Below are 72,089 nucleotides of genomic sequence, written 5' to 3' on the forward strand. Positions count from 1 at the left end.
GATGACATGGTTAGTGATTTGATGTATGATGCCATTTTCATCTCATAAGTGGATACACTATTAGTATTCAATGATGATGATGCTTATAGTGATCCTTATTGATCATGTTTTTGCTTTGGAGGACCATACATATATGGAAGGTTTCACACATGAGGGCATATTACTTATTTTGGATCGTGCCTATATACACATTGATACAGTGGATCATCCCTATTGATCATATTTTTGGTTTGGAGGGGACAAAACATATACGGAGGGTTTTACACATGAGGGCCTATTGCTTATTTTGGATCGTGCCTATAAACACATTAATATAGTGGGTCATGCCTTGGATGATTTGAGCTATGCTATAGTGGATGATGACATTGGTTCACATGAGTTCTTGCACGATACTGACTTTGAGATGTGTTTCTTTAGTTTCCATGATTGTCTACACAAACCTAGTTTCTTTGGAGCTGGGATATTCACCTTTGGGTGGGTGTATCATATGCCACTTGGAATGTATAGTAGTAATTGCATGGCATACTATTTATATGCACTTGTGATATCCCTTGGTCTTGATATACATGGACCATTTTACATCTTAGTCTACTCCAAGTAGGTGGAAGAGCATGAGGAGCATGTACACAGAGTTCTGCAATTGTTGCGTAGATATAAACTCTATGCTAAGAGAAGAGCAAATGTACCTTCTTTACTCATCAGATTGAGTATCTTGGATTCATTGTCTCCCAAGATGTATCTCATTAGATTTGCCAAAGTCAAGGATATACTTGAATAGCCATCCCCTAAATCAGTCTGCAAAGTTCGTGGATTTTTGGGAATCATAGGATGGTATAGGATTTTCATTAAAGATTATGCCCTGGTAGCTTTATCCTTGACAGATCTTCTTAAGAAGGATTCCAAAATAGTGTGGTTGTTGCCAATCCATCAAGGTAGCTTTGATAAGCTCAAAGCCATTACCTCAGGACCAGTCTTAAAACTTCCTGATTTCACCAAAGAATTTGAGGTGGTTACTAATGCTAGTAGTCTAGCACTTGGTGGTGTCTTAGGCCAAGAAGGAAAACTAGTAGCTTATACTTCTCACAAGCTGAAGAAATATGAAGCAGATTATGCTACCCATGATTTGGAACTCTTAGTTATTGTTCATTGCCTCAAGTTATGGAGACATTATCTCTTGGGGTTCAAATTCTAGCGTATTACTGACCATAAGAGTCTAACGTGGATCTTCACCCAGCCTAACCTCAACATGAGGCAGAGAAGATGGATTGAGATCCTACAAGAATATGACTTCAACATCAAATTCTATCCTAGGAGGAAGGATAATGTGGTAGCTGATGCACTCAGCCACCCGCAAATCTTTCTTGAGTGCAATTTCTATGCCAAATGATCCCATTCTAATCGAGGTGAAAGAAGTGCCATTTTATGATTTCGGTTACCAAAATATGGTGAACCTAGTTAAAGAAGGAGGCACCTTAGAAAAAGAGAAAAATCTAGTCAACAGTTACTCCCCCATGATGGGTGCCTCTACTTTAATCACAAGCTATGTATTCCTAAGGATCCTTCCCTAAAGAAGTTAATCCTCCATGAAGCTCATGATAGCCTCATTTTGCAGGGCACCCAGGCTATGCAAAAACCTTGAATGCTATAAGAAGGAGCTATCATTGGGCGGGCTTGAAAAATGATGTCCTTCGGTACTTGAAGAAATGTCTCTCATGTCAAAGATCAAAGTTGAAAGAGTCAAATGCCTGGGAAGCTTCAACCCTTGGATATCCCCCAAATGAAGTGGGAATGCATTAGTATGGATTTTGTCACGTCTCCCCACTCTATAAGAAGGAAATGAAGTGGGAATGCATTAGTATGGATTTTGTCACAAGTCTCCCCACTCTATAAGAAGGAAATGATTCCATTCTAGTGGTGGTGGACTTGCTTACCAAAGTAGCTAATCTTATACCAGCAAAGAAAACCTTCAAAGCTTGTGATGTTGCTCGATTATTCATTAAGGAGATCTTCAAGCTTCATGGTCTACCGAAGAGGATAGTCATGATCGGGATTCTAACTTCACTTCGAAGTTATGGCAGACCTTATTTCAGGCCTTGGGTACTCAACTTTGTTTTAGTATAGCTTATCATCTAGAGACCGATGGCCAGACTGAGAGAGTCAACTAAAGAATTGAAGACATTCTCAGAGCATATTGTGGATGGGAGACAAGAAGATGGATTCAATACCTTCCTCTGGTATAATTCGATTATAATACATCTTATCATTAGAGCATATGAATGTCACCATTTAAAGAACTCTATGGGCAAGAATGCTTATCTCCTCTAAATTTCTTTGATCCGCCCTTAAAAGTTGAGGTATCCAAAAAAATGCTTGAAGAGATGGAGGAACAGACCAAAGATATCCACCCATAAAGATATTAAAGCCGCTCAAGATTGGCAAAAGCATTATGCTGACACAAGGAGATCTGAAAGGATCTTCAAGGAAGAAGGAGACAAAGTTATTCTATGAATATGACCCAAGCGTACCTTTCTGTCACTTGGGAAATATAAGAAGCTCACCTAAGATATTGTGGACCCTATATAGTCATCAAATATTTGGGTAGAAGTGTCTGCTATAAGCTACAGCTCCCAACCCATATTAAGGTCCACAAATGTATTTCATGTAAGTTTATTAAAACCTTATGTACCCAGTATTGATCATATTCTTGATGGTGAGAAAGTTGTAATCCCAACTTAAAGAGTCCTTCAATTGCAACCTAGTAGGATCATAGATTCTAGAGAAAGGCAACTCTATAATAGAACTCTTATAGAACATCTAGTACAACGGAAAGATTACCCTGAAGAGGATGCAACTTGGGAAGATGAAGCTACACTCTTAAAAGAATACCTGAATTCATGATGAGATGAGGATATCTCGATTTCTTTAAGAGGGGAAGGATGTAACATGCTCATCTTCAATAATAATACATGTCCATTTAATAGATGAATTTATGGTCTTTTTGTGGTGTAAAAATCATCAATTTTAATAATCGAGCTATTTCCACTTGGAATCTTAAAATTTGAGTCAAAATTTGGAATCTGCATGTGATTTTATCCTAATATAGGATTTTACAGCACTCAAAAAAAGCAAACACTAGATTAAGCCTATACACAAATTTTTAGTTATTTCCAGTTAAAATACGGTAAACTTTAAACCTTAATAAATGCACATTCGAGTCTCCAATCGACGAATGGACTGCACTCCCATGACCACGAAAACACCGCGAACATTTTCATCGATTTTTTTTTCGCAGAGCCGCTAGGCAGATTGGCATGCATATCAAGGTCCATGCCCTAAATTAGGGGTCCTCGCCCTAATAAGATGAAGTTCACATACCCAAGTGCTCGTACAACAACCGCATAAGGACCAAAGGCCGACCACCCCAACGTACGGTCCACATTGGTCGACACGTGGACACCTTATGCGGCCATTGACCCAAGAGGTACATCCGTACATCATCTTTTGTCCACGTACAGGCACCATCCCTTTCCCTAGACTCATGCAACAGACCGGTGTACTTTAACCATACGCCATCCTTTGTACCTCGCTTTGCTCTCCCTTTCCCTGCACTTGTACCCCGTACCAGCCCCTATATAAATCCCCAACACCCCCATGGTCGACCCCTCGACAACTTGTGCTTGTACACCACACTCTTTGTAGAGACTGTACTCGATAGTTTATACCTGACACTCTGTGCACGAGATTGTACTTGATAGCCCTCTACAGTCCCTCTCCCAACAACAACAAGCCTTTTTAGCCCATCTCCAAGTAAGCTCTGTAGACATTTTTTAATCATCTCATTCTTGTGTTGATTAGAGGGTGTCCTTAGTTGCTCCCCCCGTGTGAATTGACTTAAGGGAGAACTCCCTCTCTCTTTCCTGGAGGTGCAGCCTTTTGCCCCAAATTCTAGTTTGACACCTTCCCGCCCATTTGCGGTGACTTTAGTAAGGGCTCTTTGGCTCTTAGAGGTGGTTCCCACCGAAGAGTTTTGTGCTCATACAGAGAATGAACTCTGATTTGTAATCCGACTAAAGTGTTGCGTTTGCGAGGACGTGGGCTATGATAAGGTGAAAAGAATTGCTCCTCCATAAAGACGCCAAAATATCGCCTCGAAAATTCTACGTGCATAACGACAACCCTAGTAGAGGGAATGCTCCAAATGTGACTCCATTTCTCCCCTTGGGAGTCCTACAAGGAATTAATGGCCAGGTTAGCTTGGTCATCATTTAAAGAGGTTTTTGATTGAAGTTTTAATATTAACATTAATTAATTAAGAAAGAAGATACCACTATTCTTGCTTTGAAAAATATAAAAAATCCTTGTGATATTATTGTTTTCTCGAGAAGGTGATATTGTTTGTCATATTCTAAGGTTTAGTTTAGCAATTGTTATCTTGATTAAGTTAAAAAGTACAAGTACATCTTCTCCCTGCCTTAATGTTGACCCTGTTTTTGTACTATCTAGCCGGCTGGCGACGTTAGCGATTCCCAGAGTCAGCCCAAGGTATCCCTCCTACCATTGGGAAGATGAGATTCGCTAGTTTAGGCGAGTATTATGATGCTGCCTAGTTCTGTAGGCCCAGGCTAGTGCGATGATTAAGCCCACCCTAGCGTGTAGGCATCCCTCCAAGAGCGGGAGGATCAAGCGATGGAGCTTGAGAGGGCGACAGGCTGGCTTGAGTCCTTGCTAGCTATCGATGAGGTGTATGATCTCGTAGGGATTGCCCAATCTATAGAGGCTAGAAGGCCAAATTCTAGATCATCGGCACAATAAAGTAAAGGAATAAGAGAGCCTAGATCTGGCTACGGATAATTTTGAACATTATATCTATTTTTTAAATCCCTTGTTTGCTAGTGGTGTTGTATCATTGTTAAAGGCTATTTAAATGAACAATGTGTAAGGTCATTAATTAAGGAACTTGTCTATGTAGGTCGCACAGTATGGTAGGACTAATTAGAAAACAAAATTGATGCATGAGTTGGGTGGAAAGCGGGAGGATGGAATGCCCTAATGGCACTATCCTATGGATGGGTGGACTCGATTAGTTGGGTAGCTTTCCAATAGATTAATTGGAAGTTCTATATTAGGTAAGTAGGTTCCTGGGTGGGCAACTCTACTCTAGAGGACTAGGCCAACGGTTGTGCCTTGCATAGATGGGGGAAAAAAACATTGTTTTTAGGAATCAAGAATAGAGCTTGCCCGATTTAATGATCGTCAGTCACTCTATGAGTGATCTGACTTTAAGAGTTATTTAGAAGACCATGCTCCCCTGCAGGATAGAAATAGGTCTTACCTACGTATCAAGGTGTCGAGCGACGAGTAGAAATTTTTTCTCGAGTTAGACTTAGTAGACTATCTTATGGTTTCCCCTTTTTAGGAAAGGGGGAACCTTACAAGCAAGATAATAATGTGGTGCAATTGGAAGAGAAGGGAAGATCATAATGGTATGGTTGGTACTTGGGTTTTGAATCCACTTTGAGGTGTACTTGAGCTTACGAGCTCTTAAGGTATATTAGTGGTGTACTTGAGCTTACGAGCTCTTAAGGTATATTACTGGTGATAGTAATGGATGTAGATGAGCTCAAAGGAAGAGTGGGATTAGGAGGGGTATGATAATTATCATGGGAGGAGGGTGTGTGTGTGTGTGAGAGAGTGCACATATGAAAGGGGGAGAGAGAGAGAGAGATGGCGAGGAAGAGGGAGTATAGGTGGTGAGGGAATGGGTGGTGGGTAGTGAGGGAGTGGTTGGAAGCAAGGAAGTGAGGGTTGGGGTTGAAGTGAGGGTTAGTAAGGGTGGTTGGAGAGGTAGCAAGGGGAGTGAGAGAGGGTGAGGGGGAGGCACAAGGGAGAGTGGAACATGGAGAGTTGTTGAAAGGGGCATACAGAAGGCAGATGAGGGAGAGGGATTGAGAGAGAAAACTCATGAGTGAAGAGAGCTACGAGGGAGCGAGAGAGAGGGGTGAGGGAAGCCATAGAGTGGGGTGCATGAGGAATTTACTGGGGCGAGGAGTGAGAATGTGGGGGTTGTCAAGAAAGGTGAGTTTGTGAGGGAGGACCGTCCACCGGAAGAGCTAGAGAGAGATGTTTAAATAAGGGAGAAGGGGAAGGAGGGTTGGTCTACATGCATATGTGTAAAAAATGGAGGGAGTTCACAATAGTACCAGAGAAGACAAAGGACCCAATCGTCGTGTGCTGAGGAGAAAGAGACGAGGGAGGTCCAACAAGGGAGGGAGGGCGATGGAGAAGAAGACAAGAGAGAGTAAGGAAATGTAGCAAGTGGTTGATAGGGCGCTAAGACTACCTCCTTCCAATATATATATGTGTGTGTGTGTAAATAAAGGGAGGTCCAACAAGGGAGGGAGGGTGATGGAGAAGAAGACAAGAGAGAGTAAGGAAATGTAGCAAGTGGTTGATAGGGCGCTAAGACTACCTCCTTCCAATATATATATGTGTGTGTGTGAGTGTGTGTGTGTGTGTGTAAATAAAGGTGGCCGAGGTTCTCACACCAAAACAACAAAGGACAAAATTTTACATCCTTCTCCCCTTAAAGAAATTGAGATGTCCTCATCACAAAAATATGTAGGGAAAATCTTGATACAACTTAGACTCATCTTTCCAAGTAGCATCTTCTACTTGGAAGTCTTTCCACTAAACTAGATGTTCCTTTTAATGACTCTATTTTTGAGAGTCCTTTCTCTAGAACTAAGGATCATGTTTGGTTGAATTTCCAAAGTGCTTTGGGATAACATAACAATTTGCTCATCATCTAGGATATGGTTAGGAGTAGGTACATAGGCTTTCAAAAGGCTTACAATGGAATACAATATGGATTTTTAAATGAGAGGGTAGTAATAGCTCATAGGCTTGGTCATTGATTTTTTTTTGGTAATGACATAAGGTCCATAGTAGTGCAGGGGCTGAGCTTTTTGTACTTTTCTAGAGATATAGAGATTCTTTTTGGATGTACCCTTAGAAAGTCTATATCTTCTTCTTTGAATAAACATTGAGTTCTTTGGTATCTATGTAATGCTTTTGTCTATCCTTGGCAACTTTGATCTCCTTTTGGATAGCTTTCATTTGTGTCATCCAATATCTTTTTAGAGGCTTCTAATCTATTCATTAGATTAGAGGCTTCTAATCTATTCATTAGATCAGACCAATTTAATAGTGTTATATAATCTTGACCATAAAGCCTTGAAAGGGGACATACCTATATTCCTATGATAGACTGAGTTATAGGTAAATTCTACCAATGATAAGTAACAAAGCCATAGCTTTGGCTTGCAATTGCAATAAGTCGTGAGTATGTCTTCAATGTGCTTGATTTACCCTTTCAGCCCTACCATTTGTTTCTAGGTGATAGACTATGCTGAAGTTTAATTGATTTCTAATCCCCTCAAAAAGAGCGATCCAAAATCGAGAAGTAAACTTTGTGTCCCAATCTCACTGATAATCCTTTTTGGCAAACCATGTAGTTTGAATATCTCTTTACCCAATAAATTCTAAGAATACCATCATAAATATCCAGGGGCATCACATGGAAGTAGCAGTTGCTTGGTTTGCAATCAAGATCAAACTCTAGATCCTCTATGGTATGTTGGGAAATTACTTCCTTGCCACTAGCTCACTCGATGACCATTTTCTTGGATCGTTTTTTATTAAAACCTAAACGTCTGATGCACTTTGGTGAAAGAAATGAGTAAATCTAGAACCAATCATCATCAATTTAAAATGTTTACCATTGTGAGATGATGCTGGTGTCTGGATTACTGAAAATGGGGATTTCTAATTTTTGAGCAAAACCATCTGAGCATTTGAGCAAATTGGATCAGAATGTAGTTTTTTTGTGTCAAAGTTTATGAAAACAATCCAAGTGTATGGACCCCTTTTGTGAATAAAGGGGTCATATTGCTTAAGAAAAGAAATGGATATCCTCATTTCTGACTAAACAAGTTTTCTAACTCTTGAAGTTCATGAAATGAGGCCATGATTATGAAACCGTTTTGTAAATGAAGGGTCCATATTGCTCAATAAAAGAAACAATAAAAGAAGTGGTTATCCTTGTAAACTAATAAACCACAACAACTAGTTTTGTGATTGTAAAATCATCCTACAAGGCTTCCCATCATGAAGGTGTGCAATCTGCAAAAAGTATTATTATAATAGTCCTTTCAAATTTTGTTCAACATCATGAAGGTGTGCAATCTGCAAAAACCAGGTTTGGTTTGTTTCTCTACTTGTTGATAATTGTGGCAAGACGCTTTGTAGGAAACTTATTTGAAATAACATGAACTCAACACATCTAGTAGTAGCAAAATACCAAACTATGAGTGTAAAATCATCCTACAAGGCTTCCCATCATGAAGGTGTGCAATTTGCAAAAAGTATTATTATAATAGTCCTTTCAAATTTTGTTCAACATCATGAAGGTGTGCAATCTGCAAAAACCAGGTTTGGTTTGTTTGATGACTAAATGGTGTGTGATGTTATGATAAAAGAAGTGCAATCTGCAAAAACCAGGCCTTGAGGCATGCAAGATAATGCTGTGAAGATCTCTTTTGTACTCAAGTTAGCTTGGTGACCAAAAATATTATCTTTTCTATCCATATAAGTTAATATGTAAATAATATAGCCCAATTTTAAGTCAAATACACTCACAATATTTTCTATTTTGCTATTTGTTGTATTTTCCAATACATGCTCACATTATTTCAAATAAGTTTTCTACCTATGCAAATGAAAATGAAGACATGATTTATCACATAGAAGACATGTTCAAACTTTTGTGATGTAAAATCATCCTTCAAAATGTCCTACCACAATTATCAAGTGGAGAATAATTAGCACACTATCCTTGTGGTTCAAATTACTCATGGAAAAAAGGATTTCTTATATCCAATCCAAGGTACAAAAGGAAATGTAACAAATATAGCCAAATTTTAAGTCAGTATTTTACACTCATAGTTTGGTATTTTGCTACTACTAGATGTGTTGAGTTCATGTTATTTCAAATAAGTTTCCTACAAAGCGTCTTGCCACAATTATCAACAAGTAGAGAAACAAACCAAAAATTTACACAAGGAGAAATGCAAAAGGCCCCAAAAACATTGTTCTTGTGGTTCAAAATCTTCATGGAAAAAAGGATTATTATAGATATCTTTTCATTTTGTATTCAACATCATGAAGGTTCAGTCTTCAAAAAAATACCATTTTTGTGCTTCAAAATCCTTATGGAAAAAGGATTATTATAATAGCCCTTCCATTTTTTGTTGACCATCATGAAAGTACAGTCTCCAAAAACTAAACCTCAAGGCATGTGGGACAATGCCTGGAATATCTCTTTTTTACTCAAGGTGGCTTGGTGAACAAACATATTATTTCTGCTATCCAATCCAAGGTATGAAAGGAAGATGTAATAAATATGTTTGCATGGAATATAGGCATCCAATTTGCGGGATCGTCCAATGAAGTCTTCACAATTGCAAGAAGGAAATGGAGAAATGTCAATCTTGTATTCAATACCTTTTTGCATTGATCCTTCTGTAGAAACAATGAACTCAGCATGCTCCATGGCCTTCACGACTGTTGCGTCCTTAACAATGCATTTCATGACCAATGACCTCTGAATTCTATCTTCCATTTCTTTGGAGATTTTGTTTCGCCATCTGATTGCTTTGCCATCTCGACGCCGAGGTCGATCTTCATGCAATACTATTGTTTCATCATGGGATTGAATTGGTGAAGCACAACTTGCACCCACCATTGGAGTTGACACTCCTAATATGACAAACCCTGAGCTTGTCAACCTGGCAATCTCTGCACTTGTCAAGGATGTTCCTGATTGAACCTTCCACCTTCCTGGTGATGGTCCTGGAATACCTGTAATGCTAGTTGATGGCTTCCACGTGTGGGTTACATCATTTCCACAAAACCAAATCATTTGGGAGCGCACTCCAATTGGTGTTTGAATCCTCCCAAAGAATGATGGTGCAACAACTCCACGTCGATTTTCACGATCCTTTATATTGACAAGCTTGTTACATTTTCCTCCTTGTCCAAGCCAAGCCTGGAAACATACTTGGCTTGTTATAGGAACTCTTCGTAATGCCCAATTTGCATCATGCACTTCATATTCTTGTACACTCTTGGAATCATCATCCTCAAAACTCTCTGTTGCAAATTTAGTACTAGATTTTGAAGACATGGAGTATCTTTTCTTATTTGCATAACTGTACTCAGGGCGGTGACTATCATCCTCACATATATTTGAAGGCATTGACTTTGGCTTTTTCCTTCGCACAGTCTTGTCATCTCCATCATTAAAACATACTTCAGATGCAACACCCATTTCCTTTGCAACATCACTTGTTAGATCAACAACTGTTTTGGCACTAATGTTAATCCGAGATTTTAAAGATCTTTTTTTTAAGATCTCCAGACTCGGCCCACTTCCGATAAACTGGCCCTTCAAAAAAGATGTGTATCTAGTGCTTTATAAAATTGCATTTGAGAGGTCACTAATAGAGGCATTGTAGAGACCAACATATTTGACATGGTTCAATCCAGCCCTCCAACTACCATGAATAGACTCTGCTAGATTTGTTCGAGGTATCAAGTACTTCTTGTTATCTGACATACTCTGCAGAGATATTGTAATGGCAAAATTACATTATTAACATGACAAAAAAAATTCAAGAGAAATACAAAACCAACCTCTATAATGTAGTGGCCCCAATGGGAAATCCTAGCATGCCACCATGCAAACCAAGTTTCAAGCCGTGGCAAGTCTGAGTCACTTGCATGGCCTGCATTCCACCATGCCCTTAGGCTTCTCATTTCGACTTCTGCAGCTTGCTCTGTAGAGGCATCCTTCCAGCGTCTACATCGGATTTTAAATTCCTCTTGGCTGCCAACTTTTATACATGCCTTTGCATGGGAATGAAGACTTTGCTCCCAATGGAAAAGGCAAGAACGCTCTTTCCCTTCCATTATATTGTTAGGGCCACCATTGAAAGTGGCACGTACAGCTCTCCAGTTGGCTTGGGCCTCATCTGCCATGAACCCTTTGAATTCAGCATTGTCAAACCCTTCTGAAACCATTACTTTGTTGAGAGTATCCCAAAATAGAATTTGTGCGTCAGTATCTTCCACCTTGAAGTCACAAGTTGTAATTGTTTGCAACTCTTGGATAAAAGGATTATACACATGGCAAGCCATGGTAGTCCAATCTTTCATTCGCTTCACAAAGTCAAACAACACCCAACAATGACCCAGTTCTCCTCCAGGTCTCATTTTATTTACCAAATCAACCCCTGAACCAGAACCTTGGGTAGACATTTTAAATACATGACACCTGTTGAATGAACTATGTTGCAATTGTCCAGGAAACACTACACTTTGGAAATAATTATATCTACAATGTCTTTTCAAGTATAAAATTCCATCTAGCCCATCGAGAGTCACGTCGACCCTCCTCAATCCATCTTGATAATCTACACAGACATAAAGTTGATCAATATTCATTGTGATAACATAATTTAATAAACCAATGCAATAACAAATGTTATGGTAATTACCTTCTTTTGTCAAGCAAAGGTTCACATTGTTTTAGCAAATCTTGTAGCTCAACATCCGACATCTTAATCCCATCTTGCACATTTTTAGACAATAAAGTTTCCAGAATAATGTCTTGGACAATTATATTTTGTATCCCTTTAGGGCATACAGCACCACCAGCCCTCACCATTTCAGAAACTTTGGTTTTAATGGCATCCTTTGTTCTTGTAGTCAAACCATCTCCAACGGGATGATTATGATGGCCATGGTGTATGACTGCACGAGTAAGATTCACACCATCTCTACATTCTGGCATGCAGAGTAACATTTCACAGTAACATCTCTCCAAGCAAATTGGTGGACGACCACAATGTATACATGATAAGGAGCCATATGATTCAATTGACACATTTGCTGGGGCCACTCTAATCAATCTCCCATCCCATTGTGTCTCATTCTCTATCCCAATTCTTTCTTTATAACCACAAGTTGCATTTATACAACGGAGGTGACCTCCACATTCCTTTCTATGAACCACACCAGGAAATACTATATTTGTTGTAACAGGATCACTCCAAACATGACCATCAAAGGAATGTGGAGGTGACCTCCACATTCCTTTCTATGAACCACACCAGGAAATACTATATTTGTTGTAATAGGATCACTCCAAACATGACCATCAAATTTTGACTCCGTACCTTTTGTGCGATGTTTCATTGAAGTAGCTGGTAGCTCAAAGAAAACATCACCATCATAAGTAGAAGGCAACTCATCCACAGTGACGTGCATTCCAACCTTCTCATAGGCCTCACGCAATCTGTTCTTTATAGGTAGTTGCATAATAATCTCAATGACACTATGTTGTTTGTCATTCTCAATGTTGCTAGTTGAATCATGTTTCCTTGCCTCATCATTTTTGTTGCAAACAGAGTAGAAATCTTTTTTGTTTTCGTGCACTAGAGTCTTCTGAAGTTCATTGTCATCAAGCTTGAATCTTTCTCCCTTCACGGTGAAAATATCACCAAACTACGCATCAAGGTGAAACATTTTGTATCCATCGTCATGGACTTCGTATTGCAGCTCCATTGTCAAATCAGACCCATTATCACCAAAGTGCTGATGGACAGATATGGACCCAAGTGTGAATTGAAAATGGCTAGCAAGCACCATCTCTGACAACACTCCTCTACCTATGGAAGTGCGAACAAACATATGCAAAGATCTATCCTCATTCTGAATTGTGACAGATTCCATAAGAACGGAATGGTTGAGCTATGCAACTCAATGAGATGAAGTCCAAAGGGTGAGATCAAGAGGAGAGTGTTCGTTTCAAGAACTCATTTTAAACAAGAGTCTGCCCGCAAGAAAAAATGCTCACAAATGCTTTGCACACACTGCCCATTGTTTATACTCACAACTTTGTAAGATAGGTCTTGTGAAAGTCGGCACAAGTGTGACAATGGTACTGAACCATGATGTAAATTTAAGCCATCATTTGTTAACAACAATACTATAATACCATGGACTCTTAGACCTTTTAATCCCCAACCTTTCTTTGACACACGTATGGGAGTTATTGCAAGCCATTCTTGCTAGCAATGACATTTCATTATTGCTACATAAAGTTGATAGATAGATATAAATTATAACTGTGGTGAACAAGAAATGGTTGGTTAGCACATCTCTAACCTTTTGAATATAAATTATAGGGGTCTATTGGACTCTATCTTCCATCAATTATTAATGAAAGGTAGAGGCCAATAGACACCTTTCGTCGACGAAAGGGGTCTATGGGCCTCTATCTTTCATGAACCATTAATTAAATATAGAGGTTAATAGACCCCTTTCGTTGACGAAAGGGGTCTATTGGCCTCTATATTTAATTATTCTCTCCAATAGGGGTCTATCATTAATTGAATATTAATCAAAAAAATATTTAATTGTATGTCGACCTCACACAGTAAAATTATCAACCTCACAATTATGAAAAATTATCAACCTCACACAGTAATGACGTTTAATTAAATGATCACTCATCATTGCTGCATTCTCATTAGCAATCGAATTCGTATGATAATCATTATAAGTCATGGTTCCTATTAACATCATAGTTTGGTAGCATAGATTGTAATTAAAGCCAATAGACCCCTTTCGTCGACGAAAGGGGTCTATTGGCCATTCATTTTCATGAGAGCCCTTGGATGAATTATGGATTGGATCGGCCATCGCCGCCCTCGTCCTCGTGATGACTCGCGACCCACCCGCATGTTGCCCCCCTTTCCCGTGCCCTCGTGTCTCTCTGTACTCTAGGCTCTCATGAAAATAAATGGCCAATAGACCCGTTTTGTCGACGAAAGGGGTCTATTGGCCTTTAAATGTTCTTAAGGGCTCATGAAAATGAAAAGCCAAAATACCCCTTTCGTCGACGAAAGGGGTCTATTGGCCTTTAAATTTTCTTAAAGGGGTCTATTGGCCTTTAAATTTTCTTAAGGGCTCATGAAAATGAAAAGCCAAAATACCCCTTTCGTCGACGAAAGGGGTATTTTGGCCTTTCATTTTCATGAGGAAAAAGGGGCCCCAAATTTGAAAAAAAAAACGTTTGTCTTAATTCTCCTCATTAGTCTCTTAAACACCAACCATATATGCCATAACTTGAACTGATATCCCTATGAAAAAGCGACTTAAAACTTCAAACAACCATTTTGTTTTTTTGCAATTGTGTTAGCAGACACACGATATCACACGATATTTTCATGAAATTTTTTATAACAATAAAATCATGAGAATCTTACACAAATAACAAGAAGACGGTATCCTTAAATGACCGACAAATTTTGGCATCGTTTTCATGAAATTTTTTATAACAATAAAATCATGAGAATCTTACACAAATAACAAGAAGACGGTATCCTTTAATTTTGGCATCGTTTGGGGGTGGCCCACCTTTTTTCTCATGCAAATGAAAGGCCAAAATACCCCTTTCGTCGACGAAAGGGGTATTTTGGCCTTTCGTTTTCAATCTTCAACGCCGCTCTGCCTCCCTCGCCCTCGCCCTTGCTCTGCATCGCGGTATACAAATCATCAAGGCCTTGCTCTGCCTCCCTCGATGTCAACCTCGCCCTCGCCCTTGCTCTGCCTCCCTCGATGTCAACTGCCTCCCTCGACGTCAACCTCGCCCTCGCCCTTGCTCTGCCTCCGCATTAGAGAGCGTGTAGACGAGCCTAGGTCTCACTAGAGATACCTGAGTCGTCGTCGACTCCCGTTGTGGGAGATTGACGCGCTTGACCAGGTTAAGCCAACGTCAAGTCCCTCGACGTCAACCTCGCCCTCACCCTTGCTCTGCCTCCCTCGACGTCAATCTGTGGACGGACGGCATCTCTTACACTCTCTCTAGCATTTAGAAGGCTAGTGCTGTGGCTCCTTGTTGTGCTTTATTTACAATGTTTTTATTTATGCGGGTTCTTCTTGCTTGGATGTTGTTTTTTGACCTTTTTCTTAGAAGTATATTACGCAAAAGAATTGGTTGATATGTGTCTTATCATTTTGTCTTTCCAGCTGGATTGTTTTCATGCATTGCGGCGCAGTGATCCACTATTCGTTTCTCCAACAGCTCTTTTACAACAAGGACTTTCTCCCCTTGTAAGCTTTTCAATTAATGCTGGACTTTTTGATTAGGGAAGATCTTAATGCATCATTGACATAAAATGTTTTCTGAAAAGCAACTTTGGGTTTTAGCTCATTTGGAAGTACTTATATTCAATGTCTTCAAAACTTTTCTATGTAGGTGGCAATAGGTTTTTATCAAGCAGTCAAGATTGTGTCTTCACCCAGAGCTCTAGTTGTGTACATGTACTTTTTTTTCTCTCTCTTGTAGATCCTTCTGTAGTGGTGGCTTGAAGGCAGCTTGGTCTCCCGCCCGAAGGCAATACAATTAGATGATTACAACCAATCCACTAATGAAGAGTCAATATTTTTTCAACTATAGTATCCATACTACAAGGCTCCTTTTACTTAGATAAAGGGCCGCACTCATACATACTAGGAGAGTTATAACGTTACGTCATTGATTCAAAAGATACTTTGGCACTCATACATATCCCACTTCTTTTAGTTGTCCTTACATGGTGGCCTCCCCATTATTTAGTGGAGAGCTATTTTTGGTGCAGACCCTAGATGCCCGGTAGCTTGTAAGATAGTACAACATTGCATATGGGGGTGTAGATCTCCTCAAAGGATTTTGGGCTTAGCATATATAAGTAGATTGAGGAGAGATACCATACATGTTACTTAGGGTGCTTGAGACGAGGAGGATATACATGAGTTTTGTCCAAAACAAGAAGCCACAACTCATATCTATGAACATGTAAGCATATCAAAAGTTTAGTGATCTTTCATCTCTTAGATTTACAAGTATGATTGAAACAGAAACTCAAATTTAACTTCTTCTTTATTGTAAGTGCAATTAATACTTTTAAGCTTAATTTTAATAGTAAGTTTTCTATATCCATGATTATAACACTCAGTTAATGATATTTTTAGACATTCCATTTCAATGCATACAAAATGATTACCACCAAACAACACTTTACCAAAATCTAACTTTATAGCTCAGGAATGAATTACAAGAGTTATTATGCTTACATGAATGATTTCATTTTATCTCATGTGACCTAAATATAACATGTTAAAACTGTGGAAAGGCATATTATGATATGTCCATCAAATGATATTGACATATGTACGCATAGTACTTGGAGATTTTTTGCTTCCCTTTTAGACACATGCACTATTATGAAAATAAGGCAAGGAGACGAGGAGGCCTTAGGAGACACAACACTATTCGAGATATTGTACGCTTTTAAGGTTAATAACTTGTTCTTGTATGCTTAATAACTTTTTCTTGTATGCTTTTGTTGTCCAGCTAGTCTCCTCAAGCCCCATCATCTCGTCAAGTGCAACTTCAATTAGCAGCATCACGATCAAGCTTGAGGTATTTTCTATTTTGAAGCCTCTTGGGGTTTCTTTGTATGCTACTGAAGTAATGCTGGGACTTAATTGACCTTGTAAGTCTATTCTATGCCATGTGATGACTTCTTTTTTTAAATGCATCTTTGTCACATTGGCAGGATGGTAAAATTAAGAACTTCTGAGAGGAGGGGGAGAGGTGGAAGAGGAGAACAAGGAGGCAAGAGAGGTGGAAGGACAAGTAGCAAGAGAAGTTTGCAAGTGGAATCTACACCAAATTTAGAGATTCAAAAAGAGGTTGAAATTGAAGTTGAAGAGGATAAGGAGATGGAAGACTTTGAAGACACTACTATAATTGTGGAGGAATCTTCTAAGAAGAGAAAGAAAGAGGATAAACAACTAGATGAGGAGTTTGAGCAAGAGTTTCCTGCTGCACTTGATATTGGCCAAGGGAAGGATGTTATTGAATCTCTTGCAATCAATCCTGGAAAGATTGCTCCCTTGATCCCATTATGTCGTTGTGTTGTAAACACAAGAGTGAGAGGCCTACGAACTGATATGGATAGCCTAAAGCAAGCTCTAGAGGCAGAAAAATATATTCAACAGAAAGGAATGTTTATTTTATCTACAACACTTTCAGATGCTGTTTCACAAGAGGTGACAGATGAAATTGAACAATCATGGGATTCTTGTTGGAGGGATGTAAATGCAGAATTTGAGGCACAGATTGTTGATGATGCTGATTGGTCATTTTTGTCTCGAAAGATGTTTTTTGTGTGGGAGGGGAATCACCGTACTGTTGCATGGATGTCTCTAATTGAGGAGAAATTCAAGACATCAAAGGCATGGCATATTCGAGTTTTAGCAAGTTTTATTACTCCAGAGAAAGAAACAGAAATGAAGCTAATAGCTGCTCTTCAAAGGTTCAATCTGTAAGTGCGAGTTCTTACTTATATGTGTTACCTTTTTTCGAGCTTTTAAGGGTTTTGTGAACAATTCTTAATATGTTTGAAGCTATGTATTTTTTATTTTTTAGCCTTAATGAAACAGCAATTATTAAAACAAATCTCAAGGATTATTTGTTCAACACGAAGACAATGTGTTCATGTGATGAGAATGAGTACTTATCACTTTTTTCTGAGGAAGAAAAAAAGACACTTGAAAAGCATAGGGCAAATGAAAGCAGTAAAGGATCAAGTACTTGGTATCCTTTGACATCTCTGATGCTAGGGAGAATGGTATTTGCAGTAAGTTTCATACCATTTGTCATGGATGTCTTTTAAATTAGAACTAACTAATTCATTGTACTCATTCATCTCTTTGGAATATATTTTAGCCACTATACAAGCAAGATTATGAGGCAAAGCTAAAGGAACTTCAGCCAAATTTGAGTGTTGCTGATATGGAGAAATCACTTAAAAGTATTCGAAAGGATGTGAATCTCAAGTATGGTCGAAAAATGATCAAGGTATGGTTAATTTAATGATTCTTAACATAAAGTTGACTTTTTAAAGTGTTCAAGTGTTTTTTGAGATTGGTCATATGATCTTTGTTTACAAAATGATCAAGGTATGGGATATGCATGTATTGTATGATTAAAAAATACAGTTGAGTGTGACGATTGCATGTACTGTTTATATGTAGATTCTGTCTATTGTCAAACCAACAAATGGTGAAGATTGGTTTAATATCTTGTGGAGCCTCCCATTTGATGATAAATCATCCATTGTCACATTGGAAAAGTTATATAACATCTCCATTGCAAAAGTCTCAAAGGAGACACAACTAGCAACCCTCAGAATCTTAGGGTCAGATTCAAATTTGAGAACAAGTTATGGGATGCCAAAAGCTGATAGAGAATTCATAAAGTGGATGGCGAAAGAGGCATGGATGGATCAGTTGCTTTGTGAATCTGAGAGGTTACTCTCTCAGGTCTTGGTTGCTAGTCAACAAGCTAGCTTTGTGCTTCCTCAAGATCCTACGTTGAGAGAGTATTTTGGGGAAATACAAGCAATGAACAGACTTGAACTTTATGAAGATTTAAAGGATTCAATGACTGTTGCTACAGCTGCAACAGGACAAATGGAGATGACGAGGGCATCTCGACGATTGGTATTTAGGTAAGCAATACATGTTTTTTCCTTTTCAATTAAAAATCCATCCTTAAGTATTTCGCTTTTGTACTAAGACTCTTATTGTATGCAGATTCTTGCAATCCTTAAAAGCTGTTGGTAAGATTGAAAAATTGTTGCCCATATGTCCAGTATGGACAAAAATTCAGGACTTAAAATTCTGTATGTACTCTCCAAACATGATAGAAAAAGAAGGGAAGCAAGTGCTCTCTGAGTGGGAGAGAAAGAACTGCCCGTGGTGGCTCGATATGAAAAAAGGATGTTGCATCGAGGAGGAGGTAGAGCTGTACACACAGCATAAAAAGGGAGAGATGGGTTCATCAAGCTCAAATTCAGTCCATGAGGATGATGCAGTCATTGAGGTTCAAAAAACACTTGAGAAGATGACTAAAAAGGACAAAGATTCAAGTATGGAACTAAAGAAGGGTGGTAGGCCACCAAAAAATCCTGGTACTAATAATGGTAAGTTCTCTTGATCTTTTTTCAAGCTATTATTTGTTTGTGTAACATATGTTGTTATCACTTTGTGTCTTTACATATGTGGTGTGGGTACAGATGTGCAGGTACTGCAGTCTACACCCATTCTGAAAGGATGTAAATGGAAAGATAGGTCTGTCCGCTTTTTGTACATTCCATTGACCTCTCTAACTTTGAATCAGAGTGGCACATGTGATGCTTCACATTGCAAGGTTTGGTGCTATGATTATGTCGAGTTTGGGAAGCAATTGTCTGTCTCAAACTTCACACAAGCCTATATAGACATGAAGGAATACTTTGTGGGTCTTGGAGGTGAAAGAAAAACAAGAAATGGTAAGAGTGTTGCTTGGGCTACAGATTTTGTCATTATTGATCTGCCTACACAGCTAGAAGCTCTTGGAGTAGAGGATTCCACATCTCCATCTTGGAATTTATTAACAGAGGACCATGTACGCTACTCCTTGCTAGTAGCGGCCACAATTGTTTCAGATTCTGGCTGGATCCTAGTTATGTGTGCTCCTCATGTTCTTCATTTGGTTGAGCATTATGCTAGGATCAGTAGATTGGAGTTTGCATGTCGAATGTACATGCAATGCTTAGATGCATATTGCACAATCAAAGTTGGTGGTATTGATCATAAGGTGAGACAATTGTCATACAATGACCTGTTTGAAAGAATTTATGCTCTCATATAATGAAATGGCTTGTACTAAGTATATGTTTAATTCTTTTCTTATCTTTAGGTGGATGTTGTGGTTTTATGCCTTCTTCATGGCTGGTATGTCTTGTGTTTGTAATCCTGGGGAAATGCTTCCGTGGTTGGTACCAAATTGGGCATTGCTTTTGGAAGTAGTTTGTTTCATCATTATTTACCAACAAGTGAGCAGACTATAAAACATGGAGAGAGTATTCCATGGAGAGGTGCATTGGAGAAGGCTCCATGCATGATGTTGTACTTCTTGGAGTTCTTGTGTCCAATTTCTGGACATGTGGTGGACTTAGGTGCTGGGACTGGTTCTATGCAAAAAGCATGCGTGCATTCTGGGAGAGCATGCTTATCTATTGAGAATGATCCTGACATTTGCAATTCTATATTGCAACCATTTTTGGATGGACAGAAAGGAAAGGGAAATGTGTTAAGCAACTATGGGACTCTAAATGATTCCGAAGATGTGGAAATGGTTGTTAATCTTCCAGACGACTAGTAAGTATGTTACTCTCGTGTTTAATCTTTTTAAACTTATTTGTTGGAGAATATTATTATCAATGAGGCATTGATATTGATTGATCTATTTTAGCTTTTTGCCTTCTTATGCAGGTGCTATGACTGAGATGATGTGGAATGACATTGCATTCAATGCCCCCATCAAAGAGAGAAGGCATCGTCGCAATATCTATGTGGATGACATTAGTAAAGAAGATTGAGTCTAGTGATTTGACATGAGTTTTTCCCTTCAAGCATTGAGTCTAGTGATTTGACATGAGTTTTTCCCTTCAAGCAATTCATTTTGCTTGTGATGCCCTAGTATTGAACATGCATAACTTTTGTGGTGTCTTACACCTATTTCATTTGCTAGAGATGTAGTAATCATATTGAAGAATTATTAGTACATCATGTGAGTACCCACCATGAATATTAATCTCAATATCGCATATTCAATTTTGAGCATGTTGGTTTCATAAAACTTTTTCTATTTGCTAGAGATGTGATAATCATGTCATATCTTAATTAAGGTTTGCATGTCAAAACTATGAGTTGTGTACAAATGATCATCATGGTGAATTGAATCTTGAAGTATCTCCTTGCAACTAATAAATGTTTCGGCATAGATGCATGCAAATTTGCACCCTAAATTCTTCACCATGTGACTTGCAATCATTTCATCATCACTATCTATCATGGTAGTATGAATGATGGATGATGTAGGTGGAGGGTGTTGAAATGAAGTAGACATGAAAAGTAGGTGGAGGGTGTTGAAATGAAGTAGGTGGAGGGTGTTGAAATGAAGTAGACATGAAAAGTAGTTTTGTGAATAAAGGGATCTTATAAGCCCTGAATACTATTGGAAAGAAATGTAATTAAATGTATATAGCATCTTTGTAGGGTAGTTTTATGACTAAAGGGTGTGTGATGTTAGCGGCATCTTTGTGGGGTAGAAATGTATATAGTATCTTCTTGGGGTAGTTTTATGACTAAATGGTGTGTGATGTTATGATAAAATTGTCTACGAAATCACAATATAGGCCATGCTCAGAAAAATGTGCTCAGACCAAGACGCTCAGAGAAAAGACATACCCACTGAAAATTATCAATTTTCACTTTGGTGCTCTATCACACAGCACATGAACCCGAGCTCTATCCTCCTCTTGATTTTCAAGGGTTGCTTCTTCAGCTTAGATGATAGCAACTCGTCCTCTTCCACGACATCTTCCATGATATCCACTTCTAGGGCCTTGAACTTCGTGTCTTACTTGACTGGGTTGTTGAATGCAAGTAGGTCTTCCCTTAGGATTTAGTTTGTGGCTTGCCTTGGGTGGTTGAGGGCAATTAACATGGCATTGACCTAGTTGGTGTGTGGCAATTGTAGCACACTCCACTTCCCCATGCTAGGTCATTTTGTAGGGTTTTCGGGCAAGGCAAAAGTGGTTGTGAATTTTGACCACTAATTAATTGGCGGTCGGTTGAAGGGTGATTCAAAGGGTCACTATGTATTGGACTATTCAGGGTAAATTCTCTTCTTAAAGTTGTAATTTTTATCCTTCAATTTCTCTTCTAAAGGTTTAGCTTAAAAATCTGCATCTTAAAGGTTAGTCAACCGCATGGATTCTAGCTGATGTTTGAGGGGAGGGTTATTTTTTTAACTAATTGACTAATGGATTGAGCCAAGGCCATAGTTGGAGCATACTTCTTGAGCTTAACAAACTTGGAGGAGTAAGCATCCACTAAAGAGTTCTTTTGGATGAGGCTATAGAATTCATTTATCTTTAGGGTTTCAAAGTCTAAAGGTGAATACCTTTCCTTGATGGCTCCTTTGATTTGTTCTAGGTGATAATGCTTTCTTAAATATCCTTTTCCCTACACCTCTCCTTCCACCATAGCTTAGCATCATTAGTTAGTCACAAATGGGCTAACATAGATTGGTTGGCTTCATTAGTGCTAACTAGAAAGAGTCAGTCATGGACTCTATCCATGCGTGTGCATCTTTGGCAACATCTTTTCCTTCTCCTAGAAAGGAAGAGGGTTGCATCTGCTCACATAGAAATTTCCTTTTAGCTTCGTCATCTTGTTGGCATGAAAAAATAGAGAACATGCTTTTACACCAAATTTGAGGAAAACTAAAGAGGTGCAAAAGGCAATATTCACTTTTTATTACATTTTATGAACAAGCGATCAATTCATATGGGATCATACTTGTAATCAATTGGTTTGGTGGTAATCAATTCATATGGGATCATACTTGTAATCAATTGGTTTGGTGGTCAAAGGTTAATTTGAATATTTCTACGATTCGATCAACTCATATCGGAACATACAGGTAATTCAATTATGAAAATTAAATATGGGATCATACCTGTAATTCAATTGCCAAAATCAAATTCCCTCTACTTTAACCTGGCTCCAATACCACCTGTATGATACCTCCCATACCCTTCCTTCTTTCAAGGTAAGGAGGGATCTCACTAGTAAGTAACACCCAAAGCCTTCTATGAAGATCACCTAATCGGGAGCCAATTCTTGACTACTCAATATACATTCATGGTCTTGGGGGTCTGACCTAACATTTACCTATATTTTTTCTTTGGAAAGTACCCGACTAATTGGGTCGACACTGTTGCCCATTTTCTAGATTCCAGATACAATCATCTATGAGGTTTTTAATTACTAAGCACATTGTTGGTATAGATGCATCACATAACAGAGTTCCTTAATTTAATTTCCTTCATTGTTTCCTTTATCCCTTAATGCCAACAAATCATGTAAAAAACCATACATTTATAACCATATACTTGCATTACAACACAATCTGAAAAAACATCCCTAGGCACACCGAGTTACATATAATCTAGGCATTGCAACTATCGTGGGGCGATGAATTATCACATATTAGTGAGGTGAAATGTCCCCTCACTTGCTACACTAACATGAAACCTATCAAGCTCAGGTTTGCAATCCTAGAAGAAATCCTCACCTTGCCTTGTGGTGGGTTAACAATCATAGGCAATTGCCCCAACTCCATCCATACATACTCAAGAGTTGGCTGCCCTAGGTGGGGAATACCTAGTTGCCCAAACACTTTGAAATCACTATCCCTAAGAGAACACATCCCTTGGTTTATTTTATAACAATTTTAGAATATATTACTAGTCTTGTCCCGTAACTCTTGCATCCATATTTCACGTAGCAATCCATGCAACAAACATTCTCACATAAGAAAAATAACCTTTTATATTTTCTCTTTATTTAGTCAAAAATTCCCTAGCTAAATGCATCAAACAATTCCTTTTCTAGTCCCACTTACACAATGAGGTGAAGGCCCAATAATCAGGCTTACACGAGGAGGTGAGCCAGTCCTCCACTTCCTTTTAGAGACATTTGTAACTACCATTACTTGAGGTTCCATTGTAACGTTGTCAGCTACTCTTGGATGCCCACATCCTCTGCATCTTGCACGTCTTCCATGAGTCATTATTCCATGTCATGGTTGAGCCTTCATTTACTAAGAAGTAACTTAGTCCTCTTTGGATATACTACCAATGCTTGCATTTAACTTACTCCAATGCTTGGCTAACCACTCATTTAACTTACTCCTCTTTGCATATACTACCAACGCTTGGCTAACCACTCATTTACTCGCATGGTGCATGTACATAGCAAAACCATGGTTTGATGTGATTGGAATGAAACTTTTGAAGTATTAGGATACATGAAGCATGCCTAGATAACAAGATAATAATGTGGTGCAATTGGAAGAGAAGGGAAGGTCATAATGATATGATTAGTACTTGGGTTTTGAATCCACTTTGGGGTGTACTTAAACTTGAGCTTACAAGCTCTTAGGGATTTAGTGGTGATAATAATGGACATAGATGAGCTCAAAGGAAGAGTGGGATTATGAGGGGTATTGTAATTATCATGGGAGGAGGCTTGCTAGGAGGTGAGGGAGGTGAGGGAGAGGAGGGAGAGGGAGAGAGAATGCATGAAAGGGGGAGAGAGCTCAAAGGAAGAGTGGGATTAGGAGGGGGTATGGTAATTATCATGGGAGGAGGGTTGCCATGAGGGTGAGTGAGGGAGAGGGAGAGGGAGACAGAGCGCATGAAACGGGGAGAGAGCTAGCAAGGGAGATGGAGTGTAGGTAGTGAGAGAGTGGCTGGCAGGTGGTGAAGGCTGGAGAGGTAGCAAGGGAGTGAGAGAGTAGGGGTTGACGAGAGGGTTAGCAAGGGTGGCTGGAGAGGTAGCGAGGGGAGTTGTGAGAAAGGGGGAGGGGAAGGCATGGAGAGGGAGTGAGAGAGGGTGAGGGGGAGGCATGAGGGAGAGTGGAATGGTGAGAGCTATTGCGGGGGGAGGGGGTAGAGAAAGTGGGTGAGAAAGAGGGAGTGAGAGAGTGACTTGGCAAGGGAAGAGAGCTATGAGGGAGCGAGAGAGAGAGAGAGGGGTGAGGGAAGCAGCAGTAGAGGGGGGATGCATGAGGGAGTTGCTGGGTGGCAAGGATGGGTGAGAGCATGAGGAGGTTGGCGAGAAAGGTGAGTCTGTGGGGGAGCACTATTTGCAAGAAGACGAGGAAACGTGGGGGGGAATGGGTCGGCAAGGTGCTAATAGCCTCCTCCCAATATATATATATATATATATATATATATATATATATATAAGGTCTCATGCCAAAACAACAAAGGAAAGAATTTTACATGTTCAAGTCTTTCCTTTGGAATTCTTACTAGCCAAAGAATTTTACATGTTCAAGTCTTTCCTTTGGCTAGTAAGAATTTTACATGTTCAAGTCTTTCCTTTGGCTAGTAAGCCACATCTCTTTTCTCGTATCAATGGGTTCAAAATTTACTAGGTTAAAGTTGACCTTGATTGTCTTCTTTTAAAATTCAAGGAAAATTATGATGAAATAGGAGACTTCAATCATCGATGATAAAAATGAAGATCTTGTTTTTATTTAGGTTATGAGGGGAGAAGGCTTGTCTAGCTATACAATTATCAAGCATAATAGAGCTAAAAGAGCTACACTATCAGTCTAGATAGCTAGCATAAGCAAGCAAGGATACGAATCCATTTTTTCCTTATTGGATCTTGAGCTTGTAGTTCCCTTGGTATAAAGAAAAGGGTATGAAGTAGTTTTTTTAAAGAGAAATGAGTTCTAGCAATTTCATTCTTTCTAAGACCTCAAAACTAATGCTTACAATTCAAACGGTTGATTATAGATTATAGAGTATAAAAACTATGAATACACTAAAGAGAAGATGATCAAGTGGTTATAGGGTTAAAGTCCCATTAGAGAGGCCATAGATTTAACAATGTCGAACTGAAACTTGATGAATATGTAGCCAAAAAATCTATAAAGAAAAAGAAGAGGACAATTCTACACTCTAAAGTAAAATATGCTATTTAAGATTTTTATACTCACCATAATAATGCCTTCCATGATTTGGAATTTTGGCAACTTAGCTTGAGCACAAACTTTACATTTGAAACAAGTATAAAATCCTGAAGTTTGTGCTCATCCTAAGTGAATGTGAGGTTGTGAAGCTTTCAAGACAATCTACATGGTGTATATTTAAAACTATTGGATCACATGCCGATGCAAGGGTGACCTAAAGTTCAAGCATGAAAATAAAGAAAGTGATCTAAGGTTTCCAAATTTACTTAACTAAAACTTGACCTTGATTAAATAATAGCTAGTGAACTTGTGGACTATAAAATTTACATTCTTTTAAAACTTAGGAGATATCTATAACCATCGATGATAATAATCAAAATCTTTAATTTCCATGTTTATATTTAGGTTATGACAAGGAAAACGCTAGTCTAGCTATACAAGTATCAAGCATATAAAAAAGTATCAAGCATATAAACAAGCTAATAGAGCAAAAGAGCTACAATATCAACCTAGATAGCTGGCATAAGCAAGCAAGGATATGAATCCATGTTTTTTCTTGTTGGATCTTGAGCTTGTAGTTTCCTTGGTGTAAAGAAAAGCGTTTGAAGCATTTTTTTAAAAGAGAAATTAATGCTAGCAATTTTATTCTTTCCAAGACCTCAAAACTTAGGCTTACATGTCAAAGGCTTGATTATAGATTACAAATACACCACTAAAGAGAAATTAATGCTAGCAATTTTATTCTTTCCAAGACCTTAAAACTTAGGCTTACATGTCAAAGGATTGATTATAGATTACAAATACACAACAAATACACCACTAAAGAGAAGTTGATTCAAGTGGTTATAGGGTTAAAGTCCCAACGTAGAGGTCATGGGCTTAACAAAATCGAGTGGAGCATGATGAATAAGGGCTGAGAAACATAGCCAAAAAAAATCTATCTAGAAAAAAGAGAAGATAATTCTACACTTTAAAGTAAAATATATTATTTAAATTTTGTATACTTACCATATTAATGTCTTCCATGATTTGGAATTTTTTTGCAACTTCTTACATCTTCTAGAGATTACACCCTGACTGACCACACTTGCTAGTGACTAGAACTGTTATTCATCTATGAGATTTTTCCTAAGTTACTAAGCACATTCTTTTCATTGTTGTAAGCTACAACATAATTCATTTGTTTATTCTTGTGCATAGGTTCCTTTATCCTCAATGAATACATTCTTTTCCAATCAAGTCATTCCACACACAAACAAAAATTAATCATGAGAACAACCATAATTTCAAAACCTCAACATCCCGAGTTACATGTATCTCCAATTCCTTGGCTCACGGAGTCACAAAAGAGTTTAGAGCTTACAACTTTTGTGGTGAAAAATGTTGGAATTAGAGTTGCAGGAAAGCACACAAAGCTTGGAGAAGAAGAAGCAAGAATGCACACAACACACAATGTATTAGATTGTGTCAATGTACAAAAGATTAGTTAGCCCTAGAAGGATGGGCGTATATACAAGCCGGGGGGAAAAACCTCCTAAAGAGGGAAAAAGTGCCCCGACGGTCCTAAGTGTGTTCACACACATCACTGCCTGTATATATATGGCAACAAATCTCCCCTGGGAGTGATGGTGTGAACAAGAGCTGGCACTTATGTATAGGGGAGTGCCATGCCCAAAGTAGATCAGTCCACAAAGGGGAGCAAGCCCAAAGCTTTGCAGAAAGCTTCGAACTTCTCATGAGGAAGCGCCTTTGTGAAAAGATCGGCGAGGTTGTCCTGTGTTGGCACATAGGCCAAGCTGATCTCTCCTGTTGAGAGTCTCTCCCTGTAATGCACCTCAATGTCCTTTGTGCGAGCATGAAAAATTGGGTTTCTCGCAACTGCCAATGCACTCTGACTGTCAGTGAAGATAGAGGTGACAGACTCCTGTCCAACACCCAAGTCAGCTACCATAAGCCGTCTGAGCCACACACACTCAACCGTAGCTGTGAAAGCTGCCCTGTACTCAGCTTCACAACTAGAAGTGGCCACAGTAGGTTGCTTCTTGCTCAACCAAGATATGCATGAGCTACAGAGCATGAAACAAAAACCACTTGTGGACACTCTTGTGTCATAGCAACCAGTCCAATCTGAGTCCGAAAAATCATGTAAATCTGGCAGCAACGATCCCCCCTTGGGATAAAACAACCCAAGATGTATGGTGCCACTCAAGTAGTGAAAGATGCATTTAACTGCCTTCCAATGCTGAGACCCTGGGCTATGCATAAACCTACTCACCTGTGAGACTGCAAACTGAATGTCCGGCCTCGTAATGCATACATAAATGAGGCAACCAACAGCTGTCTGATAAAGTGTGACATCAAAGTGATCTCCAGTATCATGAAGACTCAACTTCAAACCTATCTCCATTGGAGTAGCAATAGGCTTGCAGTCTTCAAGGCCGAATCTCCACAACAATGTCTCAATATACTTTATCTGACACAAAGCAATACCTCCATCACACTGCTTAAATTGTATCCCCAAATAATGACGCAAATGTCCCAAATCTGACATCTCAAAAGAGGCATTCAAATCAGCCTTAAAATCAGCAATATGATTTTCATTTGGTCCTGTGAGCAGCATGTCATCGACATAGAGAGCAATGATTAGATGTACATCATCCACACATTTAACATATAAAGTGCTTTCTGTTGGACTATTCTGAAAACCATGTGCAGTCAAATATGCATGTATCTTTTTATACCAAGCTCATGGAGCTTGCTTTAAACCATATGAAGTCTTTTTCAACCTGCACACTTTGTTTTCCTGCCCTTTTTGAACAAAACCACGAGGCTGCGATACATACACCTCCTCATGCAAATCTCCATTCAAGAACGCAGTCTTTATGTCCAACTGATGTACATTCCAACCATTATGAGCTGCCAATGCACAAATGCTACGAATGGTAGTCATACGACAAGTGGGAGCAAAGGTCTCATCAAAATCAATGCCCTTTTCTTGAGCATAACCCTTTGCAACAAGTCTAGCCTTATAACGATCAACACTGCCATCTAGCTTTCGTTTCAACTTAAAAACCCACTTACATCCAATGGCCTTTTTACCAATAGGCAAATCACATAAAGACCATGTACCATTCTTCATTATAGCATTATATTCACTTTACATTGCAGCCAACCAATTTTCTGATTTTTGTGCCTCATCAAATGAAAGAGGTTCTTCCTCTTCACACATACTAGACACAGCTAAAGCATAACAATCGGATGCATAAGAGGCATGCTGAAAACCTGAACGAGTACGAGTAGATATAGGTGCATCAATTTTACTATCACGCAAGGTTTGCACTAGCCATTTAGGCATACCTCTAGCCTGCTCATTTTCAGCCCTATCCTCAAAAATTACATCCTGTAAATCTGCATCAGAAATGGGCTAATCTATGATGTCGTTTGATATCTGCATAGGCTGAATATTTGCCTCATTAGGACTTACATTTGAATTCCCACCTGTAAATAGAGGCAACAATGTATCAAATACATCCCGTGAGCTCACCCCTGTCTCTTTGGTACATGATAACAAAGGCTGCACAGCATCTTCCACAAAAACAACATCTCGACTAATCAAGATACGCTTTGACTGCGGATGATACAATTTGTAACCCTTGCTCTCAACACTGTAACCAACAAAAATGCATTTGACAGCCTTATCATCCAATTTTCTGCGTTGTTGCACAAGCACTAAAGCATAGGCCAAGCAACCAAAGACACGCAAGTGACCAATAGAAGGCTTCCTGCCATGCTAAGCTTCGTATGGAGTAATAGACTGCAAGGCCTTAGTGGGACACCTATTGAGTACATATGCAGCACACATGACAGCCTCAAGCCAAAATGCAGGTGGCAAAGCTTGGCTCTTGACCATACATCGTGCCATCTCTATAAGTGACCTATTTTTCCTCTCAGCAACACCATTTTGATGAGGGGTATATGGCACTGTACATTGCTGTTTTATCCCACGACTAGCCAGAAATGCATCAAACTCTTTAGACAAGTACTCCCCCCCTCGATCAGAATGGAGGGTGTCCACAGTACAATTGGATACATTTTCAACCATAAGAAAAACTGTTTGAAGCACAAAAACACTTCGGACTTTGCCTTCAGTGGATATACCCATGCATGCCTTGAGTAATCATCAATGAAAGTCACGAAGTACAAGTGTACCAAATGACGGAGTTTGCATAGGCCTACATACATCACTATGTACAAGTTGCAATTTGCGAGTGGCCTGCATAGAACCATCCTTTAGAAATGTAGAACACTGCATTTTGCCCAAAATATAGCCTTCACAAACATGTTTCAATGGTGCCTCAAGAGGGGGCAATGAAGCAACCATATCAAATTTTTGCAAACGCAGCAAACTAGCAAAGTTCACATGACCAAAACGAGCATGCCATAGTTTTGCATCTGAAACTGCCTTTTCATCAAAAACTGCATTTGCTGAATCTTCCACACACTTGTCATAAGAATCGAGCCTATACAGCCCACGAAACAAGGTGCCAGATACAATAATCGTATCACCAGAAGTCAAATCATGAACAGTACATCTGTCATCCACAAATTTGACTACAAATCCAAGTCCAGCAAACGCAGAGACAGATAATAGATTCTTCTTTATCCCTGTCACATACAAAGCATATGAAAGTGTGAAAGCGCTACCATTTGCAGCAGTAAGCATAATTTTACCAATGCCCTTCACTGGGTAAGAAGCGTTATTGGCACATGTGACAGTATTCCCATTAGAGACAGCCTCAAGACAAGTGAACATATCATGATGTGAGGTAATGTGCTTTGTAGCACCACTGTCAAAATACCATACATTAGAGTCAACAGAAACTGCCAAACATGCATCATGTATAGATGGGTCATACTGGCAATATACGCTAAACGTCCATTCTGTATCCTACACAACATTTGCAACATCTGCATTTGTAGAAGCATCCGCTATTGTGGCTGCATTTGACTCTTTCTTCTTTGCCTCTTTAGCCTTTAGCTTAGGGCAATTCTTAATGACATGATCATTTGCCTTACAATAGTTGCACCTGGTCTTTTTCTTGCCTTTATCAAGAGCCTTCTCAGACTTATTGTTGCTACCTGTGGAAGGAGAAGAAGTTGCAGACCTACTAATAGGAGAAGAAACAGTGGAAGGGGCTCCCTTACCACTTCTTCTCTGCTGTGCTGGCAGTAATAAATGCTTGATCAACTGCACGCTACCTGGCCCTGTTTTGCCTGGACTGTGCTTCTTGCAAGAGCTTGTTGACTAAAGTATCATACTTGACAGCATCAGGTCTCTCCTTAGTAAGAAGTCTCCACGTGGAAGCAGAAGTCTGATATGTCTTAGGTAAAGCATCAAGAGTAGCCTGCACAAGAGAATGATCAGGCATAATCTCACCTACAGAAATCAACTGTTCTTTGAGATCTTTAATCTTAGCAAGAAAAACATTCATGTCATCATCTTCCTGCATAATCTTCAATTCTAGCTCTTTACGCAGGTAAGAGATTTTTGCCTCGTTACGACTTGCATACAAACCAGCTAGAATATCCCAAGCCTATTTTGCTGTTTTAGCTGAACGAATATGTGGGGTGATGTTACGTTTGATAGAAAGTGCAATCAAGGCATGAGCCTGCGCATCTTTACCATCCCAATGAGCTTGTTCAGCAGCAGTGGGTAAAACAGCAGCAACAATAGAGCTGCTAGAACCTGCAAACATCCTCAACAGGTCCTACATCCACAGAACCTGGATGTACATCCATACCCTGCACAATGTTCTATACTCTTTTTGCAACCAAAACATGTTGCATCATGTATGCCCAAAGTGGGTAGTTGTTGTCTCCATCCAGTTTGTCTTCAGCAGACAACATGCGAAATACATCATTGCTGTTATCAGCCATGGCCACTGACTGAAACTGATGCAAAAGCTGCCTGTGAAGCAAAGACTAAACAAAAAACAACTCGTGCTATGTAGCACGGTCCACAATAGAATATGTACGCCTGTTTTGCAGAAAACTGCACTGTCAAAATTTCTGCAGAAAATGACTAAAACACCTGTGCAGAACTTGCAATGCAAAAACGGAGCCCGAAATGACCTCAGATGCGATTTCTGAGAACGATAAGCCCGATGGGCTTATTTGCAGAGTATAGGGACCTGCAAAAAGCGATCGTGAAAGCTCACCTCAATCGGAGAACGTGAGTCAGAGGGTGCTGGCGGCGTAGCCCTGGGAGCCGATGCCTGCTCTGATACCAATTGTTGGAATTAGGGTTGCAGAAAAGCACACAATGCTTGGAGAAGAAGAAGCAAGGATGCACACAACACACAATGTATTAGATTGTGTCAATGTATAAAAGATTAGTTAGCCCTAGAAGGATGGGCGTATATACAAGCCAGGGGAAAAAACCTCCTAAAGAGGGAAAAAGTGCCCCGGCGGTCCTAAGTGTGTTCACACACATCACTGCCTATATATATATGGCAACACTTCCATGATTGTTGACATGATCCTATTCTCTTTGGAGCTAAGACATTCATTTTTGGGTGCACCATATACCACTTGAGATGCATGGTATCTATACATGTGGTACAACATTTAGATGCACTTACAATACACTCTTGCCTTTGCTTGCACGATGGTTTTTTTATGGACCATTTAACATTCCATCCCCCAAGAGTTTTGAGCTCATCATTTAGTGAACATCTTCAGTGTTAGATTCACAATATGACTAGTGACTTTCCCTTAGATTAGAACTTTTCTTTTGATTGAGGGGCTACTATTAGGCTTCAAGAGTCCTTGATATATACCATGGCTATCTATTTGATCCTAGAGGATACACAACTAGCTTTATCATCGATTGAGGAACTACTATTAGGCTTTAAGAGTCCTTGATATATACCATGGCTATCTATTTGATCCTAGAGGATACACAAGTAGCTTTATCATCGACAATAGTTTCTTTTCCTTTCCATTTGATCCAGATCATCACAAAGCCTTTGTCTTGGAGTTTGAATGCGTTGGATTTCCTTTTGATCCTATCTTGGACTTATTTCCTTTTGATCTAGGAAGGAGCATAGTTAGCCTCATCATCATCAATATTAGTTCTCTATGTTTTCCATTTGACTCAGGCGGTTGGAGAGCTATTACCCTCGATTTTGCTTGGATTGGATTTTGTTTTGATCCAAGCGGTCATATCCTTAGCCTCATCTTTGATGACATTCCACCTTCCCTTCCATTTGATCTCTCGACAGTCTCATGACTCCTGTTTGTGTGATTCCGAGTGTCATACAACTTTGGTATCGACATCGCATGAATTGTGTTTTTGGCATCCATTTACTTTGGCATCAATACCCATTCGAATGCATTAGATTTCCTTTTAATCTAGGCAGGAGCATAGTTAACCTTATCATCGATATTGGTTCTCTACATTTTCCATTTGACCTAGGTGGTTGGAGAGCCATTACCCTAGATTTTGCTTGGCTTAGATTTTCTTTCAATCCAAACCGGTCCTATCCTTAGCCTTATCTTTGACAACATACCACCTTCCCTTCCATTTGATCCCGAGTGTCATGTGATTCCTTTTCTTGTGATTTTTGAGGTCATACAACTTTGGTATCAACACCACATGAATCATGTTTTTGGCATCCATTTACTTCGGCATTGACATGCAAATATGGTTGATTTTGCTCACATAGATTTGGGTTTATGGAAGGCTATTTCCATCCTCTTGGTGAGAGGCTAAATCACTTAGGTACTATGGATTTGTATGTGATTAGCATCTTAATTACATGTAGCTTTCATAGTGATTTCCCATATCTCAGCTTCATTTCAATGTAAATGCAAAAGTATAAACCCTCTATCCATCATGGAGCCCATCTTCTAATATTTCAAAAGATATTAAAGACAAGGTTTTTGTCTCCAAGTTTATGGGATGATTCAACTATACACGAGTTGGAGGAGTGGATTACTAACATGGATGTTTATTTTCAGCTTTATCCCAATAGTGAGCAAGATAAGGTACAATTCACTTCATGCACATGGAGGATTTTGATCATCAATGGTGGATACATATGATCAAACAAAGAAATATGCTATATTCATGGGAAGATTTGAAAAGGGAGATGAATCTGGCTTTCATTTCAACTTTGGTGCTTGATAGAACTCTCTCAAAAGGGCATGGTGCCAAGAGAGTACATCTAGAGTTTAATGAAGCTATCTATGTATGTGGAGGGGCTAAATAAGGAAATGAAGATTAAGAAGTTTATGCATGGATTGGATTCCTTCGTTAAGGCGGATGTGTCGACTCAAAGGCCAAACATTGTCAAAGAGGGTATGACATTAATGAAACTTTATGAGCACAAATATAGGAAATCTTAGTCCATTTCACTCATGAAGAACTCACATAAGCCTCCCATTAACTTCTTCTAATATGGATAGAAAATCTCTTCCTACACCACCATCTTTCATTTCTAGATTTTCGACCATCTATGGGGCTAGATACACCAAGAGTGGAGCTCATTTTGATGCAAATAAGGGGAATAATTTCAACAAAAAGCCTCCTTAAACCTTCAACAAGACCAAAAGAATGGATGATCCAAAGACTGAAGAGATAAGAACCGATGGCTAATGTTTTAAGTGCAAAGAGAGGTGGTCACCTGGGCATATATGCAAAACGAAGAAGGTTGTGGCCACTTTGATTCTCATGGATGAAGGAGAGGAAACCAAATATTCTCATGAGGGTGGAGAGTTTGAGGTTTTCCATGAAGAAACACAAGATAAAGAGTCACATGAGGAATAGTCTTTCATAAAAGAGGGTGTTGAATTTCAATTTGACTCTCGTGATGGGCACATTTTGTGGATGATAGGACATCCCAAAATTCTAGAATTTTAAACTTTTTAGCTTGTGTATGCTTTATATCTCAAGAGCTAAAGGTGGGTTGCAAGAGGTTAAGTATACTACGATTGGTGAAATCCATCAATGAGAGAGTTACATTTTAGTGAATTCCATGAACACCCATAGCTTTATCAATTTTGAATCCCTTAACTCTCTCAAGCTCACTCCAATGGAGCTACCTACTATAACCTTCCACTCTCAGCCCAAGAGTGGAGCTCATTTTGATGCAAAGAAAGGGAATGAATACTTTCAACAAAAAGCCTCCTCAGACCTTCAAGAATATTCAAAGAATGGATGATCCAAAGATTGAAGAGATAAGAAGCAAAGGATAATGTTTTAAGTGTGCAAAGAGAGGTGGTCACCTGGGCATATATGCAAAAATAAGAAGTTTGTGGCCACTTTGATTCTCATCGATGAAGGAGAGGAAACCAAATATTCTCATGAGTGTAAAGAGTTTGTTTGTGGATTTCCACAAAGAAACATAAAATAAAGAGTTACATGAGGAATACTCTTTCATAAAAGACAATGATGAAATTCCATTTGACTCTAGTGGTGGGAATGATGGGCGCATTTTGTGGATAACACATCCTAAAATTCTAGAATTTTAGAATTTTCAATTTATGTATGCTTTATATCTCAAGAGCTACTAGTGGGTTGCAAGAGCCTAAGTACCCTAAGATTGTTAAGATCCATCAATGGGAGAGTTACTCATATTTTAGTGAATTCTGGGCACACATAGCTTTATCAATTTTGAATCCCTTAACTCTCTCAAGCTCACTCCAATGGAGCTGGCTACCTATAACCTTGCAATTACAAGTGGCCAATGGAGAAAAAAGGAAACTAGAATGGCATGTCCCTCTACCAAGGTGGTTATATCCTCTTTATACACTTGGGAAGGTGGTCTTTTTAACATAATATTGGGGTGTGATTGGTTGTCATCACTTGATCACTTTCATGTTAACCTTCAACAATCAATTATAAGCTTTGAACATTATGGACAACAAGTAATACTTACAGGAAATCACTTGAAAGAGTTCTCTAAAGCAATTAAATAGGGAACTCAAGACTCTTTGCACCATCTATATGTTGCATCTTGCCCAAGAAGGGATGGCAAGTGGTAGACAATGCATCATGGCAGCCTTTCTTAAAGAGTATGAAGACTTTTTTTTTGAAGTGCTAAGAGTTTAACTCCCAAGAGGGAAATCGATCATGCCATTGTACTTAAACCAATGTAAAGGCCATTTACAAGCCTCCCTATTTATTGTCTAAGGTTGAAAGACAGAAAGTGGCAAACAACTATAAGACTTAATCTCCATGGGTCTTATTCAATCCTCATAATCCAAATTTTGTTCTCATTTTATTGGTGAAGAAGAAGGATAGGTCCTTTCGCATGTGTATTGATTATCATGACTTGAAATAAGACCAACATCAAGAATAGGTGCCCTATTTCACATATTGATAACCTCTTAGATGTCAAGGGAAAAAAATTCTTTACTAAGATTGATTTGAGATCGAGATACCATCAAATAAGGATGAAGAAGGGTGATGAAGAGAAGGCCACATTTAGGACTGAAAAGGGGGGTTGTTTCACTTTATAGTCATGCCCTTTGGTCTTACAAATGCACCGACCACTTTCCAAGCATTCATAAATAGGGTATTGGATTCTTTTCTCTTCAAGTTTATGCTAGTGTTATTCTTTTCTCTTCAAGTTTATGCTAGTGTTATTTGATGATGTATTAATATATAGCAAGAGCAAGGAGGAGCATTTCTCTCATGTGAATCAAGTGTTTGAAGTGATAAGAAAGCACACGCTTTTTATAAAAAGAGAGAAATTATACATTCATGGTGATGAAGTGGAGTATTGGGAATTTGGTGGGAGAGAATGGCATAAGGGTGGATCCAAAGAAAGTGGCATGTGTCAAAGATTAGCCAACACCAAGCAACTCTACTCAACTAAGAGGGTTTTTGGGATTATCTTCTTTCTCTAGGAGATTCATGGAGCACTATGCCTAAATAGTAACACCTCTTACCGATTTTCTTAAGAGAGAAGCTTTCTTTTGGGATTCTATTAAAAAACTTCAATGAGCTCAAAGCTTAACTTACATTAGCCTCCATTCTTGTTTACCCCGATTTCTCAAAGACTTTCTATGTGAGAGCTGATGTAAGTCGAAGAGGACTTGGGGTTGTTTTATATCAACAACATAGAGTTATTGCATTTGAGATGGGATTGCATGTTTTTGAGAAAGCTATGCTTGCTATCCTTCATGCCATTAAGAAGTGGAATCATTACCTCTATGGTGCCTATTTCAAGGTGAGAAGTGACTGTAGAGTGCTAAATTTTTTCCTATTTCAACCAAACCTCTCCCAAGTAAAAGAGGTGGCTGGCCCACCACCACTCTCCAAAGTTATGATTTTGAGATATCATACACACTGATAAGGACAAATCATACACATCGGCAAGGATAAATCATACACACTGGCAAGGACAACATGGTAGTGGATACATTGTCAAAGGATGTGGGCTTGTAGTATGGCATCAATCATGGAGGTTTATAGTGATTGGATTAAAGGAATTCAAGAGAAATATCTCTTGAAACAGGGTGTAGTCCATATTTACAAGAAATTATACAAGGTGATCATGAAGATATCCCTTATTATTACAAGCTTCACAACAACCTCTTATGGTACAAGGATAGATTCTATCTTGTTTCCACTTCATCCTACATATCTAAGGTACTTCATGCGATACATTCTTCTCCACTTTTAGGTCATCATGGTATGCTAAAGACCTATGACAAAGTGAGTAGGGGTTTCTTTTGGAAAGACATGTGGAGAGATATCAAGAGGTTTGTGATGGAATGTTCTTCATGCCAAAGGAACAAGGATAGTCATCAACTACCCAGTGGTCTACTTCATCCTATGTCCATTCTGGATGTGAAGTGGATCCACATCTTTATGGATTTTATTATAGGTGTTCCCAAGACTAAGCACGGATGGGATCAAATATTTGTGATGGTTAATAGGCTTACCAAATCAATTTTCTTCATTGCTTCCAAGGTCACCTTTGGAGCATCTCTAATTATCAAACAATACATGGAGCATGTATTCAAGATACATGGCTTGCCACTTAACATAGTGTGTTGATAGAGAGACCAAATTCATGGGGCAAATTTTTAGAGATCTTTGTATGAGAATATGGGCACATAAATCACTCCATCTATAGCTTATCATCCTGAAACAGATAGGAAAATGTAGTGTACCAACAACAAGTGGTTTGACGTGTATTTGAGGCATTGTTGTCATGACATACAACCTTCATGGGATGAACGGCAATATCTTGATAAATTTTGTCATAATTCTAGCAAGCATTGGGATGTCTCCCTTTGAGGCTCTTTATGGGTATCAAGTGCATGTGCCTTCATAGCTTTCTAAAAAGACAAGGTAGACATCAACCCATTGGCTAGATTTAGTGTTCCTTGACCCCACCAAAGATAAGAACCACAACAGTGTTACCAAGGATAATACAATCTCTATCGCAACTCAGTGGAATCATTGCTTGCATGCAAAGCTTAGCAAAGGGTATCATCGCTTGCAAGAGAAGTTTTATAACATACAATGACAATATCACCATGAAGCTTTAAGCACAACACAATAAAAACAAATAAATAATAATAATGTAGGCAATATGTTAGCATCATTAAGCTCAAAGAGATATTAGTAGAGAATGCACCTCAACTCGGCTGTTCGCCAGTAGCACGAGATAGAAGGAGAAACAATACGCCATATTCCTGAGAAAGAGAATGTGTCGTACTTGAAGAAGGAGAGGAGAAAAAAATTTGCTTCTTGAGCTTTAAAAAAAAGGGGTGACTATTTCCATTAAACCTTAGGGTTTCCTTTTACCCCTTTTTCACACTCCTTGTTCACAATTCAGCCATTCACACTCTTTGCCCAGCCCATTAGCTTCCAATTGTGCATATCATTAACCCCATCCCATTCTCTTGCATTCATACCTCCTCTACACTAGCCTTGTAAGAGGTTCCCTTTCTAATAGCTTATCTTTAGCCTCTATCCTAGCAAGTAATTATATTAATAGAGGTTAATTAATTATATTTGTAGAGGTTTTTACCAAATGTGTATTTAGATCTAGCTATTGGGCACCCATTGTGCTACAAGAGTTAGGTTTCTTGGCCTTAATTTGATATAAGTCTCTTGTAAGTTAAATTAACCATAGAAACTCCATGCAAGATTTACAGCTAATAATGAAAATGGCAAGATTGTGGTGGCGATAAATTATTAAGGTACTTGGTTGCTAGCCTCATGTTGGTGAGCAACAACCACCTGCTATGATGGTTTTTCCATGGGGATTGATGCCTAAGTGTCAATGTGAGAAGGTGGTTGATGGGAACACCAAGACATTTATTACAAAAGGAATCATTTTCTCTAATGGGAGATGAAGGTGGTGGGTTTGTTGCTCCTTGGGTTATTGTTTGTTAACGTGTTATAATATGTTCTCGCTATTTCAATTGAGCATGAATGTTTGGGAGCTTTGCACAAGCTTAAGCTAATCCAAACTTGATCACAAATCAGAGCACCCAGTTAAAAATGTAGTAAAGCCAATGTTCTTACTAAAACAAGTACTAAACATAATTAGCCATGCTAATGGGACCAAGTAATTAGAGCACTCAGCTGAAAATGTAATATAACCAATATTCTTACTAAAATAGGTGCTCTATATTTTCTTCATATCCATGTCTCATAAAGAAGATAACCTAATCCTCTCTCATAAAGAAGGAACCATGCTAGCATATGAGCACTTGTGTAGACAGATCATTCCCATGGTCAAATCAGCTTTCACGTAGTCTTAAAAGAAGAGAATCAAGAGAGTGAACTTAGTACTAGGAGTATGTAATCTTGTGGTGGAATCACCAATTATAGTCTTGGTGGATGGTTCTTCTAGATGATGATTAGAAGAGGGAGGAATGAGTACCACCCTAGGCCTTATCCAAGCTTAATAACAACACTATAGTTGTGAATGTGACAACCCTCTTGGGAATCAAGATATCACAATATTGCATTATATTGGGAAGACATACTTAGCTGGTTGGGTATGATTGTAATCGAGGAGTTCATTGTGTTGTCTAGCTTGTCTATGTTCTGGAAAGTAAATAAGTTTACCATCTTATTTTGTGCATTTGAGAATTTTCTATAATATTCATGCTTATAAACTCTCTCTTCATATGCTTAAGAGTTTTTAACACATTAATGTGTGTTTTGCACTTCCATCTCTTGTCTCATTACAATGTGGATGCTATCTAGACTCTAGTCCAGACATAAGGAAGCTTACTGAGATAGTTCTTGCAAAGACTAGTGTGGTGCAAGACAACAGACTAGTGTAGTGCAAGACAACAGACTAGTGTAGTGCAAGACAACACCTTATTACATTGGGCATGATCAAATAGCATGGCTAGAAGATGCCGACCAGTTGGGTGGTCTTGAACCACTAAATAATGACCAAATTAATGAAAGGCAAGGATTTGGTGCATCCATCTACCTTTTGTATATATTACTTGCTCTCTCTCTCTCTCTCTCTCTCTCTCTCTCTCTCTCCAAAATGTGTTATGTGCAGGCTTTGATAAGACTTCCCCCTATGTATATAGGAATAGTGATTTGCTCATAAAGTGTGACTCGAGCTAAATTGCCATGTTTTGCACACCTATTTTTTGTCATTGTTGTTGATGACTCATGATTAGCTTATTCTTTGATTGATATGAAACCATGATCTAATCTTCAATACACCTATTACAGAGAGAGAGAGAGAGAGAGAGAGAGAGAGAGAGAGAGAGAGAGAGAGAGAGAGAGAGATGTCAATTAGGTTATGCAAACATGGTGGCAAAACAATCAACAAGGTTGAGTTTGATGATCATGTCATTGAAAATTTATCCAAGTTTCAGGCCAAAGAAGCTCAAGATAAGAAAAAGGAGAACAATGAAACATCCTGCAACGTTGTAGATTCAGAAGCAAATAAATCATCTAGTTTTGTACAACAAGTTCTGCATGATTACTCTTTAATGGTCATTTGTAGTGTTGATCCAAGCTAGTAGGACTCTTATTTAGCTACAACATCTCAAAATTCTTGGTTTATGGATTCTAGTGCTTTAGAGAACATTTGTAGTGTTGATCCAAGCTAGTAGGACTCTTATTTAGCTACAACATCTCAAAATTCTTGGTTTATAGATTCTAATGGTCATTTGTAGTGTTGATCCAAGCTAGTAGGACTCTTATTTAGCTACAACATCTCAAAATTCTTGGTTTATGGATTCTAGTGTTTAGAGAACATTACATCCTTTAAGTCCTCAGTTAAGGACATGAAGTTTGCTGCAAAAGGTCACATATTTGTGTGTGCTAACAATGCTCTTTTACCTATCTCAAAGGTTTTGGACCAATCACTTTAACTACAATCAATTGCTTGTGCGTGCCTAGAATCAACAAGAACCTACTTTATGTCCCAACTCTAGCAAGGGGAGACTATTATGTAGCGTTTGAGGATGACAACTGTGTTGTCCACCCGGTGATAGAGAAAATGGAATGCCCATTGTCTTAATTAGCTCTCTCACAATTAAGAATCTGCATTAAGTTAATGACTAGGGTCATGCTAATTTTTCTTGTATTGCTTCTTAAGAATGCACAACTTCTATGCTATAGACAAAATTGTGGCATGCCCGTTTTTGGCCACACTTCAGTGGGAGGTCTAATGTGATTGCAAAAAGAAAGGATGTTAGAAGGTGAAAAGTTTATTGTGTTGAAATCAAATCTTGATACAAAAGAATAATAAGTAATCCTTCTAATCTTGTCACTTTCTTGCAAAGAAGTTAGACACAAAGGCTATAAATATATTGGATTGGTACATATCTACATAGATTAGTTAAATCTTGATATATTACAAGTAAAGAAATAAGAAAAGTGTTGAGAAGACACTATTTGCAAGCACATATTCTAGATTATAGTATTATAGTATATTTTCATCAAGAAATGTATAGCATGCTATTCGATATACAGATCTAGGCATCAATATTATGCAGAGAGCATGTTGATGAAATAGTTGATGCAAAAGTGTATAAGCTTTACAATTTCAAGTATAAAAATTCAGAAAGTTAGTTGGCTAACACTGTGTTTGCAAGTATGGTCTAGCTAGGAATTGAACCAAGTCCACTGGTGTAAGCTAGTGTACCCCATACACCACAAGGTTTCCTAACCTATAAACACATGATGCAATATAGTTCATATTGTACAAGTGCTATGAATTACCCAGTTCAAGATGTCTTCAAGTCATTTTAGAGTTTCAAACTATTTCTGAATACTATTTTACCACTGGGAAAAGTGAAGATATGGTCAATGACTTGAGACAGAAGAAGGTATAAATGTAACAAGCAATAGTGGGAAAGGACTTTACACACCTTATAATAGGTTTTGCTAACACATTTGATGAACAAAACTAAAAACTACAAGAAATGTACATTCAAAAAATCAAGGCATTGGAGCCTAAGAAGAAACAGGAGAATCAAGCTCAACTTCTCAAACAAAAGCAGCATAGTGAGGATGCAACAAAGCGACTAGAAGATAAAATCTAGTGTGTAAAAAAGCAAAAGGTATAATTGCAACATAAAATCAAGCAAAAGTTTGAGCTGTTTCGATTGTGGAAAAGCCTTGAGAGAGAAGAAAGTTACAGTTGAAGAAGGAGGACCGAAGAAATGAATCTCATATGCACGAGCTTGAGGCTCTCAATCAGCATCAGAAAAAAGATTTGCAATGCATATTCATGAAGCTCGCAACAATTAGTCAAAGAACTTGTGAAACTTAGGTATGATGGAGTTTTTCCCGTCAGAGAATTCACAACATATATCATATTTTTGTTTGGGTTTCATCACCTTCTTTTGGCTTAGCCAAGTTCTCGCATAAGATAATCTAAGTCACTCGCCTGCCACAAGTTGAAGCATTTAAGGATAGTAGATGTAGCATAACAGAACTCTCTTCCACAAGCTACAACGTAAGGCTTTGAGTTTGCTTCGGAGAAGCAAAGCAGCTGGGCTGTTGCCATATATATAGGCAGTGATGTGTGTGAACACACTTAGGACTGCTGGGGCACTTTTTCCCTCTTTAGGAGGTTTATTTCCCCGGCTTGTAAATACGCCCATCATTCTAGGGCTAACTTATCTTTGTACATTGACACAATCTAATACACTTCGTGTTGTGTGCATTCTTGCTTCTTCTTCTCCAAGATTTGTGTGCTTTCTTGCAACCCTAATTCCAACAATTGGTATCAGAGCAGGCATCGGCTCCCAGGGCTACGCCGCCGGCACCCTCCGACTCACGTTCTCTGATGGAGGTGAGCTTTCATGAGCGCTTGCAGGTCCCTATACTCTGAAAATAAGCCCTTAGGGCATTACGTTCTCAGAAATCGCATCTCCATTTTTGCATTGCAAGTTCTACACAGGTGTTTTCGTCATTTTCTGCAGAAATTTCGACAGTGTAGTTTTTTGCAAAACAGGCATACGTATTCTATTGTGGACCGTTCTACATAGCACGAGTTGTTCTCTGTTCAGTCTTTGCTTCATTACAGGTAGCTTTTGCATCAATTTCAGTCAGTGGCCATGGCTGATAACAGCAATGATGTATTTCGCATGTTGTATGGAGACAGCAACTATCCACTTTGGGCATACATGATGCAGCATGTTTTGGTTGCAAAAGGAGTGTGGAACATTGTGCAGGGTATGGATGTACGTCCAGGTTCTGTGGATGTACGTCCAGGTTCTGTGGATGTAGGATCTGTTGAGGATGTTGCAAGTTCTAGCAGCTCTACTATTGCTGCTAGAATGTAGGATCTGTTGAGGATGTAGGTTCTAGCAGCTCTACTATTGTTGCAGGTTCTAGCAGCTCTACTATTGCTGCTGTTTTACCCACTGCTAGACAAGCTCATTGGGATGGTAAAGATGCGCATGCTCATGCCTTGATTGCACTTTCTATCAAACGTAACATCACCCCACATATTCGTTCAGTTAAAACAGCAAAACAGGCTTGGGATATTCTAACTGGTTTGTATGCAGGTCGTAACAAGGCAAAAATCTCTTACCTGCGTAAAGAGCTAGAATTGAAGATTATGCAGGAAGATGATGACATGAATGTTTTTCTTGCTAAGATTAAAGATCTCAAAGAACAGTTGATTTCTGTAGGTGAGATTATTCCTGATCATTCTCTTGTGCAGGCTACTCTTGATGCTTTACCTAAGACATATCAGACTTTTGCTTCCACGTGGAGACTTCTTACTGAGGACAGACCTGATGCTGTCAAGTATGATACTTTAGTCAACAAGCTCTTGCAAGAAGCACAGTCCAGGCAAAACAGGGCCAGGTAGCGTGTAGTTGATCAAGCATTTATTACTGCCAGCACAGCAGAGAAGAAGTGGTAAGGCAGCCCCTTCCACTGTTTCTTCTCCTATTAGTAGGTCTGCAACTTCTTCTCCTTCCACAGGTAGCAACAATAAGTCTGAGAAGGCTCTTGATAAAGGCAAGAAAAAGACCAGGTGCAACTATTGTAAGGCAAATAATCATGTCATTAAGAATTGCCCTAAGCTAAAGGCTAAAGAGGCAAAGAAGAAAGAGTCAAATACAGCCACAATAGCGGATGCTTCTACAAATGCAGATTCTGCAAATGTTATGCAGGATATAGAATGGGCGTTTAGCGTGTATTGCCAGTATGACCCATCTATACATGATGCATGTTTGGCAGTTTCTATTGACTCTGATGTATGTTATTTTAACAGTGGTACTACAAAGCACATTACCTCGCATCGTCATATGTTCACTTGTCTTGAGGCTGTCCCTGATGGGAATACTGTCACATGTGCCAATAATGCTTCTTACCCAGTGATCTTACCCAGTGAAGGGCATTGGTAAAATTATGCTTACTGCTGCAAATGGCAGCGCTTTCACACTTTTTGATGCTTTGTATATGCCAGGGATAAAGAAGAATATATTGTCTATCTCTGCGCTTGCTAGACTTGGACTTGTAGTCAAATTTGTGGATGACAGATGTACTGTTCATGATTTGACTCTGGTGATACGATTATTGTATCTGGCACCTTGTTTCGTGGGCTGTATAGGCTCAATTCTTATGACAAGTGTGTGGAAGATTCAGCAAATGCAGTTTCTGATGAAAAGGGAGTTTTAGATGCAAAACTATGGCATGCTCATTTTGGTCATCTGAACTTTGCTAGTTTGCTGCGTTTGCAGAAATTTGATATGGTTGCTTCATTGCCCCCTCTTGAGGCACCATTGAAACATGTTTGTGAAGGCTGTATTTTGGGCAAAATGCAGCGTTCTGCATTTCCAAAGGATGGTTCTATGCGGGCCAATCGCAAATTGTAACTTGTACATAGTGATGTATATGGGCCTATGCAAACTCCATCATTTGGTAAACACTTGTACTTCGTGACTTTCATTGATGATTACTCAAGGCATGCATGGGTATATCCACTGAAGGCAAAGTTCAAAGTGTTTTTGTGCTTCAAACAGTTTGTGCTTATGGTTGAAAATGTATTCAATTATAATGTGGGCACCCTCCATTCTGATCGAGGTGGGGAGTACATGTCTAAAGAGTTTGATGCATTTTTGGCTAGTCGTGGGATAAAACACCAATGTACAGTGCCGTATACCCCTCAGCAAAATGGTGTTGCTGAGAGGAAAAATAGGTCACTTATGGAGATGGCACGATGTATGGTCAAGAGCCAAGCTTTGCCACATAGGCTATCATGTGTGCTGTATATGTACTCAACAGGTGTCCCACTAAGGCCTTGCAGTCTATTACTCCATACGAAGCTTGGCATGGTAGGAAGCCTTCTATTGGTCACTTGCGTGTCTTTGGTTGCTTGGCCTATGCTTTAGTGCCTATGCAACAACGCAAAAAATTGGATGATAAGGCTGTCAAATGCATTTTTGTTGGTTACAGTGCTAAGAGCAAGGGTTACAGATTGTATCATCTACAATCAAAGCGTATCTTGATTAGTCGAGATGTTTTTGTGGAAGATGCTGTGCAGCCTTTGTTATCATGTACCAAAGAGACAGGTGTGAGCTCACGGGATGTATTTGATACGTTGTTGCCTCTATTTACAGGTGGGAATTCAAATGTAAGTCCTGATGAGGCAAATACTTAGCCTATGCAGATTTCAAACGACATCATAGATCAGCCTATTTTTTATGCAGATTTATAGGATGTAATTCATGAGGATAGGGCTAAAAATGAGCAGGCTAGAGGTATCCCTAAATGGCTGGTGCCAACCTTGCGTGATAGTAAAATTGATGCACCTATATCTAGTCGTACTCGTTCAGGTTTTCAGCATGCCTCTTATGCATCAGATTGTTATGCTTTGGCTGTGTCTAGTATGTGTGAAGAGGAAGAACCTCTTTCATTTGATGAGGCACAAAAATCAGAAAATTGGTTGGCTGCAATGCAAACTGAATATGATGCTATAATGAAGAATGGTACATGGTCTTTGTGTGATTTGCCTATTGGTAAAAAGGCCATTGGATGTAAGTGGGTTTTTAAGTTGAAACGAAAGCCAGATGGCAGTGTTGATCGCTATAAAGCTAGACTTGTTGCAAAGGGTTATGCTCAAGAAAAGGGCATTGATTTTGATGAGACCTTTGCTCCCACTTGTTGTATGACTACCATTCGTAGCATTTGTGCACATTGGCAGCTCATAATAGTTGGAATGTACATCAGTTGGACATAAAGACTGCGCTCTTGAATGGAGATTTGCATGAGGAGGTGTATGTATCGCAGCCTCGTGGTTTTGTTCAAAAAGGGCAGGAAAACAAAGTGTGCAGGGTGAAAAAGGCTTTATATGGTTTAAAGCAAGCTCCACGAGCTTGTTATGAAAAGATACATGCATATTTGATTGCACATGGTTTTCAGAATAGTCCAGCAGAAAGCACCTTGTATGTTAAACGTGTGGATGATGTACATCTAATCATTGCTCTCTATGTCGATGACATGCGACTCATAGGACCAAATGAGAGTCATATTGCTGATTTTAAGGTTGATTTAAATGCCTCTTTTGAGATGTCAGATTTGGGGCATTTGCATCATTATTTGGGGATACAATTTAAGTAGTGTGATGGAGGTATTGCTTTGTGTCAGACAAAGTATATTGAGACATTGTTGCGGAGATTTGGCCTTGAAGACTGCAAGCCTATTACTACTCCAATGGAGATAGGTTTAAAGTTGAGTCTTCATGATGCTGGAGATCACTTTGATGTCACACTCTATCAGACAGCTGTTGGTTGCCTCATTTATGTATGCATTACTAGGCCGGACATTCAGTTTGCAGTCTCACAGGTGAGCAGGTTTATGCATAGCCCAGGGTCTCAGCATTGGAAGGCAGTTAAATGCATCTTTCGCTACTTGAGTGGCACCATACATCTTGGGTTGTTTTATCCCAAGGGGGGATTGTTGCCGCCAGATTTGCATGCTTTTTCGGACTCAGATTGGGCTGGTCGCTATGACACAAGAGTGTCCAGAAGTGGTTTTTGTTTCATGCTCGGTAGCTCATGCATATCTTGGTTGAGCAAGAAGCAACCTACTGTGGCCACTTCTAGTTGTGAAGTTGAGTACAGGGTAGCTTTCAGCTACGGTTGAGTGTGTGTGGCTCAGACGGCTTAGCTGACTTGGGTGTTGTGGACAGGAGTCTGCCACCTCTATCTACACTGACAGTCAGAGTGCATTGGCAGTTGTGAGAAACCTAGTTTTTTATGCTCGCACAAAGCACATTGAGGTGCATTATCACTATGTCAGGGAGAGATTCTCAGCAGGAGAGATCAGCTTGATCTATGTGCCAACACAGGACAACCTCGTCGATCTTTTCACAAAGGCGCTTCCTCGTGAGAAGTTTGAAGCTTTCCGCAAAGCTTTGGGCTTGCTCCCCTTTGTGGACTGATTTACTTCGGGCATGGTACTTCCCTATACATGAGTGCCACCTCTCGTTCACACCATCACTCCCAGGGGAGATTTGTTGCCATATATAGCGATGTGTGTGAACACACTTAGGACTGTCGGGGCACTTTTTTCCTCTTTAGGAGGTTTTTTTCCCCAGCTTGTATATACGCCCATCATTCTAGGGCTAACTTATCTTTATACATTGACACAATCTAATACACTTCGTGTTGTGTGCCTAATTCCAACATGGGTAACTATGCAGATCATCATGTTCTCTCTCTACAGGGCAATTTCCCACGTAGTAGTGTTTCAGTGTTTTAACTGGGCACTACTCTTTAAGAAGAAAAGCGTCTGGGAAATTCTTTAGATCATCTTGTTCTCTCTCTAGAGGAGGGTGATTTCCTATTCAATGCAGCATTCAACATTCAACATAGTAGCGTTTTAATGTTTCAACTAGGGACTACACTTTCTTATGAGTCCTCCATCGTAGAGCAACGTTTCAGCTAACGTGACCTTGAGTGGCATGAGTCGTAGACACTTCATCGTTTTTTAAAAGTAGCTTAGCCCCACTAGTTAGCGTAGTTAAAAAAAGAAAAAGATAACAAGCAGCAGCAATAACATACCATTGTAGCGTCCAGTGCAGAGTATCGATCAAAGGATCGATTTAGCAAGTTTGAAGTTGCTTGTCTAGATCATCATCTAAAAAAGTGATGGCTTCATCATTTACTATTCAGCACAACAATTGTTTTCCTACAACATTTTTTCTTTCTTTTCTTGCATCTCATAAAGCACAATGCTTTCTTGGAGAACATGGTAGAACTCTTGCAGCTCTCATCAGCAGAGAAATAAAAAGGGAGGAATGTGCTTCATTGCCTTGGCTCAGCCAAAGGCTTAGCATGAGTAGCCAACGCTTGAAGAAGAGAAATAATATTTTTCTACTCAAGCCATAAGGTGAGAGAGAAAAGCTTTTGAGCTTTAATCTTTAGGGTTTTTCCCTTTGTCCTCTTCACACCTTTGGTCCAAACCATATTACTCCTTATCCACAACACATTTATTTGGGCCTTAGGTATATTTCACACACAGCCTACATCATAGGGATTTTGTTAGGCTTGTACAAACTCGAGCACACTTTTGGGGTTTTTTTGTGAGTTTGTACACATGCCTTGGTCTTGTTCGCGTGCCTTGAGTGTGTTAGTTGGCGTTCACGTGCGACGTGCATGTCATGGGTTTTATTCACATGCCTTCAGCTTCCTTGGGTGATTTTTCACACATGCGAGTTGTGCCACATATGTTGATGCATTATTTAGTCTTGTTTACATGTGATGTGCATTTCACGCACTGTTAGCCTTGATAAACGCACTTTTTTTTTGCATTCCTCACGTTTGCTCACACTGTTTATGCTTTGTTAGCTCTCGTTCACGCGCGAACTTGCACATGCCTTTGGCATTTTGAGGCTTAGACCTCTACATCTTCACTCATCGACATCTTGCTATCAAGAGGCAATATATTCATACCAGTATTGGATGCTCGAGCTTCACAGTTTGATGCCTAGCCATTTTTGGCATTTGTTCAATGAGGAGGAGATATGTGCCAAATGGTGTAGGTGGTCTAGGCACACACGATGGTTTCATCACTTCATCGCTTGGTTACATCGGCATGGATGGTTCAGTCTTGTTTACTAGGATGATTCTTCTTTTGGTGACTTGATTGAGTTTCCCACAGTCTCGCTTCATCGTGATTATGTTTTTGATAAGGACGTGGACTACACAGACACATATACTTCTCAGGATGATGATGATGTTCGTGATGTGGTTATAGATGATTATATGGGTGATGATGATCACGGTGATCATTCATGGAATATATTTGGTGAGTTATGGCATGACAAGATTGGATCCTTGGAGGAGAGGTATCGAGCATGCTTGCACTTTGGTCGTTATCACAGTGGTGTTCGCATGGGTCCATGACATCGACTAGCCACAATCATCTCATTGATTCTCATTTACTTGCACCGACTCATTCATTATATTATAATGGGGATGATGTTGTATTGTACACACACACAATAAAATTGATGTATCACACACACATGCACATGATCATAGTGATATACATGCACATGATACAATTGAGACATATGCACATGATGATGATGTATGTGATAGTGATGTGTGTGAGTGAGATCATGTGGGCATGATCTCAAGGGTAGAGATGGCAGCAGACATACGGAGCATTGACACTTCTATGCCTACCATCTTTCCTACCAATCATGTGGGCATGATCTCGAGGGTAGAGATGGCAGTAGACATACGGAGCATTGACACTTCTATGCCTACCATCTTTCCTACCAATCATGTGGACACTCTAGTTGATCGTGGTGTGGTGACATTCTAGACGATAGTGTGCATTTGATTAATGATGTATCTATTAGAACACTTGAGGTTCGTGATATACTCTACGTATGCGTGACAGAGACACCTATGAGCATAAACCTAAGTTCCTAGTGCTAGATGCATCCTGCAGGCTATTCTTCTCGGATATCTATTTGTGGAGACATCACTGATATAACCACTAATCTTAGTATTCATAGCATTCCTAGTAGCATTCGTGTGGATAGAGTTTTTGTATTTGAGTAGTCAAGATAGTGCATGACAGTACTGATGATTTTTTCTTAGGTTAGACCTCGTAGGAGAGGTAGGATTGTGCATATGGATCTAGAGAGCTTTATATTTGATTTTGACATTTTCTTAGATCTAGTGTTGATGGAGATAGACCCTACCTACGAGGATGACCTTAGTGATATTGGAGATTTTGGGGATAGTGATTTTATGGAGATTCTTTCATGTATAGATATTATGCCAATATTTAGTGATGATTATGCTTATGGTGATCTTGTTGATCGTCTTTGCTTTGGAGGACCACACATATGCATAAGTTTCACACATGAGGGCATGTTACATATTTTGGATTGTGCCTATACACACGTTCATGCAATCATCCTAGATGATTCGAGCTATGCTAGAGTGGATGATGTCATTGATTCACTTGAGTTCCTGCATGATGCCGAGTTTGAGACATGTTTCTTTGGTGTCCATGATTATCTATACGACCCTAGTTTCTTTGGAGCTAGGACATTCATCTTCGGGTGCATCATATGCCACTTAATAGTTGATTACATGGCATACCATTCTGATGCACTTGTGACATCTCTTGGCCTTGATCTACATGGGCCATTGGACATTCTAGTTAGGATTTTCGCTTCCATTTGGCAAATACCCTGGATGTCAATTCCATGTTTTAGTCACAAGGATGGGTTTATGAGCTATCCCTCACGCTTGAGCTTTCCTTTTGACCTAGGAGCTATTGTCACATTGGATTTGAGGGTTCATGATGTATACTTCATTTATCCATCTGACCCAAGAGGATTCATACCTAGCCTAGTTTCATTGACATTGACTTCTTGCATTATACTTTTGATGCTAGGGTGTATTCGGCTACTTTAATCATTGATAATGGTCTCTCACACTTTCCCTTTGATCTACACGGGATATTTCTTAGCTTCATCATCGATGGGAGGCCCTCATCTTTTCCATTGACCCTGGGGGTCATACTCTTCATGTTATGGTATTTGGGACTTCCATGACAGTGCCTTATGATCATGATTTTTGTCTTTCATAGATAACATTTCGTATATGTTGATTTTTTCATGACCACCCTTTGATTTCGAGGATGAAATCTTTATAGGAGGGGATGGTTTGTAATGAAGCAACAACTCAAATTAGATTTAGTACCTTGGTCATGGACTACTATTATACCTTTTGATATCTTTTAACATCTTTTGATATTGGTCATCTTGACTCTTGGCGTCTCTTGGCTTTCATACCTTGGTTTTCATCCTCTTGGTGGGAGGTTAACTCACTTAGGCATCATGTCCATGATATGAGATTATCCCTTAATTTTGTATTAATCCATGATGATTATTCCTAGTCTCAGCTTTATGATAACTCCATTTCAATTTGGTACCATAATAGGACATTAAAAAGACCTTTCTGCTGTTTAATATGATAAAAAGACTTTATCCAATGTGGATCAACATTTGGGATTCCTTCTACATAACTAAGGAACTATATAAAATAATAAAGTTTACAAAAAATAAAAAATTTAAAGTCGTCCTCATACTACTTGTATACAAGAGGATGTCATCATATATCTTTTGTCCTTGTAATTATATTTATATATCTTATAGGAAAACATAAAATATATTAGGGACACACATTAGTTTCTTATGAATCCTCAATAATGTACTAAACAATACTTCACATGTCAGATTCTTATGACTCCTCAATAATGTAAACATTACTTCACAATCTTTGAGTTGATGAAAGCTTTGAATAAATCAATGATAAACTAAAGAGGGTTCCATACAAAAAATATGAGCTTAGAGTCAGTAAAAGCTATAGAGTTGATAAAAGCTTTAGATGAATCAATGATGAATTAAAGAGGGATCCATATAATAAATCTCAGCTTAGAGTGAACAAAAGCTGTAGAGTCCCATGAAAAACTTAACATTAGTATTGGTGGATGGATCAAATGTTTTGTACTATAATCTCTATTTTTTAATGTCAACTATGAGTGTTAGATCTAGCAAGGACATAATATCAATGTTGAGGTTAGAGGTTATGGAAAATTAGGACTTTGCTCTTCACATATTTCATCATCCTACATATGCGATTCGAGGTTGTTATAACTCTCTATTCACAACAATTAGTATGGTCAGGTAGTAAGAAGATTTGGAGATGGGTTGGTGGAAGGGCCAAAACACATCTTACATTTAGGATCACAAAGTAGGAGATGATTTTGGTGCAAGCATTTGTGGAATGTGCAAATCTCCCCACCCCCTAAGGTCCAAATACATTTTTTATCATTATTAAATATTGGTTTCATTTTGAAACATAGCCTTTGACATTCTAATAGTGGTTTCAATATTAGATCATAAGGAAAAGGTAAAAGAAAAATGAAAGTGTAAATTTAAAGCTAACAATTGTATAGATATATAAGTATACACATGATATAGTTTGTTGATTTTGGTAGAAATAGAGATTTGTTTTCTACCATATGATATTGTTTGTTGCTTAAAAGATGTCCTAGACCTTGTTACATTTTTTGAAGTTAAAAGCATCACCTTAAAAGTATAGTGCAAAGCTCAAAAGAACTTCTCTTTAGGAGGTTATTACATTGAATATTTAGTGGCTCCTTGTTTTCTTTTATATCTTGGTATGTGAATCTCTTTAGTAGGTTAGAACATTGAATGTTTAGTGGTTCTTATTTCCTTTTATATCTTGGTATGTGAATCATTTGAAGCTTCTTTCTTTTTTCTTAGACATGTCATATCATGAACTACAAGAAAATGCTTTAGAAACCCAAAAAAATTCTAATTAACAAATGCTAATTGGTAAAAGCAGATGCCAACATATGACATAGATTACCAAGGACTGACAAAAATGACAAATGATCGTTCCATATTACAAAAGCATTAATGACAACTTGTCCAATGTAATTACATGGGAGATGGTAAATTTTCCATGATATAAAAGGGAGCCACATTACTTCTCACCCACACCCGTGTGTTTTTGTTTTGTATTATGAGACATATAACACAATTTCGACATACGACTCAAATGGGGAGGACATGATACATAATAATTTGTTGCTTAGATACATAAACGATGCACGTGTGATGCACATTCCTATGTTGCATAATTGTTTAATTTAAGAGAGAGGGCACAATATTTTAGAGAGAGAGAGAGAGACGTGTGTTTTCTTTACTATCCACGGCTCTTCACATTCCCTCTATGTTTTTGTATAGTCTTTTTTTTTTTGTTCTTGCCTTGGTGTTCAATTGAAGTGTTCTTTAGTCAAGGTAAAGTTGACTAGACCTGTATTGCATGATGCTAATCTATCATCCACCTCAACACATACATGTAGATTAGTAGGAAGTACTCTAGTTTGAGTCAATGATATGTAGGTTTAGAGTACCTAGCTCAAATTGAAAGATCCCTGCCCCCTCCGTGCAACAAAATCGGGGGTGCTAGCAGCAGAAGTAGCACTTCTTGCGTAGGGCAGAGCCTCTCACTCAGGGCCTCACCCAAGGATATCCGGACAAGAGACTAATGTTAAAATTACAGCAATGTGATGAGCTATGGTGGATCAAATGCTAGAATCAACTTCATTAATAAAGTGATTAGATGATAATTAAGATGTGATTAGTGAGTAATTAACTAATGTAGGCATGGATAATCAAAAACCAGCAAATTCTCATTAGGCCAATGCCTCAATTTATAGAGTTTACATCCAAGCATCTAATCCCACTGATTTCTCCTTGATTCACTCCACCTCTTTTGCTTGATTCTCTCCACCTCTCCCAGAATATCTCCACACCTCCTAAATCTTCTCATGCTACCCTTTATTCTCTCCCAGTAGATTCTTCTCACCTTTTCACAGGTTCTCTCACATTTACAGATTCTCTTTTACAGCCTCTTGCCAAGGGCTTGTTCCCGCACACACCCTATTCACTTGTATATTTCAACACCTCCCCTCAAGTGAATACTCCTAGCACACCTGGACCCTATACCAAGTTTCCCTCTTACTTTTTGACAGTCTGTGTGACCGGTGCCTAACACACCTCCCCTCAAGTGAACTTAGCACACCTGGACCCTATATACCAAGTTTCTCTCTTACTTGATAGTCCATGACCAGTGCCTCAAGTCCCTAAACTCATAGTCCTTAACACTCTCTCTCTCTCTATGTGTCCAAGGCTACTACAAGTGCCCGCGACCTTGACTAAAGTGCTCACACATACATCTACCACGTGGCCTACATCATTGGTGGCTCAGAGGTGGTTTTACTCTGTTGGGGCAGGTTACATTGGGTTGTGGGATCTCTCTCTCTCTCTCTCTCTCTCTCTCTCTCTCTCTCTCTCTCTCTCTCTCTCTCTCTCTCTCTCTCTCAGATTTTCACATGGCTCCTCACTTCTTGGAGCCTCACATCTTCTCTTGTCTTCAATCTTCTTGTCATGGTAGCTTCTCTTCACGCGTCCGTGTCTTCCTCTTCTTTCAGTCTTCTTGTTGTGGCAGCTTCTCTTCTCGTGTCAATGTCTTTCTTCAATGCTTCCTCTAGATCTTCTTCTCGGTGTGGATCCTCTTCTTGGAAAGAGATGTTCTTCTTCTTTCATGGCTGGGGACAAGCTCATGTGGCTGGGGCCATGAGCTTGCCCGTCAGTTCTTGCTCCATATGAGCAACATGTTTAAATGTTTTGTTGACAGTTCTTTTGGGATTTTGATGTTTATCTTGTGTCATTATGCAATGCAAACCCAAATGTATGTGGGAGGTCTTACCTCTTACCTTATTCTGGACAAGGGCAGTGTCTGATCCCATTTTTACACTGATGTAGTGTGCCCAATACATAATGCATATAGCATTCATTCTTATGCACATTCCCAAATGCAACTCTGGCTGAAAATAATCTTGAATTTGAGGGTGATTTGCAGGCATTAACCAAGGGTTAAATGCAAAATGATGATTACCACAAATTTATCAGCATAAAATCACTAGAAATTACATTAAATCAAGGGTAACCAATTTGTACGGAATGGTTGGAGTATCAAACCATCTCCGAATTGTAATCTAAAGCTATAGGGATCTGTATCAGATACCTAATGGTTAATTTGAATCCTCAATTGCACCAAAATATAGTGATTAGTAGCACTGATTAATCATTGATTAGTAAATTAATCCTCTGTTTTGTGTGCAAAAAATAGAGTATACGAGGAGCCCAGATCTGAGGCCTTAGAGTTCAAATGAGCTCAAATTCTTTCAAGGCCATCAATAGCTTAGTCTAGTAGATGATTAAGCCAAGAAACACAAGATTTGACCAAATATTGAATGCTTAATCTCTGTTTTACCAAAGTCACCTGCAGATTTGATGAAGAGCTTGGATCTCACTGTAGACTTGATCAAATCAAATTCTGACTTCACCAGCTTGTAGAGCATGCTTGAAAACCCTTGAGGCTAAGAGGAATTAGACCCATTTGATTTGTGGAAGAGAAGATCTCAGTTTTGCTCCCAGAAATAAGTGCTTGAGAAAATCACGATTTCTTCTGAATGCGCCAGCGGTTTGCTGCGCTGATTCAAAGGGCTGGAACACCAGTGAAGTGGCTATGTTGGGCTAGAAGCAATGGGGCTAATTTGATGTGTGCAAGGAGATAGAGCTCCTCCACCAGCTGGGGGTACAGAAGGCTTCTTGAAAATAACTAAAAATTTGATTATTTTCTAATTATCTACTAATCTTAATTAACTAGATAATAGGCTCATAAACTTGATGGATTCTAGGCTTGGCTCTGATACCATGTTAAAATTACAGCAATGTGATGAGCTATGGTGGATCAAATGCTAGAATCAACATCATTAACAAAGTGATTAGATGATAATTAAGATGTGATTAGTGAGTAATTAACTAATAGCTTAATGTAGGCATGGATAATCAAAAACCAGCAAATTCTCATTAGGCCAATGCCTCAATTTATAGAGTTTACATCCAAGCATCTAATCCCACTGATTTCTCCTTGATTCACTCCACCTCTTTTGCTTGATTCTCTCCACCTCTCCCAGAATATCTCCACACCTCCTAAATCTTCTCATGCTACCCTTTATTCTCTCCCAGTAGATTCTTCTCACCTTTTCACAGGTTCTCTCACATTTACAGATTCTCTTTTACAGCCTCTTGCCAAGGGCTTGTTCCCGCACACACCCTATTCACTTGTATATTTCAATACCTCCCCTCAAGTGAATACTCCTAGCACACCTGGACCCTATACCAAGTTTCCCTCTTGCTTTTTGATAGTCTGTGACCGGTGCCTAACACACCTCCCCTCAAGTGAACTTAGCACACCTGGATCCTATATACCAAGTTTCTCTCTTACTTGATAGTCCATGACCAGTGCCTCAAGTCCCTAAACTCATAGTCCTTAACACACTCTCTCTCTCTCTATGTGTCCAAGGCTACTACAAGTGCCCGCGACCTTGACTAAAGTGCTCACACATACATCTACCACGTGGCCTACATCATTGGTGGCTCAGAGGTGGTTTTACTCTGTTGGGGCAGGTTACATTGGGTTGTGGGATCTCTCTCTCTCTCTCTCTCTCTCTCTCTCTCTCTCTCTCTCTCTCTCTCAGATTTTCACATGGCTCCTCACTTCTTGGAGCCTCACATCTTCTCTTGTCTTCAATCTTCTTGTCATGGTAGCTTCTCTTCACGCGTCCGTGTCTTCCTCTTCTTTCAGTCTTCTTGTTGTGGCAGCTTCTCTTCTCGTGTCAATGTCTTCCTTCAATGCTTCCTCTAGATCTTGTTCTCGGTGTGGATCCTCTTCTTGGAAAGAGATGTTCTTCTTCTTTCATGGCTGGGGACAAGCTCATGGCTGGGGCCATGAGCTTGCCTGTCAGTTCTTGCTCCATATGAGCAACATGTTTAAACGTTTTGTTGACAGTTCTTTTGGGATTTTGATGTTTATCTTGTGTCATTATGCAATGCAAACCCAAATGTATGTGGGAGGTCTTACCTCTTACCTTATTCTGGACAAGGGCAGTGTCTGATCCCATTTTTACACTAATATAGTGTGCCCAATACATAATGCATATAGCATTCATTCTTATGCACATTCCCAAATGCAACTCTGGCTGTGAATAATCTTGAATTTGAGTGTGATTTGCAGGCATTAACCAAGGGTTAAATGCAAAATGATGATTACCACAAATTTATCAGCATAAAATCACTAGAAATTGCATTAAATCAAGGGTAACCAATTTGTACGGAATGGTTGGAGTATCAAACCATCTCCGAATTGCAATCTAAAGCTATAGGGATCTGTATCAGATACCTAATGGTTAATTTGAATCCTCAATTGCACCAAAATATAGTGATTAGTAGCACTGATTAATCATTGATTAGTAAATTAATCCTCTGTTTTGTGTGCAAAAAACAGAGTATACGAGGAGCCCAGATATGAGGCCTTAGAGTTCAAATGAGCTCAAATTCTTTCAAGGCCATCAATAGCTTAGTCTAGTAGATGATTAAGCCAAGAAACACAAGATTTGACCAAACATTGAATGCTTAATCTTTGTTTTACCAAAGTCACCTGCAGATTTGATGAAGAGCTTGGATCTCACTGTAGACTTGATCAAATCAAATTCTGACTTCACCAGCTTGTAGAGCATGCTTGAAAACCCTCGAGGCTAAGAGGAATTAGACCCATTTGATTTGTGGAAGAGAAGATCTCAGTTTTGCTCCCAGAAACAAGCGCTTGAGAAAATCACGATTTCTTCTGAATGCGCCAGCGGTTTGCTGCGCTGATTCAAAGGGCTGGAACACCAGTGAAGTGGCTATGTTGGGCTAGAAGCAATGGGGCTAATTTGATGTGTGCAAGGAGATAGAGCTCCTCCACCAGTTGGGGGTACAGAAGGCTTCTTGAAAATAACTAAAAATTTGATTATTTTCTAATTATCTACTAATCTTAATTAATTAGATAATAGGCTCATAAACTTGACCACTGTAGTGATAGGATCCATTTAGGAATTCGGTTATGTTTTGCCCTGGGTTCTAGGGAAAAGAGTTCCCAGGCCCCCTAGCCAGCTCTTCAAGCAAAGTTCAAGATAGTCACATCACTTACACACCCAATATGAAATTGCCTTTTTTCACAGATTCAACTGTCTTTAAAATAATCTTTTAATGAAACCATAGTATCACTGATCATAATCCTCCAAAATATCTGGTTGAATTCTAATTTTCAATCATTTCTTCATCGGTGTACTTATGGCACCATTAGCAACCAGAACATTCACCACCTATCCACTCAGGGGCCTTTTCAATAGTTCCTAGCTCATAGTACCCAAAAATATATTTACTTATAAAAATCCAGATGGACTCTCTGTTGAAGATCAGCAAGATCAACCAACAAATCCACATAAAAGAGCCATGGACTCATCCGTTGAAGACCACCAAGGCCATTCAACTAGATCCATGCCCGAGTTCAGAAAACAACTCTAAGTTCTTGTTCCAATTTATTTCTCGACGCACGTGTGGGTATCTTTGGCGACCGAGAGCCCGAGCACCGTATGGTCAGCACCCTCTAGGCTCCTTCGCAGGTCACCTAGCGCTTCACCCATAGGCCACTTCCTTAGTCCCTCATCCATTGTATCGGAAGCTCACCATTTAAATCGAACTAAGGCTGGTCAAGACCTCGACTGACCTTGCTATGCGAGACGTCCTTCGTTGACTCTCCATCAGTTGTTGTAACTTTATCACTTAGGTTTCCAAGACCTCATTCACAAGATGGTCAAAATGCTTCCCTAGCATTCTTGACATAAAACAATCATTTAAAAACAGGTCATAACATTAGGGCCAAAAATGGCTAGAAAAGGGCTGTTTGTTAATCTAAGGATTAAGAAATTATCCAATTGTGAATTGACACGTATACAAAAGTATGGCATTCTTGTCTCCTCTAAATGTCTTCTTAACGGTTCTATTTTAGTGGTGGCGAACGGCTAAAACGGCTAAATTTAGACGTTTACGATGGCTAACATTAAAGTTTGGGTCCAAAATAGTGACATCTTGTTCCATTTTTTATTTCAAAAAATCAAGCATGAAGATACGAAATCCTCTTTTCAGGCCTTGAAAACAACGCTATTAATGACAAAACACCAAATTTTTTCAAACGTCTACTTTCCACCTTCCCTTCATTTTGGCATATGGTTTATTCTCCTTTCTTTGCACTTTCAAAAGATTCACTATTCAAAAGATTCACTATTTTTCTCTCATCTGTGAGCTTCTATGGCGTCCTCACGTCGTCCTTCTCATAATATAACTTCTTGTGATTTTCATAACACGAGAGAAGATGGTGTTTGGAAACCCATGTCTTTTCGTGTGAATGATTGGGTAACAATGCTTCCCTCTTGCAAAGGTGCCCACAGGGTGAAAAGAACCAAGCGAAATGAAGTGAAATCCCATTGGAAAGGTCGTGTTCTTGCATTCAAAGTGACCGACAATGGCTGGCTTGCAAAAGTTCAACATGTCTACATGGCCAAAGACATGGTGTTGAACTTGGATGAACATCCAATTCTCCATTCTTACTGTAATTCAACAAAACTTTATCTATTTGATACAACACAATATTTCTCTTTCTGATATATTTGTTGTTTGTTTAATTTCAGTTATCTTTTCGTCAACAGCTGTGGAGTGGCAGCTTGTTGAGAGCTTAAGTGGCACATTCAAAGCAATTCACAAGGGGATTGCAGATGTCATGTACGCAGACAAACCACCTTCATTTTACAAATCAGTGGATTTATTTGTGTATTTTGCAGAATACAGGGTTCCATCAAGAGAAGGTGTTCATGGAGAATTATATGACATACCTATTCCCACATTAATGTCACTAGAATGGGAAGTTCCTGATCCAAATACCATAACAAGCTTCAAATCCAAAATCAAAGATGATATTCTTAAAGCTATGTCTCCTGGAAGGATTTCAAGAAGGATAAAAATTCAATGGTTCTTGCCTATACATGTCTTTGTGGCATGTTTCAAAACAATGGAATTGAAGAGGACAAGAACGATGTGGCTTAATAGAAGACTATCTCTGACTGATCTGGACACTGTACTTGGAGAAGGATGGAGTACCAAGGAAACTTTTCATATGGGGGACAATATCAGTTGTAGAGTAAGCCCAAATTCTTTGTCTATCTCATACCAACTGTGTCGCCAATCCCTAGTTTTGGGCTATGACTATAGGAGGTGGAAAAGCAAGCTTGGTAGTTGGGTCCCTTTGGATTCTGAAGAGAATTGTCTAGAGTTTGAATTTAATATCATAGTCCATCCATTCATAGATCCCAGGAAACTCACAGTAACATCAAACTGGCGACTACAACATGTTAGAGAGTCGCTTGAGTTTCTGGATAAAATATCACCTGAATATAGATTCAAAGTAGATGATATTGTTGTCAGTACAAGGATGGAGAGTGTAACCTCATGCATCACATGTCTTCCCCCAAAAAAAGTTGTATTTGAGCCACTTGCAAGGGCAAGTTTGTATAGTTGAAAAGGATTTCTCCAATAATGTAATTAATATATTCTGCTAGATTTTGTCTTGACTTCTTCACAAAAATGGTTAACATATTGTTCGCAACACAGAACAAGGTTTAACAGTTGAATATCAAATTATTGATACTGAATTTAAGTACAGAATATTGTCCCAAAAAGGGTGTGTTCATATGGACAAAATGAATAAAACAAAAGCCATATGTGGAATCACTCAACAAAATCAACTTTCCTTTTGGCATGAGATGACCCTGCATCTTTAGAGAATCTTTCTCTCTTCTGTTTGCTTCGATCAAATTCTGGAGTTTTCAGCTCTTGAGGTGTTGGAGAGGAAGACTTTAGAGTGAATTCCTCTAATGGTGGTAAGTTGGGCTCCTCTCTGAGACCTTCAGGTGTTGGCGAGGGAGATTTGGCAGTGGGGTCTGGTTTTGGAGAAGGTTCTTTGGAGGTTGGCCTTGGAGACTTGGTAATCTTCTTGGGGAACATGAAAAAGAAATTTAATGGAGAGCCAACATTTGCCCTCTTACTACCTTTGTTGGATAAGCGACGCTTCTGAATTTTAAATTTCACTGGTGAGTGAAACGGAAGACCTTTAGTAGCACTCCTCTCTTTGACAGGGGTCTTCTCTTTGATAGGTGTCTTCTCTTGAGCTGGAGAAGAGCTCTTCTCTTTGGCAGGAGGACTAGGGATCTTCTCTTTGACAGGAGTCTTCCCTTGAGCTGGTGAAGAGCTCATCTCTTTGGCAGGAGGGCTAGGGGTCTTCTCTTTAGCAAGAGGGCTAGGGCTCTTCTCTTTAGCAGGAGGGGTAGGGCTCTTCTCTGTAGCCTGAGGGATCTTTCCTTTAGAATGGGTCTTCTCTTTAGAATGGCTATTTTTCCCCTTGGAAGATCTGCTCTTAGTAGGGCTCTTACCTACAAATCGTATCCTTGAATCTCTGCATGGTCAAGGTGCTGACGAGTAGGAAATTTTCTCCAAGTTATGACTTAGTAGACAACGTTTTTTGAATGGGGAGGGGTGAGTGGGATCACTTGTTGCCGATGATGCAAGGGTGAACTAAAGGTGAAGCATGAAAATAAAGAAAGATCTATTGTTGAACTTAAGTTATCTTTTATTAACTTTCAATATTGGTCATATCATTCTAAGGTGCAAATTCTAAACTGAGGTTAAAGCAAATACTATTGGACCTCACTTTAACAAAACCACCATCTTTTATTAACTTTCAATATTGGTCATATCATTCTAAGGTGCACATTCTAAACTGAGGTTAAAGCAAATACTATTGGACCTCACTTTAACAAAACCACCATCTCACCTACATAAAGAGGGTAATAATACATAGGTATATCTATTATGATAAAATGAGTGGTATTTATCTTTCTACTAACCTGGTGTTTTATGCCACAATGAGCGACATTTTCAAGCTGTGTGGATCCAAGTTGCATTTTCTAGTAACATGCATTCTATGTTGTATTTTCTAGTAACATGCATTCAAGCTGTGTGGATCCAAGTTGCATTTTCTAGTAACATTTTCAAGTTGTGTGGATCCAAGTTGCATTTAGTAACATACATTCTATGTTTTATTTTCCACATAGAAAAGAAAGCATGTTTCATTATCTCTGCACCTGCCATATTAGCTCATAATATTTTCAAAATTACATGCTTTCTATGCTGCATTTTTGAAATCAAGATAAGCATGTTTTACTATCTCCACCCCTGTTGTGATAGCTCCTAGGCTTACCAAAATAGCATAGGGGGCCACTTAGGAAGATTCAAATTGAGTATTCTTCACGTTGAAGGTGCAGGAGGTAGGGAGCTTCTCAAGAAGTTATCCTCCTCTAAATTAATGGTAGACATAAATCTGATTCACCAAGAAAAGAATGCATGCACTTGCAGTGTAAAAACTCATATTTTTGAAATGAGACAAAAAAGAAGTAGTGCCTAGCTAAATATGGATCCTCATACGACTCTAAACATCATATCCAAATAAGAGATAGCACCTGGCTGAATATGGACCCTCTATACTCGATATGTATGATACATGACTGTGAAATCACATCTAAATTAGCAATTGTTGACATACGGTGTGTAACATCCTGCCAAAAATAAGATGATCCAAGGCCTCCTGTACCAAACATTTTTTGAGGATATATCTAAAGCACTAGTGGCTTCACCAAAAGTAAAAGATTACAAGGATGTTTTAGCATAGCCCTTGCTATGGCAATGCACCAGACAATTGCAAGCCTCTGTCACTAACCATAGTATCATATCCACTTAAAAGTTGCTCGATGAAAGAGTGTGCATTAGCTGATTTGGCATCCACATGAACAACATTCATGTCAGCACCTTCTTTACCATAAAGTATATTTTCCAAAATGCTCATTTATAAAAAATACAAGTTCATGATTCACTAGCTCAATTTGGACCCGCAACATAGATGTAAATTCTTCATGTCATATACATTTATCATTATCTTCCCAAATGTAGAAGTATTCAATAAGAGAGGTCATCGTGCTTTTTCTACCAGGGCCACTACCTAAGTGCTATAATTTTTCATGCTATAATCTTTAGGTTGAAATTATGAAAGATAACAATGTTTTGCCTTGAAGGCATCACGTAGTATTATTTGTCCCCATCAACTCGAGAGAGCATTTTCCCTTGACACAAATTAACGTTGATTACATGTAGGCTTTCTCTTTATCATTTCTATTGTGTTGTAGCCCACCAATAGCCATTTCTTTAGCAAAGACAGTTAAATATGGAGACATGAGAGCCCAATTAACATGCCACTAATGATCCCATTAAGAATTATGGTGAAATCTTGGGTGTTGATAACCAAGATGCTAGCATATTGAATCAATTTACAAGAGCAGTAAAGCCAAAGACCTAAAAAATAGCCCCCACAATAAGTGGCCTTGGTTGCTATTGATAGCCAAGATTCTACCATACTGAATCAAAATACGAGGGCAATAAGGCCCAATACCCAAAAAGTAGCCCCCTTATAAGTGCAACCTACACCCAATCCCTTGGCTACTTCCACCTTGTTGTAAGGTATAACTGTCGTGGTGAGGTGAGCTCTACTAAGGACATGAATTTGGCCAAGTACCTCCTTATCACATTGTGATCACATCATCACACTATGTGTCTCCATTGTAATTCTATCTTTCTTTCCATATGTTCGACTACTCAATGAAATTCTGGTACTTTTTCTCCAATTAATCATAATCCACACAAGGATTCAATGTAACGTTGCTCAAATTAATCATGGTCTGCACACAAGGATTGTGACTCATTAAAATCTTGCTTGGTTTGGGCCTTTGCTGACCTAAGATTAGTCCTTTGTGCACCTAATGTAGTGTGCTTCCCTAGAAGAAACAAGGGAATATTCAAGTGATTCACTTACGATGGCCAACCCAAGGGAATTAGATGTGCCCTTTTGACGAAATTTAATCCTATAGTTAAAAAATCTACCAACCATTCAGATCCATTCCTTAAGTACATCTCCCAAATTATATTAGACCCAACATATGTTTCCAAGTGTGCCACTAGGTTTCACACTATTGCTAACTTCTATTCCCACAATGACTAGTCCTTTTCCAACCACAACAAGTCCCAATCTCATGCGAATGCTCGGACTTAATAGTTAATAACCCTTGTAGTCCGTAGATGCCCAACATTAAGCCATATTGAACAATCTAGGAGAGGGGCCCCGTACACAAGGAAAAAAACTCTATAATAAGAGTGTCATAAAAAAAGAATAGTTTTTCTTTTTTCAAGCAATTGCATTTTCCAAGTTATCATATAAGGTCTTATTTAGATTTTTCTACTATGTCATGTGCGTGTTGTGCAGCACTACTACTCCATGCCTCCCTCCCTTCCCACAAAAAATGTGCCTCATGATTGAATATAGCACATCTTGTTTGCCTAAAATGTTCTAACACTACGTATGTAGGAAAAGTAGATTAGTACATTGAGTCACGTGGCTTTGGAGTATGGGTTAAGTAAATTTTTTTAATCAAATTTAATTTTATAACAATGAATCATGATAATGATGTTACCTTGTATCATCTAGGACATGGAATCCTTTACGGTGGAGGCAAAATGAATTGATAACCACTACATAAAAATTCAACATTATATGGCTAAGAAAGGTCCATACTTGACAAAAAGACCAAAAAACAGAACAAAGGTATAATAAACTATCACTTGCATAAGGCAAGTGATAGAATTCTTTTCTTTTGCATAAATAACATAGAGCTCGAAGGTGTTGCAATCATTATAGAGAATATGTAACTAGGTCTCTTTTTTCTTTTTCTTTTTTGCTTCCAAGAGCCTAGTAAGGAGCAAAATATCCTTTCTTTTGTCAAAGCATAAGGTAATGCTTTCCACATAGGGATCTTTTTGATCGCTTCATGCAACTCTGATAAATGTGGGTTTAAACCGAAGATGTGTAAAAAATTGTAAGGAAGATTCCTAAGGGGAGACATTTCCTTCTTCATTGTGTAGTTTGTTCCAAACCAACCTCACTAGTCATGACTTCTTGTATTTGGGTAGTAGTAGTATGTACGGCAAAACAAAATCCTTCTTCATCGTGCAGTTTGTTCCAAACCTAGCCTCACTAGTCATGAGTTCTTGTATTGGGATAGTAGTATGCATGCCAAAAAAATTCACCGACATGGTACTAATTCAAGCCATGCACGACAAGTGGCTTTCCACATACTGAGCTAGGTAGTCCCAACCTACATACCATTGATTCAAACTATAGAACTTGATATTATACATGTATGTGTAAGTGGCTTTCCACATACTTGCTTTGAGCTAGGTAGTCCCAACCTACATACAATTGATTCAAACTATAGAACTTGATATTATACATGTATGTGTTGAGGTGGATGATTGTGATAGAGACTAGCATCGTGTAATAAAGATCAATTCAATTGTACCTCAACTAAATAACTCTGCAATTAAACACCACCAAGGGCAAAACCACCAAAAAAAAATCATACAACAAAAATAAAGACAATGTAAAGAGGCGTGGAGAGTAAAGAAAACACACATGCAGTTGAACATTTGATGCCTCTCTCTCTCTCTCTCTCTCTCTCTCTCTCTCTCTCTCTCTCTCTCTCTCTCTCTAAAATTTATTACCTGTGCTTGTGGATAGGAAAGAAAACACACATGTGTTTGAACATTTGGTGCCTCTCTCTCAAATTAAACAATTATTTGGCCTAGGAATGTGTCATGTGTATCAGCCATGAGTCACGTTTCTAAGCGACAAATTGTGTATCATGTCCTCCCCATTTGAGTTGTATGTCTACATTATGTATATATCATATCCTCCCCATTTGAGTTGCAAGTCTAAATTATGTGTTATATGTCTCAGAATACAAAACAAAAACACACTTGGGTGTGGGTGAGAGTTAATGTGGTTCCTTTTTATCTCATCAAAACTTTATCACCTCCTATATGTAATTACACTAGAAAAGTTGTTTTTATGGCATTTGTAATATGAAACGATCACTTGTCATTTTTGTTGGTCCTCGGTAATCTATCATTTATCTTATGTTAGTATCGATTATGATTATCTTATGTCAAATGTGATTTGCAGTATGTAGCATGTCACTTGTTATTTGTTTATGAGTATGTTTTCATGTATAATTTCTCACATATCATTGATTATCGCTTTTCATGTGTAATATGTATCATGTCGTTTGTCATCTCTTTATGAGATTACTAGTATATCATCAGGTGTATTGTATAATAAGTCATTTTTTAATTCAATTCTAAAGCATTTGTTTGTAGCACATGATATGACATGTCTAAGAAAAAAGAAAAAGCTTCAAAATATTCACATAATCAAACATAAAAGAAAAATAAGGAACCACTAAACATTCAATGTAATAACCTACTAAAGAGATTCACATAGTAAGATATAAAATAAAAAAAGAGCCACTAAATATTCAATGTAATAACCTACTCGACAGAAGCTCTTTTGAGATTTGCAATAACTTTCAAGGTGATGCTTTTAAATTAAAAAATGTAACAAGGTCTCGGACATCTTCCAAAAGAAAACAAATATTTAGTTTTCTTGGCAACTCTAGTTTTCCAAAAATGATAGAGATGGATTGGGTGCAAGAACTACCTACAAAGATGTATGAATGATGAACTCAAGGAGATGACCAAGTTGCAAACCATAATCAAGGAGAATGATGCTACATGTGCTCAAAGCACAAAAGCATTGTAGTACCTTAAAAGCTAACAAGAGCCATTGCATGAAGAGCTACGCAGAAGAAGAGCAGAAGCTAGCCAAGTAGATGACCTGCAAATGTACCTTAAGGAGCTTAACTCGCCAAAGGGCCAGAACAGGAGGTGGATGAGATGAAGAGAAACATGACCAAAAAGGACCAAGAAGCCCTACAGATGCAGGATGATCTGAACAAGGCCATAGAAGGGCAAGCACAAATGGAAGCAGAGGTCACCATGATACCTGAGGATCATAACAGATGTCCAAAATAGGGCAAACAAGGATAAAGTGGAATTGGTGAAGGCACAAATATGCCTTGCTGTGCAGGTGGAAGACGTCAAGGAGGTGTGGGGGGCTTACTTGGAAAGATAAAACTAGTAAATGGAAGCACCACACTTGCCTACAAATAAATGGAAGCACCACACTTGCCTACAAATAAATGGAAGCACCACACTTACCTACAAACAAATAATCTCTCATTATCCAGGAGACATGAATTTGGACAGAGGCTCAGGATATCTAGATTTGACTCCATGCCACCCTTGTGGCTGCTTTTGCAGCCTTCACCATGCCAAATATCATTCTGAACATGTAATAGGGTTTGTGGGTGAGGTTTATCATCTCCACCACAAACATCATTTGCTTCTACCTATCCTCATCGTGGGAGTTCCAGTTATCTTGTATTCTTTAGCTTTCCCCTCCAGTGGGCCGAATTCTACCCTTGAAGTCATCATCTTCTGCTGGTTTGATTTCAACTTCACCTTCTACTTTGCTGGTAGGCAGAACACCTCTACCATGTAGTATAAAGGGGCCCTCTTCTCTCTTGAGCTCAAGCAGTGTGATGATGTTAGAATGCTGGAGCTGTTCCAGTTGTTCTCTTGCCATGAAATTATGTTGGAGCTCCTTCCATGGAAGCTTTGCAAACTCCTTCCATCCCACATTTTCCAACCACTCTATATGTTTTTATAGACACTTTCTTGTACACAGTGGATGATAGATATTCAAACTCCACCATCCTGCCAAGTAATAGATAGCTAAGGTAGGGTTAGAGAAGGCAAGGATTACAATAAAGCTTAGTAAGGAGAGGGCAAGTAGTGTAGCGAAGCAAAGAGCAGGAAATATAACTTTTGCACAATTGAAACATGCAAACCAAGCATTCGAATGAGAAAGTGTAGTGTCTCCTGGTCATTGTCAAGGTGTATGCCTCCCCTTGGTATAGCCATAATTGCCTGATATTTTCATGATTTTCACGATTCTTTTCAAATTTTGTTTATCGGTGCCTATTGCACAAGCCACTAGGTCATTTATGGTGGCTAGGTAGTGGTGGGATGAACTCGATGTGATGCCTTACCCTTTCCATCCATGTACCCTCTTATTTTCATGCCCATCCGCGCAGTTGCTAGCTGGCTCCTCACTTTCTATATATATTGAAATCATATTTACACAAATATTTACTATTTTTAGATTTTGTGCTTTTTTCTTTTTGCTCTCTCCAAAATCCTATCCCACTTCCCATTCTTGATCTTGACTGGATTTGGATTCTGCTCCTTGGATGCTTTTAAGATTTGGATGCGCTTATCCTGCTTGGGTCTCTTCATGCTCTGGCATCCTTCCACTGATAAGGTTTCATCCTATATCCATTCACCAGTTTCTTTAACCTTTCTCCATCGAGGCTTGCCAGTTCTTGAAGCTTCCCGTTTCCATTTTCTGACGATCTTGAATGGGCCCATCCATCTCATCTTCAGTTTTCCTGGGTGAGGTCCCATTCTCAAGGAGAATAACAAGACTGTGTCTCCTTCCTCAAAGATTTTGAATTTTTTTGTTTCTACACACCTAGAGCTTCCTTCTTTTCTACACAATCTCAAATGTCCATGCACTATTGACTTCTAACTCTTTTGGAGATAATCTCTCTGCCACGGCTATCCTGAGACTTTGTGTGAGGAATTCCATGGCCACAATTGCTTCCAATCTATACACCATGCTGAATGGCATAAGTCTTGTTGCATTCTTGTAAGCTGTTTTTGAATGCCCATAATGTAGAATGAAGCTTTGTGTCCCAATCTATTTTGTTTTCATTGACTATCTTGACTATAATTCCTTTCAGGATTCTATTTGTGGATTTCACCTAATCATTAGCCTATGGATAGTAGAGCATCAATTTCTTGTGCATCATCATGTGTTACTCTGTCAGCTTCTTGATCACTTCATTGAGGAAGTCGCTTCCTTGATCTTCCTTGATCGTCTCGCTGACTACCTCAATTGGGCATCCGAATCTTGTCATGATAGTTTCATATAGAAACTTTGCCCCACTGACGATGCATTACATTCTTTCAAAGCTTTTGCTTCTACTGACTTTGTGAAGTAATTTGTAGCCACCAGTACATAGTTATTTCTTATTCTCTAAGTTGCTAGCTTGAATGGCCCTACAAAGTCCAGAGCCCATTTCTGGAGGAATGGCTCAAGTGGTAGTATTGGGGTGTGAGCATTCTATCATAATCATTTGGTTGCCCTAGCCTTTGGCACATATCACACTCCTTTGCAAACTTATGGGCATCTTTTAATGTTGTTGGCCACCACAGTTCTTGGAACAATTTTCCTCCCATGATTTTTTTGGGAAAAGTGGCCTCCACTGATCCCTTGATGTGGCTCTGCCAGCACAGCTTGTTGTTCATGCTCAAGAACATACCTTCTGAGAATTTTATCTATTCCCATTTTATATAATTGTCCTACCACCACCATGAACGACTTGCTCCGGAGAGTCTTCCTCTGATCTCTCTGGACATGTACTCTAAAAAAGACAAGTAAAAAAGGAACTACTTTTTTATAGAATTGTGTAGAGTTTGTTATGCAGAGTGATGTTGAGAGAATCTTGATATAGATTTGAGAAGTTAACAAGATTAGAGTGCATGTAACATACTTGCCTATCCTGTTGCCAGGGGTAGGGAGGCACCTCACTTGGTAAGATCAATCCCAAACCCATTGTGAGAGCTATCTCATCGGTGCATCTTCTAAACAATCCGATTTATAAGTGATATCTACCAAGGGCTCTTACCTAATATGTCAAAAGATCTCATTTCGATTTGCATTCTCTTGTAAGAAAACACCCGATTCATTAGGTCCATATATATATATATACAACCACGCGTTTCCCAGTGACTAGAATCGTTTATCTATGAGGTTTTTCCTAAGTTACTAAGCGCATTATTTTTATTGATGTAAGTTACAACATGATTCATTTATTTATTCTTGTACACATGTTCCTCTATCCCTTAAAGAATACAGTCTTTTTCGATCAAGTCATTCCGCACAGAAAAAAAAATCATCATAAGAATAACCATAATTTTAAACCCTTAGCAATCTGAGTTACATCCATCCATCTCTAATCCTTTGGCCCGGTGAGTCACAAAATAGTCTAGAGCTTATAACTATTGTGGTGAGATATCAATCGTATGGTAGAATGAGAAGTGTCCCCTTCATGCTCTTTCTACTAAGACCTTTTGAGCTCAACCTTATAACTACTAGAAAGAACCCTTGCTCACCCCATGGTGGGTTACCCAACAAAGGTGGTTGCCCTGATCTCTAAGTATTTCTAAAGTTGGTTTCCCCGATCTCTAAGTATTTCTAGAGTTAGTTTCCTCGGATGGGGAGTACCCGGTGGCCTCAGACCGATCACTCAACAGATCACATTGAAATGGTTGCCCTAAACTGATCTCACTGGAATGGTTACCCTAAGGGAAATCCCCTACTTTATAAACTCATCATCACCATTATTCGCACTTTGAGACCATGTTTATCAACCATCTTTATAAGACCAAAATAAATAGCCCCATATAAGACAATCATCTTCCTATAAGAAGAACAATCACTTCTCTATAATATTCAGTAAAAATAATCACTTCTCTATAATATTCAGTAAAAACAATCTTCCTATAAGAAGAACAATCACTTCTCTATAGTATTCAGTAAAAACAATCCTAATTTTAATCAATGGCTAACAATTAAGATCTTGTTAGATCTAGTACACAAGAGAACAATGACATTCCCAAGCCAAAACCTAAAAATCACATAGGCTTAGGTACAAATTAACACTTGCAAGGAATCAAGTTCTACCCTGAAATGAGCTAGCCAACTATGGACAATTTGGTCACAACCCAGGATGATTAACCAACGTCAAAATCTCATTTTGTATCAGTTCGTCAATCAACTCAAAAAAATCACTTAGCTATACTTTTCAAAAATAAAACCAGATTAAGCTATGATCCCAAGTAGTGAACTAAAAAGATTTTGATTTAAGATTAACTTACTTGTAATTTTTGAAAAGAAATGAAGACGACAAACCCAAATGCAAGTAGTAGCCGAAAATCTACATTCACATTATACTTTGCTTAGGTGTAGTCTACCTTTTAACTCATTTTCACATCACCCCATCTTGTACTTGTACATTAGTAATGTAAGTTCTCCTCATCTTAGTTCTCTTACCTTTATCAGCAATCTCATCTTGACTTTGCATCAGACGGAAGATGGATACGGTTGCTTCCACTTATGGATTGTTTAAGGCACACATATTCTTATTTCATTCAATCTCGACTTCATGCAATCTGTGGGTTTTTCTTGGTCTTGGTCTCAACCCGGACATTGGGATACTAAACACGAGTGAAAAGGGTGCCTATTCCATTGTATATTGATGTGCTCAAATCCTTCTTGGTAGGCTCAAAATGAAAGAGAGAGAGATATATATCTGGGAATGGGAGAGCAAGAGAGGTGGAGGTGGTCGGAGAAGAGATCACGAGAGGGAAAGAGGGACCAAGAGATTCAGAGAGAGGGAGACTAAAAGAGAGAGTCCAGGAGAGGGAGGAGTGAGGGAGAGAGCACGTGAGTGGGAGAGGGAGCTATAGCAAGGGAGCGATTGATGAGGGTTTGATGTGAGGATGAGTGAGAGAGAGGGAGGGAGAGCTCATGAGAGGGCTACCTGTAGCCAAGGGAGAGGGAGTGGCTTGAGAGGTAGCAAAGGAGTGAGAGA

General features: G+C 38.9%; 1 protein-coding gene across 1 annotated transcript; it reads left to right on the forward strand.

Annotated features, from left to right (window-relative positions):
- Positions 1–16,724: 16,724 nt before the first annotated feature.
- On the forward strand, positions 16,725–49,654 carry LOC147636659 (uncharacterized). The gene is made up of 7 exons (XM_086799950.1): positions 16,725–17,495; positions 17,614–17,810; positions 17,900–18,031; positions 18,208–18,683; positions 18,769–19,157; positions 19,251–19,813; positions 49,370–49,654. Exons 2-7 carry the CDS (start codon positions 17,661–17,663, stop codon positions 49,652–49,654), a joined length of 1,995 nt encoding a protein of 664 aa, XP_086656076.1. The 5' UTR covers positions 16,725–17,495; positions 17,614–17,660.
- The last annotated feature ends 22,435 nt before the right edge of the window (positions 49,655–72,089 follow it).

This window comes from Cibotium barometz, chromosome 7, assembly GCF_041138505.1.
Source record: "Cibotium barometz isolate CiBa-2024 chromosome 7, ASM4113850v1, whole genome shotgun sequence".
Classification (NCBI taxonomy): Eukaryota; Viridiplantae; Streptophyta; class Polypodiopsida; order Cyatheales; family Cibotiaceae; genus Cibotium; species Cibotium barometz.

Bases quoted from the DNA above. Each gene is read 5' to 3' on its own strand.
- LOC147636659 (XM_086799950.1), top strand. From the start codon at position 17,661: ATGTGTTCATGTGATGAGAATGAGTACTTATCACTTTTTTCTGAGGAA. The intron at 18,032-18,207 runs GTATGGTTAATT...GTTTATATGTAG, and splicing joins ATGGTCGAAAAATGATCAAG to ATTCTGTCTATTGTCAAACC. The intron at 19,814-49,369 runs GTGAGACAATTG...CTTGTTTACTAG, and splicing joins TTGGTGGTATTGATCATAAG to GATGATTCTTCTTTTGGTGA.